This window comes from Argentina silus (genome assembly GCF_951799395.1).
Source record: "Argentina silus genome assembly, chromosome: 3".
NCBI classification, from domain to species: Eukaryota; Metazoa; Chordata; class Actinopteri; order Argentiniformes; family Argentinidae; genus Argentina; species Argentina silus.
Window position 1 is genome coordinate 27,261,792 of NC_139657.1, and position 72,089 is coordinate 27,333,880.

Below are 72,089 nucleotides of genomic sequence, written 5' to 3' on the forward strand. Positions count from 1 at the left end.
TTACATGGCATGGGCTCTGACAGAGAAGACTGATTGTCAAAATGTTGACACTCGTCTCCTCTGTTGGCTGCCCTCGTTATCCTGCTATCCCTCTCCCTTTGGTGAGACATTTAAAGGCATAGGACGTACTTCTCACGTATCTTAGAATGGCAACATGTTGAATGCTTTTCTCAACCTAGTTATCAAAATCCCTCTGGTCGCCATGGAAGCGAATGACAGCTTGCCATGATCCCTTTCCAATTAATCTTTTTGGAAGTCGTGTTGCTGAAGAGGGAGGAAAAGAAAAAACACATCACCCACGTCACCCCCTATCGCGGCAAGGTGCAAAACATAAAACCGTATCCTGTTTAACCACGTCACAGGGATTGAAGTGACAAACAGCTGTCTCCGTCAAAATGTTCTGTGTGCGTCTAGGCTGTCGATCGTGTTAATAGACGCTCTGTCTCTATCGCCTGGAGTCCAGATACGTAATGCGTTTGATGTATGTTGTTTTTGATGGATACCAACCCCGAATTGTTCGGTACTTCACGCATATGTTAGGTTCCAGAACAGTTTGCAACAGGTTGGACCCTCCTCCCTCCACACATATCGTTCATATACTCACTTATCACAAAACACTAAATTTGATAGATTTATTGTCTGCCTAGGCAGAAATCATATTCACCTGCAATGTACTGTATCAACTAAACAGTTTCAAAGACTATAAAGGCACAATATAATCTGCGATAATTAACAACACAATTGTCATTATCATTTGGCCTTTATATGGTGCCACAGGGAAAGGTAACATTTTCACATGTGACTGAGTATATCAGGATGCTCCTGATTTTGTAGAGCAACAGGGTATACATGCTCTTGTTCCAGTCCAGCACTGTGGGGTCTTTTCTCATTTCCTTGCGCACCACCTTACGTGCGCGGATCTGTGCTTTATGCACCAAATGTGCGTGCGGAGCTCCAGCACGTATTCTAATGTCAGCCCAGTACGCGCCATTTTGCCAACTGCGCGCTTGGAACAAAGAAACTCACATTTTAGGTTGGGTGGGGGTGCGTCTTAGAATTACCATAGCTGCGCGCATTCTCATTTCATATTTTACGTGCAAATTCTCCATGTTCCCTGGGCACTGGAGAGGCTGCATCAAGTTCAGCAACACCATTGGCCGGGTTAGAAAATGCATCTTTTGCTATCAGAATTTTATGGATAAAGGTTGATTCAACTGTAGGCTAATCAGGTAATGTAACATTGCTCATGTCATGGTCATTTGAAGTGACACTGGAAATAATTGAAAAACATATATGTAGCTTGTCATTTAGCCTACCTTGATTGGGTCAGCTACTATTACGTAGCCTACATGTATATCATTTCGAATGTATTGTCATTATTGCTTACCAATTAGAAAGAATAGCAGCGCTGAGGAGGGAATCAGGTCCTAGAATAACAGAATACATAGAGTTCAAAGTTGTATTGTTATATTGAAGGGGAGACATCAATTCTGCCCCCCTTCTTGAGATCTCTTCCCCTGATGGGCCAAAATGGCCACACTGTGTTCTCTCACTTAAATGTTTAAAGGCCCTTTGAATGTGTGAATACTGAAGTGTCATTTGACTTGTACTGATAAAATGATGTCTGATTGGTTCTCCCTTCCAAACAGCTCTTGATTTGAATACTTATGGTTGGAAGACTGGTATAAAACAGAATGTTTAGGAACATAGCTGTTTTCTGGTCTGTGGTCCCAGCTGATGTCTGTGAGTACAGTAAACAGACCATGTTGGTTCTGTTCTCTCTCTCTCTCTTTTTCTATTTCTCTCTCTCTGTCTATCTCTCTCTCTCTCTCTCTCTCTCTCTCTCTCTCTCTGTATACGTTTACAGTGTTATTAAAGCCTAATTTGATTTATTTTCACTTGACCATTCTTGCTCTAATCGACCCAAACAATTCTCTGCACATAATGTTCATTAAATTACTTGGAGTCCGATTATTATTATTAAGATATGCTTTGTTATTAACAATACATAGCCAAATGTCCTTGCCAACCCTTCATATTGTAACTGCCAACCTATAAGGCCCTACAGTGTTGGTGACCCTGACGTGATGCAATGTTGAAATTGCTTTAAATTGATTCACGACACACTCACTGTTGTATCGGTCCATTGTATTTATAATCGCATTGTTTGTAAGGATAACTGCATGAATAGCGTTATAAAGTACGCCTATTATCAGGACCGATTTATGTTTGGTAATTGTAAACCCACCCAGGTACGTGGGTTGGGGTTAGGGTTTGGGTTGATAATTTCAGGTAATCACTCTCCACGTTTAACTAACATAATGGCAAGGGGAAAATATGAATGAATGAGTTATTGGCTTCAGTAACTGTTAAAACACATTGCAGAGAACATTCAGAGAGATGCGCTTGATTAATTACTAGTAAGTGAAAAAAGAGAGCATTAAGGAATTAAAACTACAAACAGGAAGAGAAATATGCCGAAATGATTGCTTAATTGGACAGTAATGTTAAACGTTTAAAACAGTACAGTGAGTCGCTAGAGCGTGATGTTTCCGTCACTGAAAGTGGAATTAGCGAGCATAGCCACACTCCCAGCTCCGTCTCAGAATTTAAACGGCACTTTGGAGGTGCATTTTTGTAAACCTGAAACGCCAACTACTGCTGCGCTCAATAAGACAATGGCAAGCGATGCAGGCGGAGAGGCCATCATTTGACAAGTTGTAGGGAGTTACTTTCTCGTCAGGAGGCCTCAGTGGTCGCAACACCACGTTAGACACTGTAGATACTGTAACAGTCAGGGTCACACTGTGACAAGATGGTGGGACCTGGAAAGAGGCAATCCTCCTGCATACTTCAGACAGGGTGCAGGGTTCTCCCCAAAGAATGTAAGAGTGGTGCTTCGCCACTATGTAAACATTTCCTGGCAAATTAAACTATATATTTACTAATGATAGAGTAACTATCTTTGATCGCCAACGACATTGTTGATCAAAATTAAAGCGAAAATTAAAGCGTTATGATGTTCCTCAGTGAATTCAACATTTTAGCTGTATTTTTTGCGCATTTTGACATAAATAACGCGAGTCGGGTTTTGATAATGCAATCCACTGCCACACTGTTAAAACAATCTTGGGGAGAGTATCTAGTAGATAAAATGTATATGTAATAACTGAAAATAAATCAAACAAAACAGAGTACTTAGGTCCTCTGGTCCTCTTACCTGCCCTGCCTACCATACCTGCCCTACGTGGCCGCCTGCCCTGTCTGTCTGCCTGCCCTACCTTTGTCATTTTCCCCTGCTTGTCCCATTCTCAGTTTTTAAAAACCTTATTATTTTATATTCGTGTCCTGACTCTGTCCGCGCTTGGATTCATTAGATCTGACCGTAACACATGAATGCTTATTATTAATAAGACTAGACTGTCCTCATTTATCCTATAATGCCTCAAACTAATTTGTGTGCTAGGGTAATCTGCTAGAATTTAAGCAAGCAGTATATTTGACCACGTTAAGCCTAGAAATTACTTTATGACCCTTTAGTTGCGTTGTAAACTCAAGCGTCAGCGGACACGATTTGAACAGTTGCCGTTCGTAGCCTTTTGATTTCTACATTAGTTTCTCTCTTATAATTCGGAGAGATATTTCCGACATACATATTGCATGTCAGGAAATGTCTCTTACTGCATAAGTGATTCCCGACTAAGTTGATATTCAAAGGCCATAACGTTTAAGAGTAATCTGACTAAAAACCTCAGGGTGTCACGCCTGAGGTTGCTTTCTTTACTTTGGAGATGATAGTGGACATGAGGAAGAAGAGGGGACCTCATTGGCCACTGTACATCCGGGAACTTGAAGTAGAGAGGGTGAGCAGTTTCAAATACCTGGGCGTCCACATCAGCGAGGACCTCACCTGGACACTTAACACCACTCAGCTGGTTAAGAAGGCCCAACAGCGGCTGTACTTTCTGAGGAGGCTGAGGAAGTTTGGCATGTCGCCCAAGATCCTCAGCAACTTCTACAGCTGCATTGTTGAGAGCATCCTAACTTGCTGCATCACTGTGTGGTACGGCAGCACTACTGCTATGGACCGCAGACGCCTGCAGAGAGTGGTTAAGACCGCTGAGAAAATCACCAGGACTCCACTGCCCTCTCTGCAGAGCATCTACCACCGCAGAGTCCACAGGAGAGCCGCCTCCATCCTCAAGGACCCCACCCACCCCCAGCACGGACTGTTCACACTTCTACCCTCAGGCCGGAGGTACAGAAGTGTTAAATGCAGGACCACCAGACTGAAGAACTCCTTCTTTCCCACTGCCACCAGGCTCCTAAACAACCCATAGGAGATTAATATAATCTTACTACCTCATAACCAGTTTGCATAATTGCACTGCTACGTTTGCACTGTTTTATTATTATTATTGCTGCTATTTTATTTTATGCCTTAAATTTTGCTGTCTTGTACATTTGTTTAGTATATATTGTATATTCTTTTGTATTGTATATTTTACATTGGTTGGCATTCTGCGGACAGCAAAGCAAGAATTTCGTTGTACAGGGAAACATGTTTTCTACTGTGCATATGATAATAAACACTTTGAATCTTGAATCTTTCTGGTGACTCTGGCGCCCCCCTCTGGCTATACGGGTCAGTGCCTCCCAATCTACCTTAAATCATACCACCTGTGTTCTGTCCCGTTTGTATAAGTAGCCTGTGTGTTCCCCATGTCTTCGTCTGAGATTCTCCCCGTCGTTTGTGAGTAGTCTGTCTGTCTGTCTGTCTGTCTGTCTGTCTGTCTGTCTGTCTGTCTGTCTGTCTGTCTGTCTGTCTGTCTGTCTGTCTGTCTGTCTGTCTGTCTGTCTGTCGAACTTTACACTGTTGTCCTGAGTATCTTTCCGCACTTGGGTCCACCACACTACCACCCACCCTAACACAGGGTCATTATATTTGGCTAGTTACGCAAGTAGGAAGCCAATCTATCATATTTTATTCATTGGAGTCAGATGGAACTTGATTAGACTGACTATCATTGATTCCCTGATCAATCCAAGAATATGCAATGTCTACAATGTTGTGTCCCCCAAATTGTGGGAAATTCCCAGTCAATCACCCAAATGGTTGACTGTGTGACAAGCTAACAGATTACATGTTTCTCTTCACAGGTCATATTTAGAACCCATGTGTGGATGCCATACGTTTCAGACTTATGCTTTCCAGAAGATGTTACTCAAAGCCAGACAAATGGCCTCTGATGTAACATTTATTATAAGGACTCATAAGGAGCAATTACTCACAGTCTAATAAATATGCATAGTGCATTTGGTAATTCAAGTTTATATACAGGCGTAGGTGTACTGACACAACCATATATTGTCTCTTTCAGGGTTTCCCTCAGTCTTTCATTAAGTGGCTTTAGATTGCACATGGGGCATATTCTGTTTCCTGTTTGTTATATTGTTAGGCATATTACAAATGATGACACCTGTTAAAAGGTGATTTATTATGCAAGCTTTCAAATTCATAGTTTACTCATCCTTGAGTTATTTACTATCCCTGCACAGACATTCAATTCTGTTGCAGCTTGTTATGTCTCTTCAGACAGATCAGTGGTGACTGTCACTTCAGCTACATTCAACCATGCTTCACAGATGCAGAGGTGTGAATACGGTAATGACCTAATGTTAAATCTCACATAGCGTTTGCATGGCCTGCTTGTTTTGAAGCCAGGACTACATTTCTCCACTACAATTTGTAGTCTTTACATTACCTTTACATTCATGACACCTTTATCCAAAGCGACTCACAAATACATACACACTTTATTAGGTACACCTTGCTAGTACCGGGTTGGATCCCCTTTTGCCTTCAGAACTGCCTTAATTCTTTGTGGCATAGATTCAACACGGTGCTGGAAACATTCCTCAGAGATTTTGGTCCATATTGACATGATAGCATCACGCAGTTGCTGCAGATTTGTCGGCTGCACATCCATGATGCGAATCTCCCGTTCCACCACATCCCAAAGGTGCTCTATTGGATTGAGATCTGGTGACTGTGGAGGCCATTGGAGTACAGTGAACTCATTGTCATGTTCAAGAAACCAGTTTGAGATGATTCGAGCTTTGTGACATAGCGTGTTATCCTGCTGGAAGTAGCCATCAGAAGATGGGTACACTGTGGTCATAAAAGGATGGACATGGTCAGCAACAATACTCAGGTAGGCTGTGGCATTTAAACGATGCTCAGTTGATACAAAGGGGCCCAATGCCTTAACCACTCACTCAGAACAATAGTCTGTTAAGTGGGGGGGAGAAGGTGTGAAAAAGGGAAAAGGAGAAAAAAGAGAGGCAAAAGGGAGAGAGAGAACTTTATTTTGTCAGTATGTATTCTAAAAGATTAAAGAAAAATAACAAATGTTGCCTTTTCCGCTTTTCAATAGGGGGGGGGAAGAGTGGATTCGAAGGTCACCGGTTCGAATCCCACCAGCGCCAGAAATAAAAATAGGCAAAGTCTCCAAAAGTGTTGTTTTGTGTAATTTCAAGATCCCTTGAGCCAATATCTTGTTTCTTGTGACATAACAAACAGAAGTTTATGTACACTTGCTGTTGTTTTAATGACTGTGCTATGGGCCTGCAGGTCTGTTACTCTATTCAAGTTGCGTGTGTAACTTTGTTCATGCATCTGAAATGATCAGTTCTAAAAAGATGCACACCGAGAGACTGGACATGAAGGTGGGGTACAGGGGGTGGGCATTGGTCGTGCATCCGTGTGCCAGCCGCCGCAGGAAGTGGAAAATGTCCAGCCGGACGACGAGGTCTGGCCACCCGCTGAACCTGGCCTTCAGCTTCGACTCCTCACCTGTCTCCACACAGCAACCACAGTCCACATAGAGGAGGTGTGGAGGAGCCACACCCGCCTGGCTGTAGCGCTGGACGAGGTCTGCCACCATCAGATCCAGCCCAGGTCCCTCCTGGGCAGTTAGGACACTGTTCAGGACCAGTCCCACTTCATTGCTGACAGAGGACCTCCACAGTGCGGTCCCCTTAACTGTACCGGCCAGCTTCTTTGTGATCTGAAATGAAACAGAGTAAACACAGAGGCCCTCATAAGAATATACATCAGTGGTGAAATGGTTCTGAAATGTTCTGCTTTGGTATTAATAATTAACATTAACATAACTATTAACATTTGTAATATTTACCTTCTTAGTGGAATCCATTTTCAAAATGGACCCAAAGGTGGAGGTGATCCTCGCCTTGATGTGGTCCACCCTGTCTCTCCCATAGACAGTGAGCAGCCACCTGTTGGTGGGGATGGCCACAGGCTCCGGGGGCTGCTGGAACGCCACAGGGATGGTCGAAAAAGTCGACGCAGACCTCAAGGTAGCGGGAAAGGCACTGCAACCACTCCTCGCCGTGGTTCTCCCTCATCTGCTTCACCAGGCATGTGGAGCTGTTGCCGAGGGTTCTCTCCCACAACATACGGATGACACGCATACCTTCGTGACAAAAAGACAAATAAAAAAATCTCTTCCATGGAATACATTACATTACACGTGTTTTATCATCGGAATACAAATATTGATAAGAGTCATATAGAACTAGTACGTAGGCCTATATGATTAAGAACTCACTTGCGTGTCAGGATGAGGCAAAACTTTCCCACAGAGAGGCAGGCTGAGCTGGTCCATGATGGTTTGACTGGTCGACAGGTAATTGGTTTTGCAACCTGGGGAGTTGCACCGGAGGGTCTCGGTGACCATCAGGTAGTACCTGTCGACATCCAGGACCTGCCTTGCCCGCTTGTGGATGCCGTACCCTGTGAGCTGCCCCCTACACACTGGGCAGCACACCCTGACCTTCCACAGATGGTAGGGCATCCACACCAGGAGCCTGTGGGTGAAAAAGTGCTCTGGTGTTGGGGCCTGGTTATAAATGAGCGCTGGTACCGGTGGCTCGTACCAGAGCTTCAATTTCGGCCGCAGCCTCTGGTTTTCCCACAGAGTGGATGCAATCCATCGCTGGTCTTGCTGTGGAATGATCTTCTTCATCTTTGCCGGCAGCCAGAATGAATCGGCGCCTGACCGAGAAAGGCAGGGGCAGCAGGACAATGGAGAGGACCAGGAGGGGCAGCAGGACCAAGGAGAGGACCAGGAGGGGCAGCAAGGCCAGTGGTAGGGAAACCACCCACATCCTTTCATTCATTCATTCATTCATTCATGGCATTTAGCAGACGTACAACAATACATTTACTCCTTAACAACAATACATTTTAATCCTTAAAATAAGAGAAGCCAAACTAAGTGAATTACACATGCAATAATCATATCATAGTCACTTAAAACACAAACACACACAAACACACAAACACAGGTAAAAACGAGAGCACTTACAGAGGCACTTGCTGGGCTGGCAGTAGCCTCAGAGGTAGAGGTGGTCCTCACAGACACTGTAGCAGAGTGGGATGGAGGCAGAGAGAAAGGGGAGATGGTCCTAATGTAGGTGGAAGCAGGGCTGGAGGGGGACTTGGGTACAGGGGAAGGGGTCCTCATAGAGGCCGTAGCAGGGCTGGAGGGGGACTTGGGTAGAGGGGAAGGGGAAGGGGTCCTCACGGAGGACGTAGCACTACTGGCAATACCAGCGGAGGTAGTAGCAGGGCTGGACAGAGACTGTAAGGGAGAGGAAAGGTAGAGTACACCAGGAGAGTATATTGTGATTGTTAGGTTGATTGATATTGTGGTTGTGATACTGTGATTGTAGGCATAAGACACATTCGTCACTCACAAGTTACACTAATAACAACAGAGATTTTAAGACGAACAAATCCATGTAATACCTCAACAGGCTTCCTAACCACAAGGTTTGGCTTGGCTGCAGCACCAGATGCCCCTCCAAACCGGGGTTTATGAAACTGAAGAGAAGAATGGCATGTGAAATTGGTCAGAATAAAATGATGACAAAACAGTGGTTGGATAGAATAGATGGATAACGTTTGGCAAAATGTTATGGAAATATTCACCATTGACACAGTCAATGAAGGCCGCGGAGGACTCTGCACAGGCTTGGCAGGGACTGAGGCTGTGGTCGCTGCAGCGGCCACGGCAGGAGGTGGAGCTGGACCCTGGACCGTGGCAGGCACTGCCGGTGGAACACTGGCTGGCTGCTGAAGACAAGTATCAATACTACTAGAATACTAGAGATTGATAATGGGATCCTTTTTCAGCATGACAAATAGTTACATTTGATGTCCCTTCATTACCTTCTGGGAGTGAAATCCACAGACACAACTCTGTGGCCCACCAAACAGCGATGTCTGGCCGCGTGTCTGCACTGGACACGTCTCAATCTGGAGCCTATATCTGTTTACTCTGTTGGTGTATTTCACAGACAAACGTTACCTTCTGGTAGAGAGCATACACCTCTTTTGTCTGGGGGCTGGCTTGTTCCCTACATCAGAGGGCCAAACCCCAGTGGTGGCAAAGGTCTTGAGGCGAGACAGCCACTCACTGTTCCCCATGGCCCTGTGCTTCCTGGTCGCCATCTGAGGCCAAGAAGAGGAAGAATGTCAATCTAACTGTCAAAGTCTGTCATGGGACTAGTAGCAATATATCTCACTGTCAAAGTATGTCATGGGACTAGTAGCAATATTTTATGATCAATGAAATTTGTCTACCTGTCATCAATCATAAGCCTTTATCATCAAACACTTCATTGTCAATAAAAATTAATTATGAATCAAATTAATCTATCTAGAATGGATCACTCTCTGCACTTAACGGTATAATGACACGACACAGCCGACAGTTTCAACATTTCACCAGCAAAAGTGACAACCACATATTTCATCATTGGAGATCTTATCTTAGTGATTAAACTAATATAATGAAGCTATTCAAGTTGGTTTTAGTGACTCGACAGATTTTCAGCGATCATAAAGCTAGCTTACCTTACGTAGCACTCGCACTCGCTCGTATCTGTATCTCGTTAACAGCGAACTTAAAGTGTGTTGCTATGAACTTATTAAACAACAAACAACACAGTATTAATTCAGCATAACATTTCAATTGATCAAAATGTATAGCAAGATCAATATATCAAGCAAAGTTAACGGTGTGATCTTAGCAGTGTGATGAAAGCCGACAGTTAGCCTAACGTCACCCGCCGAAAAAGACGTGATCGGCTCGACGTGATTGGCTCAGCTAATGGACGATAATGGGGCACTAATGGAATGGGGCGCTGCGATTGGCTCAGCTAATGGGTTGGTGCCTTACTTGCTCTGGGTAGCCCACCACAGCTTCTGACCCTGTCTCCAGTGAACATGCCAAATCAATTTAGCAAACATGTACAGTATATGTGTCTATCTGAACAACACATAACTCAGATCTCATCTGTCATCTAAGTCTTCATCGTACTGTTCACACCACATATCCATGTTGTTTATATCAAACCTTCTCTACATATGTGAAAAAAATTTGAATCTTCTTTTGATACTTGAAGGTTACAATGCCTAGCCTGTGGAATTGATCCTGGGCACATATTGCTTCGACATGGTTGACTGTTTGTCATGAAACCCTTTCCTTTATTTTTGTTTGCAAAAGTGATCTCTTTCTCTCAAGAAGGGGGTAGCTCATTTTAACATGCAGTGACATGTTTCTTCTTTCCTATGGGAAAGTTAAATCTGCTATTATTAAAATGTAACCTTTGATTATGCATCTTGTATGTTTTTTTTAGAAGGATCTGTTTCCTCTGCTTCCCTTTTATATCCGTCCTAATGACTCGATGGTATTTCTATTTGTATGTGCCGTGAATCAAGTCGGTAGGCTAACTTAGGGTCAGCTTGATTCAGATGTGTGCTGTTGTGTTGGCACCAGGATAGCACCAACATATATGCCACCACAACGCTACGTTAACGTTGGCACCATCTTCGCCACAACCTCACCACAGCCTAACTTCAAGGTTGCGGTTACGTACTGTGTTTGCTGGGATTACCTTGATGCTTGTCATGAAATGATTATGAATATAGGCAATCAATTCATACGGATAATATGCCCAAAACACAAGCTGAGCTGTATTGTGCTGGCCTTGTTACGCATCAAAGTTACGCATAAAGTTGCTGGAACTGTACTGAAAGGACAATGTGAAAAGAAAATATCTGAGCCTGCATAGTTTGATTTGAGTTGGCCCTGTAGTATGTAAAGCCCCTAAATCTTACCAGTATATGCCAGAATGAAGCTTAACAGGAAGAGGGAACTTCAGCAATAAATAATACAAAATAAAACATATTGTTTCAAGTTAGGGTTAGAACAACCTGAATGATTTCTACATATAGATGTGGCACCCCCTAGTGCCAATGACTAAATAGGGTCACCAAAGAAATATAAACAATGGAGCATACATTTTTACATGCATAGTACTTGGTTTCTGAAACATCTGTAACATGATGAAGCTATTAATTTGTTTATAAAGTTTCCCACGATAACATATGGTATCAGGTAACAGTGTTGATTTGGTTATGACAAGCTAAGACAATTCTACTCTCATTTTAGATATTTAAAAGACATCAGAATCAATGCCAATGGGGTAGCCTATATTTGATTGCTTAATATTACAGAACATGATATTTGTTCGTCATATTCATAACTACTATGTACACCCCCAGTCGCATGAGGCGACTATCGGTCAAGGGACTAGTACACTTGCTTTTAAAAAGCTATCGTGCAGAATCCATAGTACACATTAAAATGCATTTTTAAAGGACTGCGCTCTTATTTTGAAGGAGTCACCATCGTGGCCAGGAAGTGAATCTTGCTGGCTTCAACACTGGTGTTTTTTTGTTTACGTGTACTGCTGCATTGTTTTGATTTTTGGTGAGCCCCCTCTCTCCAATAATTTCGGACTTCTACAAAAAGTAAACGTTCCAGGTTAGTATAATCTATGGTGAATGTCATTAGGACATATATGGATCAAGCACGCACTGGGTTCACATGATCCTTTTCAACGGAAACCATTTACAAGCTAAGTAGCTGGCCTAACGTTAGCTAGCGGGCTAGCTAAGATGCTAATACTAGCTAGCTAGATAATTTGTTTGCAGATCGGAGAGCTCGGTAGCTAATCTAATACTCACATGATTGAATTTATAGAAACACTTTTCCATCAGACCAAGAGTACTGTACTACCCACCTAACGTTAACCCCTAGCTAGCTATAACTATATACAGTTATAACTATATAACCCCCTAGCTAGCTATATAACTAGAACTATATACTTTCATTGTTGAGATTTGCTTTAAAAAAAAGAAAGAAAAAAAGCTTGCTAGTTTACTAGTATACATAGCTTCATGTGTGGTCTTCATCACTGACGACGTGTTAACTCGCTAGTGACGCTGATTTGTGGCATGAAAATACATTATTTGGATTGCCTCGAGTTTGATGATAGAGGTTGATTATTACTCATGTCACAGATCTGTCCCTTGAAAAACGTCCCATCCTTTTCCTGAGCTGTGCATTAATCCACGAACTAGTCCCCCCCCCCCATGAATTTAAAAGCATATCATTGGTTTAAGCATGGCTCTAACTCCAAAATTATGCTTTTAAATCCATGCAGGAGTGGACAAGTGTACACTGATGAAAAGAATGGAGGATTTGGACGTAGTGAGGATGTGTGTGTGTTTAGTCCTATTGATTCAATACTATTGATGACTTCTTCTCTGCACTGAACTGTGAATGAACTGTACAGGTGAAAGCAAGCTCATCCCCTGGACAAGATGCTAGTTGCAGGGCCATACCCCTAATCCATCTCCTTAGTGCCCATTTTCGAACCCCCAACCGTCCCATCTCAGTCAGGGCGGACACTCTAACCACAACAAGACCACTTGGTCAGTATGCTATATGCATACTGTCAAAATAGTTTTTTTTTTTTTTTTTTTGGAACAGCTGTTCATACTCTAGGTTGTTCTTGGATACCGTTGGTACTAATATTTGTTAAACGTTTTTATGAAGTGATTTTGACGTGAATGTTGAAACCCAGTCATTGAGTGAGGGTGCAGCTAACTATTATTAGCAAAGCAGAAAACAGATGACTGGAGATGCTGGTAGTACGAGCCTAGGAAGACAACAGACTGAAGACAACAGACTAGGAAGACATCACTGAATTTAAATCAAATCATGAACATAGGCTGAACCATCCCTTTAATATTGAGTGTATATCAATAGCCTTTCTACGATTTATCTTCTCTCCTTGCACTGCACAGGAAAGAGCCAGACTGGTAAAAGCATGGTATGCATCCACCGTGTTACTTCCCCCTAGGCCTGTTATGTTTTTAGAGCAGTGCAGATGAAGGAGAGGATGTTACTTTAAGACAATTGAGATTCACCCAGAAAGATTGTATTGCAGTTTGTATACGTGCACTTATATGAACTGTCGCAACGTCTCTGCAGCAGAGGGCGCTCTAACACCTTTTTTCTGGGCAGAGTGTTCTCTATGAACATGCACGCTTGGGCGGTTATTGACAGAGGGTTTTTTTTTATAAAGCAGACCAATTAGGGTGATTTAAACAGTAATCAAGTAATTGTTTCATGCTGTTTCCTTTGCTCTATGTTGACGGCACTCCACTAAACTCGACTGCACTGCCCTTTCCACATAAGGAATTGACATGGCCCTTTCATGTCAGCTAGCTACCTCTTATTTTATTTAATTTGTGAGTATTCTTGCTATTGGGTAAGGTGAGGGTAATCTACAGCCTAAGTGTGACTCTCCCCTAAATGTTTGATTGAGACACAATCAATTGTCCTCCATGGTAATGTTTCCACATTTACTGTGTTTATTTTTCTTGTTGGCCTTGAGGACACATTCAGGGTAGCCAACATCAACGTTTTCAGTTGAAACCATTTGTACCTTAAGCACTGCTAAAACTGGACCTATAGGGAAAACCTGGTAGTGATCATGCCACATCCAGTATAGATGAAAGTGCATCACTTTCCAAGCAGAGTTCAAAACACCTTTTCGGCTCACTATCATTTCTATAACTTGCCGACATAGTTTTGTGGAATGGAACTTTTAGTATTTCTTTAGGTAAAGTACACCGGTAAGTATTGAAGATGTTGAATGAAGACAGATTTTAAAAATATCTTACAGATTAGAGTTGTGTCATTTTGTCGGCAGCACAGATCAGGTTCTCAGAGGGTAGAGTTATGTTTTTCCACCGGTTTTCAAACTTTGTTGCCTGTAACACTTTTCTATCAGAGGAAATGCCGTCTGGCAAGGGAACATTTGAGCAGAAGGAGGGGTTGGAGTAAAGCTAGAAAAGGCTGTGTGTTGTTTCTCTAGAGAAAAAAGTTAAGGAGAGACAAAACAGCCAGCCCCCCATTTCCTGTTGGAACATCCACAAGCATTTGTGTTTATCCTCAGAATGCACACTAAACCCACTCTTAGAACAGAATGGTTGCTCTACTCGTACAAATAAATATCTTTTGGAGTCCTGACACAGTGTACAATTTAAGCCCCCTTCAATTTGTTCAACTCCATTTTGACAGGGTTCGATTCTGGTTGGTGTTAAAAATCTAGGCCTAGCCTCATGCACCCGAAATCTATCATCTCATGTTGTACTCTAAAAGTGGTCTACAAGCCTAGCATGAGGTAAGGTCTGCAGTCCTGAATCCACAACGAAAGGGAAAGAGAAGGCTGGTGTCTTGCACACTGTAAAGTATAGGCTAATGTGTGAAGTACAGTGTAAACTCCACCTACACTGGAACCAACGCTAACCACTCTACTATGTTTCTAATAGCGTTTTCCTGGAGACGAAGACTATGGAGGAGCAGACAGGTTCACCTGGAGCTAACACGGACAACAGCAGCCAGAGAAATGGACATGAGGTGAGACCCCAACCACAGTTTTTTAATTACATTTTATTTCACCTTTTATTTATACAGGGAAGTCAATTAAGAACCATTTCTTATATACAAAGACAACCTCACAACACTTACCACGTTGTTATGACACTCAGCAAGCAATAACAGCCTTACCACAGTTACCATGTCGTAAATGTTCAGTTGTTTATCTCATAAACATACTGTATGAAGTGGAACGTGTGCACTCCCCCTGGCTGCCACTAGAACTGGCTAACTTGTCTTCATTGATGATGTTACTGTTGATGGCAGCAGCAGAATGTTTTGTGTGTTCGAGTGCAAGCAAATGCCTGCAAATTCATTGGATGGCGCTTCATCATGGAGTAAGACAATGACCCAAAACATACTCCCATAGCAACTAGGGAGTTTTTCTGGGCTAAAAAATTAAAGTCATTGACTGGCCAAGTCAATTTTTAGATTTGAATCCAGTTGAACATGCATTTAATTTCCTGATGATAAGACTTTCGGCAAAACGACCTCAAAACAAACAACAACTGAAGATTGCTGCCGTACAGACCTGGCAGAGTATCACCAGAGAATGTACCCAGCGTCTGGTGGGGTCAATGGGTCACAGACTTCAGGCAGTTATTGCATGCAAAGGATTGTCGACCAAATACTAAACATGAGTGCTTAATTTGGATATTATATGAATCCGTCCCATTGCTGATAGTCCCCCTATTTCAGGGCACTATGTATACAAACCAGTATGTACACAAATACCATGAAGCTGAGAATTTCTGCTTTGAACTCACAGTAATTGTTTGATTTCAAATCCAAACCTTTGGAGTATAGAGCCAAAAGAAGAAAAAATGCTTCACTGTCCTATTACTTACGCAGGACACTGTAGTCAGCAAGCAAGCAAGCAAGCATAACTATTTAATTACACTTATCTTGAAGGCAAAGCTAGCTGATCTCTTGAGTGCAGAGCACAGATGATGTCTCAGCGCTACACACGAACAAAGCTCTAATTTCACAACCATGTAATAATACCACAGCTAGATGGATAAACTATAAGATATAGACTTCAATGTGGAGCATGTCGTATCATTTCAGCTAGAACGGTGTTACATTGATCTATCGTTGTTGAAGCAAGTTTGTGTGAGAGTCAGCTTCAGTCAGCAGAAAGGCATTATGGGAGTATGATACAGGGTAATCGGAGCTAGAGAGAGGAAATGATTGCGCAATCCCAAGTGAGAGATGCGAAAGGTGTTTGTTGCAACAACAGGAGCAAAATCTGTAATTTCAAGTGTAAATCTCAACTACAGGTGGTATATTATGCAACATATACACTCACTTAGGAACACCTGTACACCTCATGTTTTCTTGGCACACTTTGGGCCCATTAATACCAATCAATCATCGCTTGAATGCCACAGCCTATTTGAGTATTGTTGCTGACCATGTGCATCCCTTCATGGCCACAATTTACCCATCTTCTAAAGGCTACTTCCAGCATGATGATGCACCGTGTCACAAAGCAAAAGTCGTCTCAAACTGGTTTCATGAACATGACAATGAGTTCAGTGTTCTTCAGTGGCCTTCCCAGTCACCGGATCTGAATCCAATAGAACACCTTTGGGATGTGGTAGAACAGGAGACTCACAGCTTGAAAGTGCTCCTGAAAAATTGAAAATTGTGTGATGCAGTCATGTCATCATGGACCAGAACCTCAAAGAAATGTTTCTAACATCTTGTGGAATCAATGCCACGAAGAATTGAGGCTGTTTTGAGAGCAAAGGGAGGCCCTACCCAGTATTAGTATAGTGTTCCTAATGAAGTTTTCAGTGAGTGTATATGCTGTTACCATAACGGTGAATCCTTCCTTTAACAGGAGTACCGTCCAAAGCCAACAGTGCATAGCCATTGGTTATTCCCCCAACCAATGCCACCCACAGAACCCCCCCAGAAACCTCCCCCTCCCTTTGCCTCATCTCACCTGTCTGTGTGCCGGTTTTGAATCAGCTACAGTTCCAGATAAGTTGCACAGTTCCATGCAAGACACACCTTGTATTTGGGTGATTAGTCAAGTTCTAGTCTCCCTTAGCTATTCCTCCAAATCGCGTTGTTCTCAAGCCTCCTTTGGAGGTCTGGAGAATTTTATATTGGCTAATCCGGATTGCATTGAACCTGGACGGAGTGATGGGAGAATGTGTTTTCATTGGATGTCCCATTTCAAGAACCCTCCCACACATGCCTGTAGATAATTGCTTGTTGTTATGTGCTTTGTCTTGCAACATTGAAGAAGGAAAAACTGAAGGAAAAACTTTCTACATGAAATCTAGTCGATGAAGCCATTAGGTATTTGATTGGTTGGACTTGTGGTGGTGAGGGGTCACTCATTTGAAACAGGTTTCCACCCCATTGTAGCTACTTACTGCAAAGGGTTTCACCAGGCTTTCCGAACAAGGATAGGAAGGTTAGTCAAGTTCAAATGATGGCCAGTGCCTTCCTAAGGTTCCCCCTCTAGGCCAGAATTGAAGTGCTTTTTGTCCAGGTGTAATGCAAGGCATGAAACAGTAGGCCAGAGTGTTGACTCTCTGGCGAGATAGAACGGCTGTTGCTAATTTTAGCTACCGGTAAATGTTGCAAACTGTCTCTCACCTTAAACAATATCTGTTGCCATCTGTATGCCTCAATGCTAACTGCGGTTCACTGTAAATGTTACCAACTCTATTGTGAACTTCCTAGAAATGGCCCCACCCTGTCTGTCCTCTGCAGAAGCCCAGGCGCAGCAGCTGGACCAAGGGCCGTAAGAGGAAGAAGCCTGTGAAGGACAGCAACGCCCCCAAGGCCCCGCTGACGGGCTACGTGCGCTTCATGAACGACCGGCGGGAGCAGCTGAGGGCCGAAAGGCCAGACGTGCCCTTCCCAGAGATCACCAGGATGCTGGGCAACGAATGGAGCAAGCTGCCCCCGGAGGACAAACAAGTGAGTGGAACCCCCACGGGGCGGTGGAAAAAAAGAGTTAAAAGGCACGTTGGATGTGTTCAATGGAATTTAAATATTCTCCCTAGTGGCAACAGAATTTTCAATTAATTTTCAGCTTTACAAAACCTTACAGAAATGTTCAAATGAACTGATTTTCTATTACAAAAGAAACTTCCTGAAACCATTCCACTTGCCCAGAAATAATGAAGACAATCACTTGACTGAAATTACATTCAAACGTTGTCTGGATTAGGGATGTGTTGCCAGAATTTAACAAGTCGTCTAGGGACATCATTGGTTTGCTCTCCACAATCATGGCCATAGGAGATACAAGCGCTAATGACTCCGGTTTTCAATTAGAACCAGGATGACGTTTTTTTCCAGTCGGTTTGAACAGTCTGCCAATTGCTCTCGGCAGCTCCCCTGCGAGTGTACTTCCATTTTGTTGTCAGCAACACACACATTTGAAATCCAGACGAGACCCAAAAATATAAAGTACTCTCTCTGAAGCCATGGAAACATTACAGCTGGCCTCGGCAGCAGCTCAAACAATGTAAAAAAATAAATAATAAAAAGGGCTGCAGTACCCTGGAACACAGACTCTGTCACTGTTCAACATTTATTTCTAAGAGCAATTATCATTAACAGAACAGCTAATTAGAAATTAGAGTCATGGTAATGGCACCCAAGGTGTACCCTTTTGTTATCTTGGGTTTATTATTCACTCTCCTCTTCTCACTCTGTTCCCTCCCTCCCTCCCTCCCTCCCTCCCTCCCCTCCCTCTGTGTGCAGCGTTACTTGGACGAAGCAGAGAGAGACAAGGAGCGCTATATGCAGGAGCTGGAGAAGTACCAGAAGACGGAGGCCTACAAGCACTTCACCAGGAAGGTGCAGGAGAAACAGAAGGGCAAGAGGCACCGGGGAGGTAAAACACTCACTGTGTCCTGTCTGATTCAATATCTGACGGCAGGAATCCAGGCTCCATGACACAAGGGGTTCATGTTTAACTCATTCAGTGCTAAGGGTGAATTAAGTCGCCCGAATTGTCAACATTCTAGAGCGCCAAGGGTGACTTTATTCACAAAAAGTTTTTGTAGCCAAAATCAAAGTATTTTTGCTAGGTAAATACCACATAAAACACTTGGCACTCTAGGTGGTGAGTGTTCCGGAATTCTTCTCCGGATTAACTAAGTTAGTGACCTAATAAATGAGTGTTTAGGAGAGCCATTTGAAACAATTTGGTGTCACCGTTCCTTTTCGAAATAGTTTTGTGAACGTTGTGTCATTTTGCATTGACCTTATCAGTTGATACAGATCAGTCGTCTTATAGGGAGCGGGCATTAGGAAAAGCGGCGATTTAGAAGTATTAAGCCACAACGTCGGCCCACTGTTGCCTTATACATGTGGTTACAATTGAGCGTTATATAGTGCTGTGTAGAAGAAACATGAATCATCTTCTCCTCTCCTCTTTTTATTCTTTCCTTTTCTCCCAGATGGTGGACACCAGGTAGCCAACGAGTCTCTTCACGAGGTGAGTTAACTCAGCGCCAAAACCCCACAAATAAGATAAATGTGCTCGAACAAAGTCCAGATGGTTCGATTTGGTCGGAGCATGGATGTTGGCAACACACAAGGATGTTGGCAACACAGACAGTCGGTTCAGTTCCTGCCTAGACCACGATACTGAATGTACGAGTTAATTGTAAATCGGTTTTGGATAAAAAGCTTCTGCTAAATGACTGTAAAACTGTGTGATCTTGACAGAGTTAGATTGAAATCCATACTCTAAATTACCTCAAACTGAATCAGAATGCTGATGGCGCTTTGAAAGCTCTAGTTTGGTGTGTGCATTCCAGCTTCAACTGGGGCACGTTCCCTCACCCAAACCTCTCAAGGGTCTGCCCCCCCCCCCCCCCTCGCTGCACATTAAACGCTTATTGTAGTGGCGCTAAAGCTGGATTAAGCAGCTTTGGTACTCTTTCTGTCAGGGCTTCAAGCCCTTGGCTTTTGGTGAGTGTATAATTCATTTTTTATGAAGCTAAGCTTCAGATTTGAGGGGTTCTCGTGTAAATCTGCCAGCATATTCAAACAAAGGTGGGGGAAAGGGTCAAGGTCACTTGGCCGGAATTCGCAGTCCAGTGAGCGCACCAGTGTTTCACTTAGATTGTTCGATTGTGGGGCGCAAATATACGTGGAGGGAGACAACAACAATGTTATTGATATGGATTCCATATTATTTACAAAACAATGAAGTCTTGAGTTAATCCAATCTCATATAATTCAGATATTTGACTATTTAATTCTTCCAAAGGGAAGGTTGTCCCCTTCCCGGTTATATGAATGCAGTTATTGTAAGCCACCTTGTACTGTATAAGAGTGTCTGCTCAGAAATCAAAATATCCCCCTTTTTTGCCCCAATGCCCTTTACCAAGAACCCTCAAAACAATCAAATAAATACAATATATGTAGTTCTCCTGTGTTCACCTCCCCACCTCAGGCCAACTGCAGGGCCTCACATACATCACAAAGTTCACTTCACTAAACTTACCCGACTTAACAGGGCCCCCCGATTATCAGGAAAACCGCTATGGAGGTGATAATGAGTTCTGAATGAGAGTCGTCATATCGCCATGAAGGCCGGCGTGCTGCTTGGCTAGCTGTGCAATCAGCACACTCATGGAAAGTATATCAGTGGTGGTGGAGGCCGCGGCCATTGCTGATAACCACTTACACTCGCCACAGTCAAAGAAGCGTGTACAGAGGGCAGGTTCACTTTGGTACTTTTTGTAGTAAATGACCGAAGTGTGGGATGTAGGAAGTAGTGTGGGAGATTCTCTTCCTTACAGTTGTGCTATTAGTTTGATAGCTTTACTAACCTCTGCCTCTCTCCGTCCCTTTCTCTCTAAACCCCCGTCAGAAGGATGCAGAGGGCAAGGAGAGATCTGTGTTCGACATTCCCATCTTTACAGAGGAGTTTCTCAACCACAGCAAAGGTACAGAGGCACATAAAATGTCTGACCTCATACTGCATACCATCCTGTCCACACTGACGGCTCGAGTAAAAGTACTTTGGATCATTGTAAAGATAACGTTTTGAAGATCACTGAATCATCTTGCCGAGATGTCATTATATGTCTCTCCTCGTTAGCAAGTAATCGCAGCATTCATTTTGATTTACCTTGATGGGTAAATGTCTGTTGATGTGGTCAGAGCCCAATCTATCAATGAAGGATATCCATACTTTATATATATATCCATACTAGTCGGCGCTGTTGTTTCACACAGTAAACATTTTTGTATTTGATATTGTGAAATGTGCATGTGGTTATAATCATACCTGCTAACAATTAAGATACCAATAGCGGATGTGCATAAAGATGTTGTGCCTATAGCCTGACATCATTCAGCCATACGCCACCAACATTCCTCTGCAAACCACAGCGCAATGCCAACATTTTGTCAGTGCATCTTTTTCTTTTGATTTTGAAAAAAATCGGACGAGCAGGAAATGGTAAGGTACTCTAAGTATATGGAGAAATGATGCCGTAAAATGATCGTAGATGCAACATCTTCATCCACAGGCACTGTTGTTATATAATAAACTAAATGGCTCCCACTTCTTGGATAACGAGGCAACTAGGTTTCGCTGACCTACCTACCTCGCTCTGTGTCGTAAATCATTAAAGGCGTTCGCCGTTGCCGCTACCTCGCGTCTCTTGACACGCCAAGGCGTTTTCCTGTTTCCCATCCCTCTGCTCCTGCAGCGCGGGAGGCAGAGATGCGGCAGCTGCGGAAGACCAACATGGAGTACGAGGAGCGCAACGCGGCGCTGCAGAAGCACGTGGAGAGCATGCGCGGGGCGGTGGAGCGTCTGGAGGGAGACGTGATGCAGGAGAGGGGACGCAACGGCCTTCTGGGACAGCACCTGGACACCCTGCGCCAGGCCCTCACCTCCAGCTTCTCTTCTGTGCACCTGCCTGGTGAGAAACAGACACACACACAGTGACAGACAGAAATAAAGACACACACGGAGAGACAGACAGAAATACACACACACACACACACACTCCTATAGCAGCATCTGGAGACCCTGCATCAGGCCCTCACCTCCAGCTCCTCCTCAGTGCAGCTGCCTAGTGAGATACACATGCACACACACATACACACCGATGCACACGCAAACACACATACCGTACACACACACTCACACTGATGCCGCAGCATCTGGTGGGTTACATACAGGCAATAAACCATAACACACACGCCAGTAGCTTCTGTGCACCTGCATGATGAGACCCAGATACGTACAAGGATACATACACACACACTAACCACTAACATTTGCGTACTCGCGTCAAGTATGAATTTGACTATAGGCAGGTACACCTAGGCACGCACATACACACCTAGGCATGCAGATACACACACAGGCACATGCACACACACACAGAAGCAGCTACTCCTCTGCACCCCTGCATGGTGGAACACACACACCTCTACTCCAACACAACTGAAATATCATCAGTCTGTCTGGTAGCTTCAGGCAAACAAGCACGTGATCAGGAATACAGCATTTATCAATTATTCATTACCGCTCACTTCAGTGCCAACATCAAGCTGTAGAAAGTGTTTGGTTCCAGTTTGAGAAAGAGCTGCTTCTTGACAGTTTTGGAGCACTTCGATTAATCTAAGTGCGACCGTGCGAGTCCTCCTTGTTAAGAAATGATCCTGGTTTCAATAAAAAAACATGAGGCCTGATTGACTAAGCGTTTGCACCAGCTTTTGCACCTGTCTTAAGTCTGAACATTTGATTTTCGGAAGGGAAATAGAAATAGAAACAAGGTATTACTGTAGATCAGGTCTATGTTGTATTTGTGGACCTCTGGATGTTAGGTTGCGGTAACAGTATTCATTGTAGACCCACAAAGCCCCTCTACTCTTAACCAGAGTCAGTTGGTAAACTCTTGGTGACTATCAGGCACTAATCACTTGAGGTCGAATTGCTCAAACCACAAATCTATGGTGGGATTCCCCTACCGCCTAATCCATTTGCTGAATTTGCTGACACACAACACTTTATTTGGAGAGTCCATTAACAAGTTGGTTAGATGTTCAACTAATATCAATAACATTTTAAAATTATCCACTAACTCCAGCCTTTAGCGTTAACATAAGCTTTAGTTTTTGTATTTCAACAGTGCTGCAGTTGATCACCCTTGTTTGTCATGGGGTTGTAGTTGTTTGTAGACCAACTATAGGTATAAAATATAATATAAAATGTGGCCCAGATGAGTAAGTATCTGACCCTGGACAAGTGGTTAGGGGCAGGACTCCCTCCCTCCCTCCCTCATCCCTCCCTCCCTCCCTCCCTCCCTCCCTTCATCCCCATGCTCACGCCATCCTCTCGCCTGCAGGCAGTGGGGAGACCCCCACGCTGGATACCATTGACTCCTACATGAAAAAGCTCCACAGCGTCATCCTGAGTAACCCGCAGGAGTACGCCAACCTCATCAGCACCGTCAGAGAGGTGGTCAACCGCCTCGACAGGTAGGGGCTAAACCATGTCAACTCAATCGACAAACCTTCCTGCCTTGCTTGGCTTTTTTCACATTCTGATGTGAGTTTCGATGGCATTATCATCAGTGAGGAGAGACAAATTTGCGCTTGGGGGGGAAATGAACGTTCTCGTTGCTTGGCGGTAAGTTGGTGGTCTATTTGTAAAATGTAAACAAATGAACAGGCAAGGTAACAGAGGAGGCAAGTTTTATTAATTCAAGTCTACATGAACACTGTTGGAGCTGCTCTGTAGCTGTTGACCATTGTTCCACTGACCACGGATGTCGCGCCGATTCACCTGAAAAATTGTGTGTCGATTCACCTGAAAAATTCAGATTTCCAGGCATATCACTTGACACACATACATTTTCATGCTTCTGGACGGGGTCTTTAACCTTTTGGATGAAAGTTATAGCCGTCATTTCCTGGAGCCTACGTAACTTTTAAAGTTAGCTACATGTCTCCCAAGTGAGAATGAAAGCTAGAATAAGAGCAGAAAGTTAGAAAATGGTACATATAATGTTACTATGGTGGAGCGCTAGGGTGGTGCCAATACATAGTACCCATTGTTTTCTACTACATGATGTAACTTACAGAATCAACATTTTGCCTGCGCTTAGTAAAACAAGGTAGCTGTGATGCTACGCATAGAATTTCCCTAAAACCTGAATCATGTGTACGAAATGTATAACTGAGTAGGGTAAGAAAGAAGAAAAACTGATGTGAATCCAAGGTGAGCTAGTCACGGGCTAGCCTTAGTCCTACATTTAAGACAAAATGGAATGCATGCAGGTACATTTTGATATCTTAATTGTATTGTACTCCCCCCCCCCCCCCTCCCCCCTCTCTCATCTTGTCTAGGTAATTGACCTAGGTTGGACTATTGAACTGTGTGACCTGGCAAGGACATCTTCAAATCCGAGCATCTTCCTATCACCACATTCTGGTCCACTTTGATATCGTCATCTAGCCTGGATTTTTTGAACATGTTTTATTAACCCTAGTGAAGTGAAAATGTGTTGGATTATTTATTGTTTTCTACGAATGTTATTATTATTATTTTTGTTCATGTAGTTCATAGTTTCATCGAATATGCCGTCCTGGAGATGTCAAGTTTTGTTACAAGGACATGATTCCAAGACTCCTCACTTCAAGTATCATTCAAGCCCTATTCCAACTTCACTTGTCCTGGATATTCACAATGCTGTGCTTTGGGAAGCATTTGGTTGTCTGTGTGAATTCACTAAAGCCTTTTTGTGTACTGTACTGATCATTTGTCTTTTCTTTTTTTTAAAGCCAAGATTTTAGTCTCTTTTAAATGTTGTGTAGCTGATCTGAAAAGAAAAGTCATATTGTATTTGTTTTGCAGCTTAGGTGTTTTTTGTTCCTTGGCTTTATAAAACTTTGTTGAAACATTTTGTGCCAGTCTGAAATTTTATAGTTTTTTTTTTCAAAGGTGTGGAAAAAGTGCATAACGTGTTGTCTTAAATAAATTCATTTGCAGAACAACATTTATTTTTTCCACATAAAGTTGGATTAGGTTATTGCCTGGCTGACGCCCCGACCAGTAGTACACAGCAAGCTCTGCACCCACTGGTCTAGTCACCCACTGGTCTAGTCACCCACTGGTCGAGTCACCCAACTTTCCTCACTCTCATTAACTCCCATGTTAAGCTGCCCATATTTGAGCCGGCTTCGATTGGTCCTCACACACTTTGTATTTGCGTTTGGTCGAGGCCTCTTCTTCCCTTGCTCCTTTTCGTTGGAGTGAAAAGTGACAAGGCGGTTGTTAAGACAAACATACTTCATGGTTGTTCAATCAACCAGTGTAGGTCACAGACCCTTCACTATCGACACATGGCGCAGACAAACATGGAAGACAACATTCTCATCAGACTCAGGAACTCCCTACTGTACGCAAATACACTGAAGGAGTGACATCATTGAGGTATGATATAACTGGGGTCATGGATCTCCTTCATGTGAATGGATTCCAATATCAGGAGGTGCTTTGGGGAAAAGGGGCTAAGGATAGTAGGTAGTTAGTTGAACATTTTGTTGTTCAATGTCTATACATCTCTTAGGGGACTATCCAATTAAAAAGTTTTGGGCAGATGAGTGTTTGGGAAGGAGTTAGTGTAGAAAAACAACTGCTGTATAATGGCTCCCTCAAAACAAAAAGTTCAGAAGTTCATCTTTATTTAGGTGTATTTTCTGTGTTGTTGTTTTTTTATATTGCTCCCTCTGCCAACAGCTTCCTGTTTGATCGTCCCCCTCTGAGAAACGATGTTTGACGCATTTCTTCTTTCAGATAAACTTGAAGAGGTTACCCCCCTGCCAAATTGTGACTGCACATGAATGGAACATTTAATCGTCTCAGATCCCATTCGCCACATCAACTTGTTCAAAACAACCCACAGAGTATTTATTAGTTTGGTTTATATGACAGCGCCAACTGTGGCGGAAGAGATCCCTCTATTGTAGTGTCAAACAATGATGGGCTTATGCAGTTCACTATTTATAAGAAAAATATGTTTCTTTAATCCCAAACAGCAGGCAGTGTATTCGACTCGTGACACGGGCTGCTGATTTGTTTCGTCAAATGGGAAAGTTTGAAGTTTGCCTGATCAAATTTAACCATGCTGCTAATCCGCTCCAGTACTGTCACTGTTTGACTTTGTGCTTGGTCAGAAAGTTTAAGCTCTAAGGGCTAAGGGCTTAAAATTTGTAATTTTAAGATGAATCAACACAAAGGTCAAAGGTTTTCCCTGTCCATGTTAAAAGGACAAATCTATCTCGACTGAACTCTGCATTTGAGGGGCCAGTGTTGTGGGTACCCACTGTTAGTTGATGGGTTGTCATATGCTGTGTCCCAATTCTCTATCCTTTCCTCTGAAGCGTGCACTCCCCATGTGGATTTATAAGCATAGGATTGGTGTAAGCATGGGCTTGAGGGAGTTTCCTCCATGTGTCTTTATTAGGTACACCTGTTCAACTGCTCGGTAACGCAAATATCTAATCAGCCAATCACATGGCAGCAACTCAATGCATTTAGGCATGTAGACATTGTCAAGACGACCTGCTGAAGTTCAAACTGAGCATCAGAATGGGGAAGAAAGGTGATTTAAGTGACTTTGAACGTGGCATGGTTGTTGGTGCCAGACGGGCTGGTCTGAGTATTTCAGAAACTGCTGATCTACTGGGATTTTCACGCACAACCATCTCTAGGGTTTACAGAGAATGGTCCAAAAAAGAGAAAATATCCAGTGAGCGGCAGTTCTCTGGGCGAAAATGCCTTGTTGATGCCAGAGGTCAGAGGAGAATGGCCAGACTGGTTCGAGGTGATAGAAAGGCAACAGTAACTCAAATAGCCACTTGTTACAACCAAGGTATGCAGAAGACCATCTCTGAACGCACAACACGTCAAACCTTGAAGCAGATGGGCTACAGCAGCAGAAGACCACACCGGGTGCCACTCCTGTCAGCTAAGAACAGGAAACTGAGGCTACAATTCACATGGGCTCACCAAAATTGGACAATAGAAGATTGGAAAAACGTTGCCTGGTCTGATGAGTCTCGATTTCTGCTGCAATATTCACATGGTTTGGCGTAAACAACATGAAAGCATGGGTCCATCCTGCCTTGTATCAACGGTTCAGGTTGGTGGTGGTGGTGTAATGGTGTGGGGGATATTTAAAGTGTCTTTGTGAGACGCAGAAAAGGTGAGCGGATGGTTTCTACATGTGTGGTTCCCACCGTGAAGCATGGAGGAGGAGGTGTGATGGTGTGGGGGTGCTTTGCTGGTGACACTGTTGGTGATTTATTCAAAATTCAAGGCACACTTAACCAGCATGGCTACCACAGCATTCTGCAGCGACATGCCATCCCATCTGGTTTGCGCTTAGTGGGACCATCATTTGTTTTTCAACAGGACAATGACCCCAAACACACCTCCAGGCTTTGTAAGGGCTATTTGACCAAGAAAGAGAGTGATGGAGTGCTGCGTCAGATGACCTGGCCTCCACAATCACCCGGCATAAACCCAATTGAGATGGTTTGGGATGAGTTGGACCGCAGAGTGAAGGCAAAGCAGCCAACAAGTGCTCAGCACCTCTGGGAACTCCTTCAAGACTGTTGGAAAACCATTCCAGGTGACTACCTCATGAAGCTGACTGAGAGAATGCCAAGAGTGTGCAAAGCTGTCATCAAAGCAAATCAATATTAATCTACAATGTAGAAAATAATAAAAATAAAGAAAAACCATTGAATGAAAAGGTGTGTCCAAACTTTTGACTGGTAGTGTGTGTGTGTACAGTTGTGGTCAGAAGTTTACATACAGTTGTAAAGAACATGTCATGGCAGTCTTGAGTTTCCAATCATTTCTACAACTCTTATTTTTCTGTGATGGATTGATTGGAGCACATACGTCTTTGTCACAAAAAACATTCATGAAGTTTGGTTCTTTTATGAATTTATTATGGGTCTTCTGAAAATGTGACAAAATCTGCTGGGTCAAAAATATACATACAGCAATGCTTATATTTGGTTAAATGTCCCTTGGCCATTTTCACCTCAATTAGACACTTTTGGTAGCCATCCACAAGCTTCTGGCAAGCTTCTGGTTGAATCTTTGACCACTCCTTTTATATATATATTTACACTCACCGGCCACTTTATTAGGTACACCTTGCTAGTACTGGGTTGGACCCCCTTTTGTAGCCCATCTGCATCAATGTTCAACGTGTTGTGTGTTCAGAGATGGTCTTCTACATACCTTGGTTGTAACAAGTGGTTCTTTGAGTTACTATTGCTTTTCTATCATCTCGAACCAGTCTGGCCATTCTCCTCTGACCTATAGAAGGTATTTTCGCCCAGAGAACTGCCACTCACTGGATATTTTCTCTTTTTCTGACCATTCTCTGTAAACCCTAGAGATGGTTGTGTGTGAAAATCCCAGTAGATCAGCAGTTTCTGAAATACTCAGACCAGCCCGTCTGGCACCAACAACCATGCCACGTTCAAAGTCACTTAAATCACCTTTCTTCCCCATTCTGATGCTCAGTTTGAACTTCAGCAGGTCTTGACCATGTCTACATGCCTAAATGCATTGAGTTGCTGCCATGTGATTGGCTGATTAGATATTTGCGTTACCGAGCAGTTGAACAGGTGTACCTAATAAAGTTGCCGGTGAGTGTGTATATATGTGTGTATATATATATATATATAGTAGGTGACTGATATATTTTTTATATGATTTGAAATCAAGTGGTATCTCTAAAACTAATAACTAATAAACTCACATTTGTCTCTGGACTAACTCAGATTGGTACCAATACAAGGTTGTTTACACACACACCATTTGGCCTGTGTCTCGAATGAGGAATCACATTATGGTTAGAGAGCATTGGAGTTATGGGAGTGACTTTATTTGGGCCAGTATCCTTACTCCTTCACTTTCTTGTTTTTCTGGTGTTGTCTCCGATGTTGTCGGACAAGGTGCCAGCCCCGTTCCCATTAGGGTGTAGTCCGTCCCATTTATACAAGTGCAAAGTAAAAAAAAAAAAAAGATCATAGTAGCTGTTTTTGAACTGGGGTAGACAGTACACTAGTCCACACTGCAGGGAAAAGGGTTGAGAATACGCGGCGAAAGTCCATACGTCACAAACTGCACAACAATGTAAACATAAATGGAGACATTTTTGGAGACAGATGTCACTGCTATGATTGCTAGTAAAGGTACATCTGAGCGGTTGCTAACAAATTGTAAATATGTTCTGATTTGGCCCAAGGTTTATTGAGCTTGCAAGAAAGGTGAATTGATTCATTTACTGGAATTGACCGTCAATTTGCTGACTCTCTTTTGCTAGCAATCATAACGATGACGCCCGTCTCCAGTTTTGTTTGCCTTCTGCAGTGTGTGATGTACAGATGTTCAGAGTGTATTGAAGAACAGAGTTAGATGGTGGTGTTATGACCACTTCCTCTTTCTGCTTACTGATACCCATTTCCTGGCAGCCAGCTGGCCCTTCCTGTCCACAATGGCCCACGTGTGTGCCCCTGGAACCTAGCCAACATTTATATCACAGGTGTCACTGCTTCTGTTTTTCCTTGGGAACCCGACCAGCAGTGGTCAGCTCTCACAACAAACCCTTCATGCTCAGTCATAGAAGAGGTGTGGAATGATCTCCTCTGGGCCCTTTGAAAAGCACAGTAGTGAAGGAAATGGAGAGGCAGTGTTGTACCGCACCTTATGACTTCACCCCCTTCCTCATATGCATACAGTGCCCTGCAAGTAATGGGACAGTGAAACATCTTTTCACAATTACTGTGAGGTTAAAGCAGGGGATCAAGCGACTGTCTGGTGGGCATGCCGCAAAAGTTAGTGGCCACTCGTGGTACCGTTGTAGTTCTCACTTGTAGTTCTGCCCAAAAAGACAATTCCCAATGTAATTCCAATGGCAGAGTCGGTATTGTTCCTGGCCAAATAAGGGCGATTCTAGCGTGACTTTCATGTTCTACAATTACTTTCAAATATAAAAATCAAACGATAGAAGCATTTATCTTACCTCTATAAAGTGCTGATGTCATAATATGGAAGAGTCTGAGCCAGCCAAGGGATCGCACAGGGACTCTATCAGCATGAGCGAGGCACCTACTGAAGATTTCAAATGAATAAATGATGTATAATCGTACTGGTGGAGGGGGGCCAAAGTTACATGTTTTACATCATGTAAGTATGACATTGGAATGCATTTATGGGACAAACTAAGCAACATAGCCTATTGATCTATAGCCTGGCTACTTATAATGCCCAGGTAATTCAGTGTGTCATTTGCACCTTGATGTCGATGAGCTGTGCTAGCATTATTGGCAATGTGAGTATTTGTAGTCTTGCATCTCAAATTGTAGGCATAGGCATATTTATTCTACATTAGCCAACACGTCGTTGAGTACACTGAAGTTAGCAGCATCGTTTCTCTCTAATGACTCGTGAGTTTGCCAGGTGTGTTATAATCTACGTCAGGTTAATATATATTTTTTCTACATCCATTTAGTGGAAATAGCCTGCGCTTTTAGTTATGCAGTACGTCATGTCTTCAAATCTATAGCATTTAAATCCAAACATCATAAGATGAGATCAACAATCTTGTCAATCATGGCTAGATATTAGAGGCCTACTTGCCTATTTAAAATTCGATGATATTTGGACCATGTTTTCTGTGGGATGGTAATTTACTTCGGATGATATCAAGTGGATAATCACTGTACACTTGATGGCTGAATGTAAGTATAATGCATATAATGTATAATGCAACTTTTCTCAAATCATTACATTATTTGTGTAACGGTCAGACAGGTGAACCCAGTGGCGTAGCACACTAAGGCGCATACCATATCATCGCAAGGTCCCTGGTTCGATTCCGGCCATTGACATATCCTGCATGTCATCCCTCCTCTCTCTCACCCATCCTTCCTGTCAATCTCTACTATCTCTATCCCAATAAAAGCATAAATGCCGTAAAATATATATATATATTTTTTTAAAAAAGACAGGCGAACCCAAGTGCAGAACACAGACTAAGAGACAGGATCAGTGAAACCCCAAGCTAGAGTGTATTTATTAAGAGAAGGCTGGCTGAGCCGATATGATTGGTCAGGCAGGCAGGGGTCAAACAGGTAAGCTGGCAGGCAGACGGGCAGGGTTGGCAGACAGGCATAGGTCGAGTAGGCAGGCAGCAGTCGTACACACAAGAGGTCAGGCAGTCATGCAGGGGAACAGGCAGGTAGGCGGATAGTCGTTCAGGTAAGCAAGCAGGCAGGAGGGTCAGGCAGGGAAGGAGGGTCGGTGGCAGGAGGGAACTGTGGACACAGGAACAAACAAGGTAAGGAGGCTGGGAATGCTCAGAAGCAGGAACTAGGAATTCTAGCTAGAAGCGTGACTAACAATGAACTGACGTTACGATCTGGCCGGGTAGTGAATGTTGAACCGGATATTTATGGCAAACGCCGGTAATGAGAATGGGGAACAGCTGGTCATCTGACTCCTGCACACCTGACACCACTCCTGAAATCAGCCTGACTGGTCGAGAGAAAGAGAGAGAGAGAGAGAGGGAGAGAGAGAAAGACTGCCCTCTACCTAGAGGTAGAGGGCGTGACAATTTGAGTCAACTTCGAAAGCAGTACTGGAGTTTCTGACATCACCTAACTCCTATACTTTTATGATTAGGCTATGTTGAGAATAAAATGAGATAGTAGACTAGATGGGATTAACAATAAATAGGTTGATGATGAAATAACGTGAAATATCGTGGCCATATTGAAACTAATCCCTTGGTATATTTTGAACGCCTAGGCAGAATCGGAGCTTCTCATACATAATAATACAAAAAAGAATTTGCACAGAATCTGATAAATTACACTACGGGTATCCTTCTTTTACAGTCATTGATCATAATAAGAATATATGATGAACAAAATACAATACGATCGCTAATTACGACACAGCCTACCCATTAAGGTTACTGCAGTTTATCTATATGTGTTTTAGCCTTGGTTAAAGAAAAGCGACTACTATAGTGGGTATTGTTTTATCATTGCATGCTGGTTGAGGGTTGAGGCACGTTCCTGCGTCTTAGTAACCCAGTGCGCTTGCTCGGTCGACAAGCAGATGCCTCCAAATTCATTGGATGACGCTTCATCATACAGTAAGACAATGACCCAAAACATACCGCCATAGCAACTAGGTGGTTTTTCAGGGCCAAAAATTAAGGCCAATTGAACTCACTCATTCACTCATTCACACACACACACACACACACACACACACACACACACACACACACACACACACACTCACTCACTCACTCACTCACTCACTCACTCACTCACTCACTCACTCACTCACTCACTCACTCACTCACTCACTCACTCACTCTCTCATTCATTCACACACACACACACACACACACACACACACTCACTCACTCACTCACTCACTCACTCACTCACTCACTCACTCACTCACTCACTCACTCACTCACTCTCTCATTCATTCACACACACACACACACACACACACACACACACACACACACACATGCTCACTCATTCCCTCATTCCCTCACTCATTCACTCACTCACTCACTCACTCACTCACTCACTCCCTCCAGACCAACATGGCCTTGTCTCTCTGCCCAGGATCCTGTTGGAGGGGTGTTTGGAGGGCTTTTATGTGGACTAAGCAGTGTAGGAGACAGAGGAAAAGGAGGCCGTTTCCGATGGAGAGCTACAGATGCCGGGCCAGAGGAGGAGTGAGTGAGTCAGGCGTCATGTGCTGAGCTAGCCTGGCCTCACATCCTGAATGATCACCATGAGCTAAAACTGGGGCACAGCTGAAGGTCCACTCAATGGAGTCCTCTCACTCATGGTAAAAACAATAGACTAGTCGGGGTGAAACAGGACATTCACTCTGACTCACAGGGACAGAGTATCCTAGTCCAAAACCACTGTTGTCAGTCACTGTTTTTCCTCTGGGAATTATTTAGTTTTTCATAAGAGTTTGGTGCGTATTTTAAAGACACAAGAAATACAGGCATAGAGTAGACGTAGAAATTCAATGCAATTAGTTAATAATGACACATCTACAAAATAATACGTACTATAAGCTGTATAATGAATTGTTGTCACATGGGAATGAACTTTAACTGGAACATTAACAATCCTATTTTTTTCTTATTTTCAGGAAAAGCTTTGAAACCTGCGGTTGACTTATTTTATCCTGAATACAATAACGCTTTATTCTATTATTCATGATGTATTCTCCCTTGACTTTCTAGAGCAAGGCTGAATGTCCCTATTTTCATCCATGCTGAGCCAGTCAATTTGAACGCCACATCTCTCAATACCAGCAGTGAGTCACCCCCTCCCTCTGATCTCTGAGAATGCGATCCGGCTATGACTCATATTATATTCAGGGTTTTGATGATACTCACTTTCTCCAAATCTGATGAAATTTTTATGCAGTGATACATTTAGATTTACGCCTTCCTCAGCAGCAATTCAACGTCTGATCCTTCAGCTTATTTATCCTAATGAGAAAAGGATGGATGGAGTTGGTCACTGCTGTAATTGAATTCCGGAGGATTTGGAGGACTCACTGCTGATGCATGGTAAAGCGCCGAAATGGTAAAGCACCGACAACTAGGTTGAACAACAGTAAGATGAAGTGTATGAAACTAAAGAACAAGGCAACAGTGCAAAAAGGGTCAAAAGTGTCCGTGTTTGGTTTAAGTTGAGTTGTTAATGATATTAGATCCTTGCTGGTTGTTTTAAACGCCTCCCTCTTGTGGTAACTGGGAACAACTGCAAAGATCCACACCAAAAAGCCATATCAGTACAGTATTGCAACATTGTTGTGTGATAACAATAAAGTTTGTTTCTCACCTTTCTCCCCCACAACTGGCCACTATCAAAACCATTGTGAAATGGAGCAGTTGAACTAGATCGACCCTGAAAACTGATGCAGACTGCAGTGCTTCCACTTCTCTGGATGTACGCTCATGGAAAGATATATTTAATTGAACATGAGCATTTTCATCCATAACTCCTGGATGTGTCCATTTCAAAGTCTCAAGAGTGAACGTAGGAAGGAAAATATCATTAAATGAACCGTGCAGTATATCAGTGAATAACAACTACACTACATATGAAGTCAGAAACAAGACTTGGTTGCATCTCAGTTGTCTGAAGTGGCTTTCTTTCCTTGTTTCCTCTTCTTCATTTTTACTAACCTCATAACTCATCTCAGGCCCTCTCAGGCCCTCTTCCCTCATTTGCCTCAGGGGCATTTCAGGCCCTCTTCCCCCATTTGCACTCTCAAATAAGTAGACAGATGAAAAAAAAAATCTACTGGTAGACCACCAATATCACTGTCCCACCCTTTGTGTCATTTTCCCTTTGTGTCGTGACACCAAGAGGCTGAACAAGCTTATTAGGAAAGCTGGTTCTGTCCTCTGTGTCACCCTGGACACTGTGGAGGAGGCGGCCAATAGGAGGATGAGGACCAAACCCCTGGCCATCATGGACAATCCCTCCTGTCCCCTACATAGCAACAGATTATTACAACCGTGTTGCACTAAGGAGCGCTATAGGAGATCTTTTCTGCCTGCTGCAATAAGACTGTACAACTCCTCTTCTAGCTGGCTCGATCGGGGTGATCAGAGTCAGGCTGGGGGATGTTAAATCATACTAGACAGTTCTTACTGTATATAATGTTTCAGATGTCTATTTTTTGTTATTATTCTATTGTCACTTTATTTTGTTGTTATTGTTTGTGATGTGAGCTGCTGTAACGCCTTAATTCACCCTCGGGGATCAATAAAGTACCTATCTATCTATCTATCTATCTATTTTAGATCAGTGCAGATGAGGGAAAGGAGACCAGGAGGGGAAGCAACTTTAGACTACTAAGATTCAACCCCCAGTTCAGCCTATTAATTCAGCTGGAGAAGGAGAGGGGGACTGAGGAGGAGGAGGACTCACTCTGATGCTTGTCCTTGATCTACCATCCACTCCGCTCCCCCAGCACTGGAAAACCTTGGCCCTGGGAGGAAACAATGCATGGAATGTGTAAAAACAAGAGTCATTCCCCCACACGTCACTGCTGATTCTCGGCCCCCACCTCTCTGTCCTCCCAGTCCCAACCTCAGCCCCTCCCCTCCCAGCAGCAGGAACTAGGGAAGGAGGGGAATTCCTCTACAGTGTACCAGAAGTGATTGAATTTCTGTCATCCAAAATGCACATTCACACACAGACGTTGTTATAGATATGTTATACATAGTCCTACTTGTTTCCCTCTGAATGTGGTTGGCCAATCAAATCCATCAAGTGACAATAATTACTTTATTGATAACATTTGTTGTTCAGATTTTTAGTGCTTACTGTCCCACATGTATAGCATAGTTTGTGCATGGTTGGCCTCATCAGTTCCCATTGTAGCTCACTGCATGAACATAGTGAGCTACAATACAATAGGAACTAATGGGACTATGGATGGTTGTGATTGTGTTACTGTACCTTGTGATTCTCATTCAGGGAAAGAGGCAAAGTAGCATATAGTTTCAAAATTACAAATCACACGTATGGAGCATCCATAGTCACTCAAGGTGATTGCTTTCCTGTAACCAGTGGGGATATTATGAATGTCACTTTAGACAACAAGCATTGGACAGTATGAATAACCAAATAGTTTATGTTTAGGAAGATAGTCTCGAATTAAGATGATCCTAGATCACTCAAATGCAGCAGTTCATGAGTATACCTAACACATGTCTTCGTTTGTGTGGTAAAATTAACAAGTTGTTTGAAATGTGCACATTATTGTACATTATTCTTGGAACTGCGCGTCTCCGAGATTCCTGTACAAGCACTATTCCTTGAGGCGCGCCCCCGTTTCTGCCTCGTGTACGCGCTCTCACTAGCAGTGCAGAGACCTGCGGCTGTACTACGCAGAGGAGTGTACTGAAGCGGCTACGCAGAAACACTGTCAAAATTGTTAAAGTACACACGGATTTTTCTGATTTTCTTATTTTACTGTGCACGACAGCAATACAAGAGCAGGATTATGGTTGTCAACAAGTCGAAGAAACGTGGGGGAAGACACCGGAGCTAACGGTAAGGAGTCTAAAGTTGACGTCCTTTTCCAAATAGAAACTGCCACAAGTCTAGCCTCTCTTCTCAGAGAAGTTTCAGTCTTGTTGCATTGAGGTGAAAGAGTATACCTAGTCTTTTTCGACAGGGAATTTTCTTTACATCTGTAACCCAGTCTCTGGTTACAGACTCTCGTTCAACAGTCAGCTTCGCCATTCGTAGCAGTCGTTACTGTTATGATAAGTAAGGCTTCACTTCTGGAGAAGTTGACTGGCGGTTGTTACAATGATGCAGGTCATTGAGTGTTTTACCTTCCCCGTTTTACGTTGATTGGGTCGTGATTTTCTAACGTTGGCACGATGTTGTCAGAACGTGACTCGGTCGGGTTAGCTGCAACTGCAACCCGACTGCTCCCTATTCGGGTTGCACACAAATACTTAGACGAAAACAGAAAAACACACCACCGCACTCTGCTTCAAGATATCCTGCTTGTTTGTTGTGTTGTTTTTTATTGGGGAAAGTTGAAATGAAGTGAAAACAGTCACCAGAAAATATGTTTCGTCCGTTTTTCCTTGTGGCGGTGGTGTATCGGGGGTGCCAGCTAATTCAAGCGCATGCTTTCGCCTCTTCAAAATAAGAGTCTTCGACATCAGAGTTCTTAGAATAATGACAGACACTGACTTGGCAAGAATTTTGTTCGTTGAAACTTTCCGCAAAAAGAACAACAACACAACAAACAAGTAGGTTATTCAACAAACTATTTATGTTATTCAGCGATAGGGTGCGGTTGTGTTTTTCTTTCTTTTTTTTTGTCCATGTAAATAGAATGAAACCACCACCAAAACAAACTGAAATTAGGAAAGGAAGTTCCTGAAGAAACGTTGTGTGTCTGCTCAGCTGGATATTCTAATTATAGGTAGTGGAGGGAGTTTAGTGACAGTTGTATCTTTGAGATATCTACAAGTAAGAAAATAAGCTTTTGGGGACCATTGAAACCCATGTTGAGTTGTATACTATGAACAGTATCACAATGATTTATTCAGCTTTCTAAAGAGTTTTGTGAGCATTAGGAAGTTGGTTTGGTGTTCCTAGCTTCAACTGTGTATTCTAAGAATTGCAAAGGGCCTGGGGGTAGTTCAGTGGAGTGAGAGACTAGAGTCTTCAATAGGGATGTCACAGTGCCCTGGTTCTATGGTAAAACCACAGTGTCAAACTCTAAGGTTATCATAGCAAAATCGTTTACGTACTGTAAGGTTATTGGTTCACCAGTGGTTCTTCTCAATGTACAGCTAAAACTAGCGCCAGTGTGTTCCACAAGCCTACAACCAACTCATTATCAGCTACTTTTTGAACTTCTTGAACTACTTTTCATTTACACGTTATGATCTATTGATGAGTGCCACTCACAACGCAAGCAGTATCAGATGAAATCTGCGCCACTCTACTCGTTGCCCATGTGCAGCTTGTGGAACACAAAGGATTTGCGGTAGAGTGGAAAGAGGGAGAGTAGCAGATCAGCTCACAAAGAACGGAGAGGTGAGGAGAGGGAATTCTTTAAATATCAAGAAATAACTTGACCACTGGACCAACTTGTGTTTTAAAAAGATATCTCACACCATTTGTTGTAGACATCACACATTCACTCTATCGTCTAAATGAAGCTCTTGTCTGTAAAATGGGCAGCAAAAGTGGTATTTTGGTAATAGGCATTATGCAACCTGTAACAGTATAAAGTGAGGAATTTTCATGGAGACAAGAGTCAGTCAGGGTTTTAGGTTTCAGTGGGATTGGTAAAGGATAGGAAATTGACATAGGCTACTGAGTAGGCTCTCGGACAGAAGATGCATTTTCTCTCCCATGCCATCCTCTACTCTGAATAGATAAGACTTCATGGCTGTGGTTTGACAGACAGGTAGGCCTATTTGTGACTGTCAAAAGATTCACAATGACAGCTCAAAGAGGCACAGTTATGTTATAGGCTATACTGTAGGCCGAGGTGATCCCCTGTGTCTTTGGTGATGTATATGGCTACCTTTTAGGGTTCAAGGCTCGAGATTGTAGGAAATGGCTGTTACACGTGTTTTGAAAAGAAAAAGGGCTTTAACTTCCAGAGAGCCAGCAACCAATCAACTCAGCTAAAAGATAATGCATAAAAAAACACATATTTTATTGTTTATTTTGTATGTTTTTATAATTTCTGAACAAAGCATTGTTCATAACTGCACTCATGCAATTAAAATACTGTTCTTTCAGTCCACATTTGTATAATTCTATTTGAGAAATGGTTTAAGATGTTACAGTAGACATAAAAAAAATGATTACTGGGGACTTGAGCATAAAGGTTATCATCTCGTCAAAATGTCATATCCTGACACCCCTCGTCTTCAATCTACTAGAAGTAACAACTAAGTAACCTTAAGGTAGACCTAACTAACCCAACAGTAAATAGAATTTCTATACTTTTGTTGTTGAAGAAAGAAAATATGAGAGATGGGAGGGGAAAAACAGTAAAACAGTATGATCATTTTGCCACAGGTGGGCCTCTGAGGGATAGATAATGGTCTTGGCGCAGACAACATAGGGACACCACACCATATGTGTCAGTGCACTCTTTTTGTAGAAGTGTGCAACATGTATGTCATCATTCTCAATGGCATTTACTTGTCCTCCATATTTGTGTGATTTGCTGGCTTTGCTTTCCCCACTGTACTCAACAACAATAAAGTCTCCATTTATTGGTGCATGAGATGAGGATAATGATGCGTTGCTTAGTGAGGATGTTAATGCAGTGGCTTGTAACTACTACTGTATGATTTCCCACTGTTTTTCAGCTGTCCCTGTGGAAGAAACATTTTGGAACCCTTTCAGTTCCATGTAGAACCCTTTTGGGTTCCATGGTAGAACCCTCTGTGAAAAGGATTCTACATGGAACCCTAAAGGGTTCTCCCACAGGGACAGCTGAAGAACCACTTTCGGTTCGGTACAATAAGTGAATGTAGCCAATTAAATTTAAATAATTCTGTTCCCGATTTAATTTGGTCATTCTCTCATTCGATTTGGTAACAGAATGACCAGTTTTAACTACTCATTAATTCATAAACAAAACTGATATCAGTAAAAACACTACAAGTATTTGGTACGTATACCGCGTGGTGGACAAGCTTGCCGGGGTGGATGAAATTGCATTTCCGATTCCTATCCAGTCGAGACGAAATCCAGCATCCAAGTGCATACAGGGGGCAATGTCACCATTCTGCCCACATTTCTCACGCCAACCTGTTGCCACCCAACTGCTGGCTCGCTAACTACTGTACCTCGAGAGAAATGGATGACACTAAACCTTGGTCTAACTTAAATGGATGACACTAAACCTCGGTCTAATTTGGAGACCAAATGTTTGTTGGCCTTGTGGTTAGTTGACACTGTCCAGGCAAAATGTGACAGTTAGTTCGAGGAACAAAGCCATTTTCTAAGAAATTGCGAGAAAGATTGAGTGTGAAGGATGTGTCTGAAGCTGGCTACAGTGTCAGAGGAAGATGAAACATCTCAAAGCCACATACAAGAAGACCCAGGATGACAACAGTCAGAGTGGGAGTGGGAGGACTACCTGTCCCTTTCTTGACGAATTAGGCCGAGTAATGAGCCACCGCCTAACCCACACGTCCATCAGTGTCACAGGCACCGAGCATCACAGAGCGCTGCACCGCCCGACCGATGAAGATGAGGACGATGATGCCGGGGCCGGAGACGTACTGGAAGGTAGCTAGATAGCTAGGTTACATTTTTAGCTATATCCAGTCAGCATTTGCTCTAACTTGTCACTCTGTAGCTAGCTATTGTTAGCTAACTCGCCTAGTAGGGCCTATTAATACTAATACATGAGTAAGATTAGCTAGCTAATTTAATAATGTACCAGCATAGCCAATGTTGACAGAATATGGTGTGCGCAGTTAACTGTTGCTCAAGCAGGATTGATGATGATATAGTTAATGTTTGCCAGCAATGTGTCATGGTTGGTCATATTGACGAGGCCAGCAGTATTTCTTTCGGTGATAAGATCAGCAAGCATTGTTTTTTAGACTTAAGCACCACCCCCCGTGAAAGTAGATCTCATGGCACTGCCAACATTGCAGTAATTGGTAGGTATACTTTTTATAGCAATAACTTATCATGAATGTCTTTTTTCAGAGGATGCTCAGACTGCATCCTAAGTCTCATCGCCAGCTTCCTCCAGCACTGCACCCCCTGCCCCCTACACCATCTCCACCCCCTGCCCCCTACACCATCTCCACCCCCTTCCCCCTACACCATCTACACCCCCTGCCCCCTACACCATCTACACCCCCTGCCCCCTACATCATCTCCACCCCCTGCCCCCTACACCATCTCCACCCCCTGCCCCCTACACCATCTCCACCCCCTGCCCCCTACACCATCTCCACCCCCTGCCCTCTACACCATCTCCACCCCCTGCCCCCTACACCATCTCCACCCCCTGCCCCCTAAACTATCTCCACCCCCTGCCCCCTACACCATCTCCACCACCTGCCCCCTAAACTATCTCCACCCCCTGCCCTCTAGGGCATTTCTGCTTTATTGGGATAGAGACAGTAAGATTGACAGGAAGGATGGGAGAGAGAGGAGGGATGACATCCAAGATAGGTCGAGGGTCGGAATCGAACCAGGAACCTTGCAATTACGTGGTATGCACATTAGTGTGCTACGCCACTAAGTGCCCCCCATTTCTGGCTATTGTTATGTGAACTTTTAAATGTTTTAAATGTTTTATTTCATGAACCATTTCCTCACCAGGTTCTGGAATCAGGAGGAAGAAGTCGAAGTCTTCCTACGCATCTAAAAAAACCCTGGCTGTTGTAGGCCTCAGCCTGGCCATACAAGCCAGCATGAAGATCAGTCATTTTGTCTTTGTAGTAAAGATGCAGTATACTTGTTCATTTTGACTTGTATCTTAGCAAGTATGTTGTTTACCTTCCAATAATAAGAGTAATAAGAAAACCTTGGTTTTGAGAATAAAATGTAAATACTTAATAAGAAATAAAGTGCACATATATTTTTTTATTTTTTTATTAGTAAATTGAACTATACCGTTGGCAATAACTTAACAGTAGTAGAAAAAGTGAAAAGAAACAATATTTTTTGCATGTTAAATAAAGCCAAATTCTATTAAAAAAAAACAACCATTTTCCTCTGATTTAAGGTCTATACATAGTCAGGTAAAAGCAGTTGTGGGAAACCCCTGAGGTAAAGAGACTGACTACGCCTCACAAAAAACAACAACAAACAATGATTTCCCATGATGGGTGGTTAAACATTCATGTAGGTCACTTGATTCTCAAAGCAAAGTTGGATAAATGTTGTTTGTTTTCTTTAACCTGACTAACTGAAGAACGCTGTAAGCGCCTCCCTCATCTGAAGAGGGCCCACCTGCCATGAGTGAAGCCTCACAACATCGTTGGTCTCAGCTATCACTCCTCGTTGGAGACCTCTCCGTGGATCTGGCAGATGTTGTGCAGTATATCACATGCCGACACAATGTTAGGAACAGTGTCAACATGAACATGCATGAGCTTCAAACAAGCACCTCCAAAACCCCTTTAGTCCTCCACTCCAAAAGCACCCTCCACTGAGACCTGGGCTTGACTCAGCCTGGCGTTGTCCAGCTGCTCCTAGGTGAGACGGCCATCCTCTGTGGACGTCTTTCTCCACCATCTGAGCACGGGGTAGGCACGGTCACCAAGCACCATCCTTTGATGACTATGATGTTATTCATTTGTGAGTCTGCCACATACTGTAGGACTCAAGTATTCCGTCATGGTGTGGTGATGAAACGGACGTTATATAAAACATCGAGGAGTTCATTCTTTTCCTTAGGCCATTCATATGATAATTGGTATGCAACAGTGTTAAGCTGTCTGATCGTGATAGAGGGGAAATGTTGAAAGAAACAATTGCAAATATTTTTTTTATCAATGTACCATAACCACTGGCCTCAAGCACTGCATAAAGCCGATGCGTAAAAACGGTTGTTTCATGGAGTCTTTGGCTACTGCGCCATTAAGAGGAGAAGACAACAGAACAGCTTGGGGGCTCTTTCGTAAGTATGAAGTCAGAATTAATTTCATATCATAACTTGGCAAAACGAAAATGCGGATACAGATCAGGCAGCGATCGTATAACAGGACTCGCATAGAACTGACTAGTCTGGATGCACGGGACATAATGGGATGGTGTTTCCACCACTGTGTTCCGATGACAGTGGCCTGATTCAAGTGACAAATGTAGACAAGGCCATAGATAGGCTTGCTTGTGCCCTTGAAAGGGAATTTACATATATACCAATCTACAAGTGCAGTCCTATGTGGTTATATGCAAAAACATCTAAAAACCTATGCCGCACTGCCACAATTTCCCCCAACATCTTTCAAATCAATTTGACCTCATTTTATTGTGCTGAAATGTCACTTATGAGTCATTGACCTTCAATCATATCTTGGAACAGCAGAGGGGCAGGATACAGCCAAAAGCAGACATGTAAGGGAACTGTCATGTGACACCCTGGCCTTCCAACACTTCCCCAGCCCTCGGCTGGAGCTGGGGAACAGGTGACCCAGGGGCCTAAGGGGTTAGGCTTGGCCGGCTCGGGAAACACCACAGCACTGAGCAGAAAAGCAAAGTCGTTGTTATTTTTATCTTCAGATTAGTTTGCGCTAGGTTTATTTTGCTTTAAAGATGTAACCTTGATTTCTGGAAAATGTTGCCCTAATTTATGATCAGTGATCAATTGTTGCATGAGAGCAAAAAATGTAACTAATCTAGACCTCACAGTATGCAATGCCAATGTCAACAACTTTGACTAAAGACTAAATGCAATTTTGGCTAAAAGTTGTCCCTTCATGATAAGAATAGTAATAATGATAATAATGAATTGGATTTAAATTAAACTTTTCTAGACACCCGAAGCTCTTTACATTGTCTGGGGGAGAACTCACCTCATCCACTACCAATGTGTTGACCACCATCCAATGAATTTGGAGGCATTTGCTTGTACTCAAGCAGACAAGAGTAACATCATCAATTAAGCTTTTTTAGCTTTAATTTTAAATCTTGGGCAGATCCTTTTTTCTCCAAACTTTCCTCTTGCAGTCACCCTGGTACATGATCATTCGTCACATCGTCACTTATCTGTCAACAAGACCTTTTTCCAGATCTCTGCATGCTTTTTAGGTACTTTTTAGGAAACTGTAACCTGACCATCCTTTTTGAGGATAACTCGTGGTTTGCACTTTGCAGTGAAGCCTCTGTAGTTCAGATAGTTACGTATTCTGTGGATGGTAGTCTCTGACACCTCTTTGGTCCTCATGTTGACACCAATAGTAGACTCCAAAGGCAACTGCAAAGTCTAGAATCAATACTAGACATTGAAAACTCTCTTATGTCTGCACAAATGATGTGACAGAACATGTATAGCCAACAGAAACACCCGTTAAGCCAATTGTCCTATTACTTTTGATGCCCTGAAATAGGGGGACTACGTATGAAAAGTGCTGTCATTTCTAAATGGTGAAACCAATGTACACAAATACCATCAAATAAAAGCGGAGAATCTCTACTCTAATCTAACCTCATAGTAATTGTTTGATTTCAAATCCAAACTTTTGTAGTAAAGAGCCAAAAGAAGAAAAAAATGTTCCATAACACTGTAGGTATCTATATGCTTTTTCAATGAGGCACATTGAAACAATTCATCACTTGCTCGATGCACACGACACTAATTCTCTGATCTCAAAGTGAAATATGCAATGTTGATACATGGCAAAGTTGACACAGGATAGTGGGCTTTTTCCTGGTGTTACGTCTCGGTAGCAACAAACTGCTGATTTAAAATTGTTGCTGAAACCTTTGTAGAATTGCATGAAATGTGCTTACAGAAGACCACATTTTCTTGGGACAGAATTCCCATTCCCTCCGTCCAAATTATGATGATGAATTTAAGCGCCAATGATTCTGCCATAGGTTTAGCTGAAACGACGCCACTGAGTATATAGGGGACAAGCTCTTATAACGATAATAACATGTATTTTAGGGTGCACACCAGCACAATACCCCTGATCCTGTGGAATGTGAATACAGTCCATGGAACCTTTCATCAGTTGATGCAGTTCACATTACCTCCGCAAATGAGATCTCCAGTGATCTCCCTCCTCCTAATTAAATAAAGCATTGTCACTTGAATATGGATGCTGCTATGTTTGTGTGATCTAGTTACCGGGTGCCATGGGACTTTGGCAAGTGTGCAGCCGGCTTCAACATGGAAATTGAGTTGTTGATTACCCTCGAAGGAGAGCTGTTTTTACTTTTTATTTTCCATATTTACTTTGCCAACTTCAGGTCATTTCAATGTTTTATTCACAACTGTGGAAACTGTTATTATACTAGTTGAAAACCCAGGACTCCTGAACTGAAAGCCTTTGGTGGTTTTCAGTCATGATTTATTGTGCGACATTTTGGCAATCAAGCCGTTTTTTTCTACTTACCCGCAGTCAGCTGAACTCATGGATACAATTTGTATGTCTCTGTGTGCAGTTTGAAGTTAGTTGCTGAGCCGAAGCTAAACGCACAAATACCGGGATTCTCCAGGAACAGCTAAATAAATGGAGGCTAATGTGCATATGGGAAGTTCTGTGTTATTACTGATATCGATTTAGTTTATGAATTAATAAGTCATTAAAACCAGTCAGTCTGTGACCAAATCGGTAACAGAATGACCAAATGAAATCGGTAATGGAATTACTGAAATTGAATTGGCTACATCCACTTTTTGTATAGGTTGTACAGAACCTAAAAGGGTTCTTCCACAGGGACAGCCGAAACACTGTGGGAAATCATACAGTAGTAATTACCACCCACTGCATCAACATCCTCATCTCATACTCCAAAAAATGAAGGCTTCATTGTTGTACATTGGGAAAAGCAAATATGTTGCGCAATTAACTGTCAATGGGAATGATGACATACATGTTGCACACTTCAACAGGACAGCAAGGGAATTGTCTTCATCAACATGACACATATGGTGTTGCTAAGACAGATTCTTGGTTGCAGATTCTGGTTGCAGAGAATAATGTAAATAACTTTTTAATTTTGCAGTGGGGATCTCTAAAGCAAACTAGGACCAGATTGTGTGTGTCTGTGTGTCTGCACATGACAGACATGACGTATTTTTTGAGAACCACAAATTTGATTGATTTAACATAAACATAACATAAATTAAGAGTTTATGTTTTATGTTTCTTGTGTTTTGTGAGCAAGTACTCGTTAATGTTATATAGGTTGATAAAAGAAGAAATTATTACCTTTATGAGAGTGTCTAATGTAAATCAACAATTTACATAGACACTCTCAGAATAGTAACAATTTACTATGTAGCTCAACAAGAATCTTTTTTTAAAACTCAAGGCATCATATGATAGCTAACACCTCACTCTTTCTGCAGATGTATTTGAATCTTAATTTGGAGCAGATATCTAACAGAGTTTTGGGGAAACGTGGTTACATAAAAAAAACCCAAGGAGATTTTCTGGGCATTCCGTTACCAAATCGGCACAGTTCTTAAAGTAAATGTGGGAATTGTTAGAAGTAGTCCTTGTGCATAGAGTTGTATGGTTTTTGTTTGGCATAAGTTTGAAAATGAAAAATCTAGTCCTAACAGTCCTTCTCTTACGTGGAATTGCCCATATATCACTGTCAGTGTATTGAAAGTGTTGTTTAAATCAATTATTTGCACAGCTTTATGCCATGGGTCCTATTCATACTCTACATGTTCGTGCAGAACAGTGAGGTAATGTCCCGCACAAAATCCATCTGGAGCAGTTCCAGCCATCTTCCATTCCCTCAGATTCTCCTTGATGTCTGAATGTCGGCACACTCTGTTGCACACTCTTTTTGTATTGGTGTTTAACATGATAGCGGTTAGGCCCTGTGTTAGGGTAGCATTAGCCTACAACATTAGCCAGCATTCTGATTCCACATAATAGCAAAAGAGCTTTTGTGACTTTAGGTCAACTGGTGTTTGAGAGTGCAGTTTAGGCCTCTGGCCATGTCATGGAGTTCCAATTCTCTCTGTAAACAAGGCTGAGTGGGACAGAGAAGACTGTTCTGTTTTGGGCGTCTGTACTTGACACAGTTGGAATTTGTGGCTCCAGGATTGGCCTGTGCCGGAATGAGTATGTGTCATATCCGCAAGTCGCATATGTCTGCAGCACAATAGAGGCCGTATGAAAGAAAGGACAGGTCACATTGCCACCGGGGCTGACATGATGCCAGCAGACACAGGGCTTTCAGAGGCGAGGCTTGGTGATATTGGGAGATATGGAGATAGGAAAGTTAATCACTTTCTACCACCAGCCCTTGACTGCAGCTGCTCTTGTTATCACTTTTTTTTTTTCTTCCTCTCTGTCTACAGTATGCCTGATGTATGTTTGCCTGCCCTGTTATTCAATTGTTCTTCGTTAAATTGTATGAAATATAGCAGGAAATGACCTCATGTCACATTTATCAGAACAGCATTTTTTATGTTTTGAAAATGTTTAGTACGCGTTGCTATCACCAGATAGCTTACATTTCCATTGAGAAGCAACGTGTTAATGTTGAGCCCCACACAACTTAAGATGTTCGCTTAGGTGATGACTGATGCCTTATTTTTCCTTTCAGAATAATTCAGGAGTGACGTTCCTTTGCTCCTCTTTCGACATTGTCCTTTCACCAAGGTGTGTGATTTTTAAGTGTGTCTCCACAGCAGAGGGCACGCAGAGTTCAGGTTTTCAATGTTTTTTTCAAATTGCACTTTATGGCTTCTACCTCTTGGACTCAATGATTTAATGGGGTCAGTGATTGTTCTGTCGAACAAAATGGGGTGAGATTGTCTTACAGTGCCCTGCAGGGTTCATAAAATCAACCTGGGAGAGGAGAGAAGGGAGGGGGGGACAGGCCCATTGTGAGTGTTGAAAGCTCTCCTTAGTGCAGATTTCTCCCAGACTTCTCACCTGTCTCCTGCCTCGTAAACCTCAGCAACTTGTTAATGTCTCTGTGCCAAAGCTGATGGATGTGAGAATCCCTCACATTATCATCCTCTTGACAAACAGGATAATTGGTGTTTGGCCCCAGGCTCTGTGAGGTGTAGACTAACTGATCACACAGGACCATGGACATAACACTACCAGGTGGTTTCTCCCTGTTTTGGACTTAAAGGTCCAGTATGTAACATTCAAGTTTTCTAAAAGATTCCTAATGGTTGTAATAACTATGTTTAATTGGTAGCGATCAGGGAATGAGGTCCCTTGAAAGAAATAGTTCATTTAGGAACGCTGTTTTGGTCCGGAAAAAACGCCTCTAAAATGGAGTGTCCTACCCAACATTTGGTTTGCATATAAACGTGTTGTTTCTGCCAGGAGTGTTCTAGGGGAGTGGACTCATCGATTTTGGCCTTTCTGTGTCTGGTAGCTGCCTCTTCGAATCATGCGCACATGCAGAAACACAACAGCTAATGTCCGACACTGCAAGTCCATTTCTGGGGGGTTATATTGTTATATATATCTTCTCGCTTAGTTGTGATTATTGGTGCTAGGAATATACAGTGTTCATTGAAATTCATACCTACAGAAAGCTAGTTATTCTATCCAGATATGTTCCTCCCCCATTTGATTGTTTTTATTCAGTCTTCTCACTAATCGAAGTGATTACAGAGGAACACATGTGCACCATGGCGCTGGCCTGGAATAGACTCTGTGACCCTGAAAGGAAAGGCTTATTTTGGAGATCGCTCCGAGGGGCTGTTCCAGCTGCGCTGCATTCCAAGCCTGACATGATTATATTATTTCTATGACTCCTGCTGATGAAATGAACGTGTGGATGTGTGTGAACTTTTCAGCCTTTCAGTGTTGGGTTTATAGTTGTTCCCTGGTCTGTAGTATTTACAGCGAGTAAGATGTAGGCCTTTGCTCTTCTTAACACATCTAACCCATGTTGGCACCAAACACATGCCGTCCAACAATACTCAAAATCAACATCTTAACGTGAATCTAGTTTCCTTCTCAGTTAAAAGCACTGACACCCCTTAGGGAGGCTGCCACAGACAGCCCTCATGGTTCTACTCAGTCAAAGTCAGTATCCAGGACCTGATGATTGAAGTGCTGTGGGAAACAAAATTTGCGAACATTGTCGATGAACCATTTATGGACAATTCATTAGGAATATGGTTTTCGTGAGCATTCTCCGTCGGCTCATGGCATTGCAGTCAAGACTTTATAGATCCATAAAAAGGCAATTCATGGCATTCATAATGCTTTACACACCGGTGGTCTAGTCTAGAGAACATGACAGGCTTTATGAAAGATCTCAAACTTGCATCAGAATCTCAATATTCTTAAACTGTATAAATGATATAATGATGCGCAAGAGGAATACGGTTTTGTTTTACCCCACTTCCACACTGATTTCTATTGATCAAAGACTTCTCGTCTATAGAAATAAAATCTCTATCACTGACTGTAGTCTAGTCATAGACTAGCGTTGTGTAACTCTTTCAAGACAAACCTCCACACACAGAACACAACTGACAGTGAGAAGAGGGATAGGGCCTGGTAGGCAGGTCCAGTGTTGTTTCCAAAGTGTCACTAAGAGACTTAAATCTTTGAAAAAGTAACGCACAGTTGACCCCGCTCTCGTCCTCGGATATCGAACCTGAGGTATTCACTGTGCAACGCGCACCTTGATTTCCCCCACGACTCAAACTCGTTTCCTGTTTCACTGGGGCAGGTTTAAAATATCCCCTGACGTTAAGAGTGCTGACATCCAGCTTCTCCAATCAGGCGGTCCATTTCACAGCAGAGAGCTGGCACCCGTCAGGACCCAGGAATGCTGTCAGCGATTGGCTCTCTGTCTGTCTGACTTGGTTAATCTAGCTGGGAGGGAAAGGGGGCACTCCATGCATTGTAGCTATGATTATTGTAACAGGGAACAGTTTTTATCCCTCCTTCCCACTAATCAACTCTTCTTGCTACTGTTGCACCATGCAACCTTTAAACCGTCGCTACTGCACATCTTACACACTCATTGTACATCGTGTTGTGTTATAAGGTATGCATTGTGTGTCTTGTCTCATTGCTGTATATGTAGAGCTCCCCACCTAGGAAATGGACTCCACCGACCGTGGTTGTGTGGCAAGAAAAGGATCTTGCATCTTGTATCTACTCCCGGATGTATTCCACAGAGGGGGAAAAAAGAATGTGCCTTGCTCTCAGGTTTTGTTTTTCATCTTGGAACAATTTCGCAAATTCCTTGTAACATTTTGAAATTCCCTTTTGGAATTTTGCTGGAGAACTTAATGAAAGATTCAGTTTCTCATGGTCATATCCTGAGATATTTCAAGGACCTTGATATTTCAACCAACTGAAAGAAGGGCAAAGAGGCAAACTGTCTTGTGTATGTTCCGTTGGCACTGCATAACTCCATTGCAATTTCATAAAAAGCCTTTTCTTGATCCTTTCCTTTCTGTTTATCGTAGAGAAACCCAGATTGTTAAAGACATCCTACGGCAGAAGTGGCCGTGCTAGTTTGACACTGTGTAGATCTGATGATTGTTGGAGTGCCCAAGGGGGCCCACCTCTCAGTAGTCCCAGCTTCCTGTGCCTTCCTGTGGGGAGGAACTCAGAGATGTCGGAAGCAACGAGAATGAAACAGACATCGGAGAAGCAGCTTCATCCCTGCATGTTTTCTGTCTCGAGCTGTCATACCGTTGCCATCTTGCGCTGGTTTGTGTAGTTGCTTTTATGTTGATGCTTTATATGAATTAATGATTTGATTGTAACTAAAAATGTGTGTCGCAATGGTGTGGCGGATTCAAATTGGATCTCGCAAGCAACGTTTGGTCGCAAAAGCGGGTTTATTTTTGCTGTTTGAATATAAAGGAAACACTGCTTTCCGTTGGAAAGGACTGCATCAGTGTCATTCCTGAGGGAGTTTCACAGTGGGGTTCTTGTGCCCATGTTTTGACCTGACCAGCCTGGCCTGGCGTCTAAGAATAGCCCGTCACTAGCAGGGCAGATAAAGTCTCAGACATACCTTGCTGTTGCTGTTGGCCTTGTTTACCAAGCTTATCCTGACCCGGCTCCTACTGAGGGGAGATTAGATGACCCAGATAGGGGGTTCTGACATGCCTGAATGCTATCACACACACTCATCTCAAGCACCCACTCACAAAGGTGTGTGTGTGTGTGTGTGTGTGTGTGTACGTGTGTACGTGTGTACGTGTGTGTGTGTGTGTCCACGTCTTTGTACGCGTGTAAACGCATGTTTGTACGCATGTTTGTGTGTGTGTGCGTGCGTGTGTGTACGTGTGTGCGAGGCTCAGGTCAGAGCATTCTTTATATCAGGGAAAACAACCTCCCTTGGTGTAGCTAAGCCAAACCTGTCATTAAGACCACAGCAGCCTCCTCCACAGGGCTGCTGAGTGTGTTCATATGAAACCTGTTGTTGAGCATGACACTGCATTCCACTAGGAATTGCACAACTGGTTGAATAGCGTTTTTGAAAACGACTTTTGACGACTTCTTTTTTCACCTCTACCTTCCATGTGTTCAGAGATTAGATGACCCCCTATCTGGGTCATCTAATATCCCCTCAGTCGGAGCCGGGTCAGGATCAGCTTGGTAAACAAGGCCAACAGCAATTCAATTTGCAATACCATTGTGTGTGTGTGTGTGTGTGTGTGTGTGTGTGTGTGTGTGTGTGTGTGTGTGTGTGTGTGTGTGTGTGTGTGTGTGTGTGTGTGTGTGTGTGTGTGTGTGTGTGTGTGTACACACATACACACACACCTCCACTGTCTAGCTCTTCTAAAATGACTTTTTCCACTGTTCTCTACTCCCAGCCCCAGCACTCTTACGTCGAATATACACCAACACCAAAACGAGAGCGTACCGTCTTACTTCCGTTAATACAGTGTTCAGGGTGCTGCACCAACAGCGAGATGAGAAGCGCTGTCACAAACATTGATCTGAAGACAAAATAGGCTATATTTCATGAAGGGAAGCTATCTGAAGAAAATCTCAACTACACATCATAACAGAAGGCTATATTGTGGCTATATTGCTCCACAGCTAATCTGCAGTTCCAATCATTTGAAGTAGCCAATACTTGCATGACATCAACAATTGCATCAACACTGTTCATTTCTATTTAGTACAAGCCTAACATGCGATATCGAACCTTTCAATGTGTGCAGGGTGATTTTAGCAATTTTCCTTCTTAGTTTTACAGATGATTACATCTGAATTTATATTTGATATTATGTGCTTATTTCTCTTCATCTACGCCTCTGAAACACTCTCGTCGCCGAGAAAAATAGACTCGAAGCGTAGAACTACGCTGCTCCAAGCGAGCCTCGCTTCGCAGACGCGCTGCTTTCGCATGAGGTGTAGCATGTCTCATAGATCAGATCACCCGGAGTTGTTAAACCGTGGCTGACGTTATGGAGACATTACGGTGCCGTAATGGCGTTGGTATAGTTTGGCCCTGAGACCACCCACTCACTCCTCCGCCCCCTCAACAACCTCCACTCACCCAGCTCCACCAAGTTTAGCTCAGTTTCCTTGGTTAAGTACTGCTCTCTGCTCTGCCTTCACACTCTTCTCAGACAGACTGTCACACACAGTCATCTTAGCCTGACATCCCCTTCCAGACAGCTAGCCTAGCCTGGTCACTCCCTGACTGCCTGATATAATCCTGGTGTGGCTGTCCAGGGCTAAGAATGTTAGTTTGTTTTCTTGCCGTTTCAACCTCTCTGTGATCTGGAGCTTGTGTCACATGTTGACTGACGACCTTGCTTAATGAGTCACAGAGTTGATGCGTCGTGCGCGTGTCGTCAATGAAAGGGGTCTTGTTAAGTCGGACATTATTTGAGATGAAACCTCACTGGGTCGCTTTAAAATGTGGGTGATTCTGCCCGCGCCAGTGTTTGTGGAAAACGGTCAAACTCGGTGTCAAGCAAGGTCGGTTAAAGCAGCTTTTCTGTTAAAAGATTAGGCACAGAACATTTTGATGTCATTTTATCAGACACGGACAGAGTAAACATCTTGGAATGTGAGTGACACAAGAATGTTTCTTTTCTAACTGCCAGCTGGTCTGTGGTATGGTCTCCTTTCTTCTGTGTTCTTACATGAGGCCATACAAAGTTGATTCATCGTGTGGGTGAGGCATGAGCGAGCAAGCAAACAAAATAAATAAAAAAAACTGTATCAAAGTGTATTGAGTGTACACATTATCCAGCTTAGATGATAAACATGACAAGTATGAGAAATATGATGCTACATTTCAGTCTGATTATACATTAACATGGATGAATGAATGTCTCTAAGTGAGATCTCTTAAGTTCTTGGTGTTTTGATTATGGGAAAGTGAGGCAGTTGGAATTACTTCATTATACTTTTTATATGCCATTTTCATGAAAATCTAGGGGTAGGCCTATACATTATACATTTAAATATGCTATTTAAACATTTTGCCATACTGGGCCCTGGTGACACTATGAGGGGGTTCAATACCACACCCTGTGGAAAATGAGCTAGAATGCAAGGTGCACTTTCCAAACTACTCTCATACTTCGGGACTGTCAGCATACTTTTCACAATTTCACTGGGTTACTTCAACCTCATAGAATGCAAATACCATATACAATTCTGGAACATCAGTTTTTTGTCTACATGGCCCCTTTAATCAGGTCTTGCCTCATATACAAATCTAAAGTAACTCTGAGACTCCAAACTGAATTCTCTCCCTTCCTCTGCTTTCACCTTTCAGCTGCTGTGCTGCTAATCGCACCAACGGCTCATGCTGAAACATGTGCCCCAAATGGTTCATACCTGGAGAAATTAATAACTAGAACATAATCCAAAATAAATACTAAAATAAAATAAAAAAATACAATTAAAAACCAAACATTTAATTCACCTGGATTGCCTACTAGCAGAGCAAAAATATCCAAGTTCACCAAAAGAAGTCTGATTATGTGTGAAGGTGTCTATTCTCATTTCTCTATTATTGTTAGATAACTACACTTTGTGGTGCCTTTTTTCAGGTTTACAGACAAAGTGATGAAACATTGGTGACTCTCACTGCAAAATATAAAACATAGTAGACTTGGGAACAGAGTATCTTTCTCTACTGGACCTGTCTTTAGCTCCTACTCTTAGAACATTAGAAATATTGCTGTAAAAAGTAACATACCAAAGAAACTGCTGATTCAATAGGCCCACATGCCCCAACAGGAGGGAAGGGCTGGACCATGTATTTACCTCTGAAATGCTGCCTCATGATCTTGGCACTCATTCAGGCCTCCCACCTGCTGAGACAGAACAACACACTGACACCAAGGTTCTGTTAACTGGCTCTGCCCGGTGTGCCTGTGAAAGCCGCTGAGAACTGACGCTCTTTGAAGCCTCCCTGTGTGTGCGTGCGTGCGTGCGTGCGTGCGTGTGTGTCTCCATCTGGCTGTGGCGTACGTGGGGCATCTTGCCTACTAGCCCTTGGCCCAGTGGCCCCCCCTCCCCCAGGTGTCACAGCAGCATACCTGTGGTATGTCACAGAGCTGACCCGTGAGGATTCACTGGAAATCTGAGGCACAAACACTGCATGTCTGCTGCTTTAAGGAGCTGAATGTGGCATAGTGCTTCACTGAAATAAGCACCTCACTGGGGAAGGAGGAGGGCAGACTTTGTTGCACTGGTGTGTGTGTGTGTGTGTGTGTGTGTGTGTGTGTGTGTGCTAATTTCCATTCTGTCATATTGGAGTTATAATGGTTCAGAAGAGGTTATGTGTCAGATGCCCTCCCTATTGCCAGCCATACCTATACTACACAATTTCTAAAATCATATTTTGCCAAAATCCTTGCCTCTTGCTGTCCTTCTCTCAAAGATGGCCGTTCTCACATGTCACGAGTGAATTCATACATTGATGTATAAGATGGGAACAATGGCATATTGTGATATTTGGAGTATATTGTGATATTGTTCTCTTACAGAAAATAGTCTGTAAAAGTGCTTAAAACTCCAGATATGTGCATAACTACAAGTGCAGTGTCCTGCTTTTTGCAAGGAAAAGCACCTCTAGTGGTGAAAACGTTCTCTTTGTTTCACCAGACCCTACAACAACGGCCGTACACACTGCGCTGCAGTTCAATCATACTTAAGCAATGAAAAATATTATCATATATCAAGATGTTTTATAATAAAGGAAAGTAATATCGTGATTAAGAAGTGAGTACTGACATCCCCGTCAGTTCTTCAGATTTCACCCTGGTCATGAAAATGTACCTGGGAACAAAATTGTATAGTGTATGCCCAGCATATTGTGAGAATCGTTTTTATCAGAAAAAGAATGTGTGCTGCAGTTTGATTAAAAGTATCTCCCACATGCACAAGGCAGGCAGGCATTCCCTGTGATCTCCTGCTCTGTTTATTAATGAAGACGTTGTAATTAACTTCGAACAAATGACCTCCAATTAGGTCTGGACATGCGATAGACGGCCAAATCTCTGGAATATATTGGAAAAAGGGACAAAAAAAAAATCAATGTCCTGATTATCCTCAACAAAATCCACTTTATGCATTTTACTAGAATAGTGATTGCAGTGCAGTTCCCCATTGAAACTGATACCTGTGATAACCATTGGAGTTGTCTCAACATTACCCTCAATTCTCACACAGATGGTCAATGATAAACACTTTTGCTTTGGATTCTATGCCATGGTCGAGTCTAGGCATCTTAAGCCTGAATCTCTCGTCACGTTCAAAAGCATAATATTATTGAGGTTAGCCTTAGCTAACATAGTTGAATTTGATGACATTGCAGTCACTTAAGTCATGGCACACTCAAAAGAATTTCTATATTTGCACTACAGTTGCCTGTTGTGTGAATGTAACTCTCCTGTCACCAGTATCACTGACTGGCTTACATCACACAACAGAGCCTCAGCCTAGTCATTAGGTTGCATCAAGGTGGCCTCACACCAGTTAAAGGCTTGCCCTCATGAGCGGGTGGTTGATCCAGCCTCAGATTGGGGAAGGCCACCTTATGCCCAGTTCACACGGCTCTGGTTTTATCTGCCCTGGGATTTAATGGCTGCTCCAGGTTTACCATCTGAACCAGTGGTGCATTACACTCTTTGTGCAGTGCTGGAGTCTGAAGCTGGCAACTCCACCAAACTGTAATTAGTGCCAACCATAAACACTGTATGCTGGCCTCACAGCCCCGACTGCTACGGGTGGCTGCCTTCACCAAGACAATTTGGAGTTTCCCTTTTGTTCCCTGGAGATAGTTGATCCGGAGCCAACTGGCCACCCCTGAGAGTTCTGTCTATAGACTCCACTGATTAGAAAAAGAGAATTGAGAGGAAGAGGATGTGGGGGAGATGGGGAAGCAGAGAAAGACAGAGGAAAAGAGGTAGAAGGGAGGGTTTATGATAATTGCCTAAATGGGCGATATTGCCTAAATATCATATCCATTATTTTCTAAATGTATGACGGTATTGGACGGTATTTTTTGTTTCTTAATAATTAAAGTTGTAAATGTTTCATGAGTATGCATAACTTGACAAAACATTACCACCAAAGATACAGGGGATACCCCTAAGCCTTCAAACAAGAACTTATTCCTCTTAAGCTGTCATTGTGAATCTTCAGACAAGTCACACATTTTATAGGCCTGTGCACAATGCACTGGTTAGGTTTACCTTATCTCACCATAGCCATGAAGTCTGTTTAGAGGATGGCATGGGAAGGGAAATTCTTATCTTTTATCTGTGTTTACAGTAGACTATTTTCCTTTTCCGTCTCAGTCCCGCTATAACCTAAAATCAGACTCCTGTCTTGATGGTAATGTGTCACTTCTTGTTATTATAATGTGTCAATCTCATGTCAATTCTCCGCTATCTTGCGCCTATTCTCTTCTGTTTTGCTGGTCTCCGCTGTCGCATGTATGAAAAGCTGTTCATTTTACAGATGTGCACAGAGTGCGTCTTATATTCATGTTACAATCATGAATGAAACCGTGGCAACAATCTGCACACGAGAGGAGCAAAAGCAGCCTAGCAATTCCTAGGTTTTGACGGTATCGTCAAATTCCATATCACAGTGAATTTCATAACAAAAAAAAAGTGTACTGCCTTGCCCAAATTGTGATAAAGATGGAGGGATGGATGGAGAGACGGGGGATGAGATACATTGATATTCATTGTCATTCAAATGGCCAGACAGAGAAACCTTCATGGTGTGTAGAGTGGGGTTAGAGCCCTCTCTCCCCCTCTGTTACTCACTTGCTGGATCAGATTTAAATATAGTAGGTGATGCTATCTGCATGTGATGCAAGCCCTGGGCTCTTGGATCAGCTCAGCCTCTTTTTCCGCACCGGCTCCAACAGGAAAAAGAATGACATCATGACTAATAGGGGGCTGGCTGGCTGTCTATCCCTTCCTTTAACTTCCCCTCTAGTGTGATCTGCCAAGCTATCCCAACTATGATTCACTCACTTGCAAATGCCTAACCAGGCCGTTGTAGACCTTCCTTGAATTCTACCAGAGACAATGTGTCTCAACGCTGTTATGGAAACGGATTGGGGAGGACTGTTTTGATTGGCTTGAAGATTTGGCCTGGCTTGTTTCCAGGCAGACTTGCCCAAGACGTTGCTTTTTACGAGTCAGTTTTAAACCTACCAGTTCGAGATTATTTCCCCAAAACCTCTTTATAAGGCTCCTTTGTTATGGAAATATGCAGTTTCTGCTACAACCGAGACAAAAACAAAACCATCAAAACTCTAGTCTTATGCAGCAAAGACAGCGCAGGAATTTAGGAACCGCCAAGTTTCCAGTCTGTTGTAAAGGTCACAGTGAACTCTTGGTTGCTATCGCCCTGGGAACTGCCCCCCCCCCTCCCCCACACACACACATTCCCAGCCCAGGAACTCTCCTCCACTGCTCTGGTGCACAGAGTCTGAAGAGGAACCAACCGCCTTCATACTTTTATAAAGGGGTCTGGGTTCACGGCACAAAGTAACAAGGTGTGCTGCTGTTGTGTTCACTTGACACTTGCGGCAAAGCAGCCTGCATAGCACCGTCATACCTGTTATTATCCCCAACATCTGCTCAGAGCAACTGACACAACACACCACGGTTTTGTCATTCTGCCATTTTGTTACCCAAATTGTTGCAGTGAGAAGCAGTAGTTAATGATATCCACTTTCAAAGCCACACGAACCTGCTCTGACTCACCCGATAGCATGAATTGTGAGGGATGTTCGTTGCTCGTGGACCAAACGTGATTTTTTGCAATCTACACATGATGGTGTCTTCAAACCCCCCCCCCCTTCTGCTTTCCAACTGTTTGATGTGGTTTGAGGTTAATATCATGCACAGGCTTCTGTTCAGCTCGGCATATTTCACTCCCCATAGGGACCACCACCACTCTACTAGAACTCAAGATCAAAGCATGTCTTATGTAAGCACGTTGTCCAGGCTGTCCTACCTCACCTCACGTCTTCACGTTCCACCTCAACTCACGTCTTCGCATTCTACCTCATACATGCCAGGATCAGTGATGCCTACCCGACATCACTTTGTCAGATGTCCCCATTCCATTGATCAATCATGGTTTGTAGTACCTCATCTCACCTCCTGTAACCCTAACCCCATAGCCTCACATATTGGAATCAGTGTTAGTGTTGTTTTTGTTAGTTCACTGGCACTATACAGATTAATATTGGTTTTCACATGAAGAACCTCATACAGCACTGTCTCTTTTTCAATAGGCCCACTTATTTACCGAACATGAGTCGCTTGCAAACCAATTCTTCTTTCATTTTTTTTTTTTTTACCAGTGATTTTCTTTAGACTGTTAGCAATAGCATTAGCCTACCCGAGCCTATTGGTACACAGCTGCCCCTGGCCACCACAGATAACATCCCAAAAAGTACACATGGACTCGTTTAGCTGTTGGCCCCAGCGGAAATGTACACTCAACGGCCACTTTATTAGGTACACCTGTTTAACTGCTCGTTAATCAAATATCTAATCAGCCAATCACATGGCAGCAACTCAATGCATTTAGGCATGTAGACATGGTCAAGACGACCAGCTGAAGTTCAAACCGAGCATCAGAATGGGGAAGAAAGGTGATTTAAGTGACATTTAACGTGGCATGGTTGTTGGTGCCAGACCGGCTGGGCTGAGTATTTCAGAAACTGCTGATCTACTGGGATTTTCACACACAACCATCTCTAGGGTTTACAGAGAATGGTCCGAAAAAGAGAAAATATCCAGTGAGCGGCAGTTTTCTGGACGAAAATGCCTTGTTGATGCCAGAGGTCAGAGGAGAATGGCCAGACTGGTTCGAGATGATAGAAAGGCAACATTAACTCAAATAGCCACTTGTTACAACCAAGGTATGCAGAAGACCATCTCTGAACTCACAACACATCAAACCTTGAAGCAGATGGGCCACAGCAGCAGAAGACCACACCAGGTGCCACTCCTGTCAGCTAAGAACAGGAAACTGAGGCTACAATTCGCACGGGCTCACCAAAATTGGACAATAGAAGATTGGAAAAAAGTTGCCTGGTCTGATGAGTCTCGATTTCTGCTGCGACATTCAGATGATAGGGTCAGAATTTGGCGTAAACAACATGAAAGCATGGATCCGTCCTGCCTTGTATCAACGGTTCAGGCTGGTGGTGATAGTGTAATGGTGTGGGGGATATTTTCTTGGCACACTTTGGTCCCCTTAGTACCAATTGAGCATCGTTTAAACGCCACAGCCTACCTGAGTATTGTTGCTGACCATGTCCATCCCTTTATGACCACAATGTACCCATCTTCTGATGGCTACTTCCAGCAGGATAACGCGCCATGTCAGAAAGCTCAAATCATCTCAAACTGTTTTTTTTAACATGACAATGAGTTCACTGTACTCCAATGGCCTCCACAGTCACCAGATCTCAATCCAAGAGAGCACCTTTGGGATGTGGTGGAACGGGAGATTCGCATCATGGATGTGCAGCCGACAATTCTACAGCAACTGTGTGATGCTATCATGTCAATATGGACCAAAATCTCTGAGGAATGTTTCCAGCACCTTGTTGAATCTATGCCACAAAGAATTAAGACAGTTCTGAAGGCAAAAGGGGGGGTCCAACCCGGTACTAGCAAGTTGTACCTAATAAAGTGGCCGGTGAGTGTAGCGCTTTGTTGATTAGACACAGAGGAAGGAAGTGGTCATGGCTAGAGACAGAGGTGTGCCATCAGCTTGAATGCCCTTAAGTTTTTTTAGGGTTTTTTTGGCCACATTTTTTGTTGTTGTTGTGTTGTGCAACAGCCCCCAGAGAGAGAGAGAGAGATCACCCCCACTTCACTCTCTCTCTCTCTCACAAACACACTCACTCACTCACTCACACACACACACACACACACACACACACACACACACACACACACACACACACACGCACATGCACATAACTCGGGCACACACCCATGCTCATGTATTTATAACACTCAACACACACCCCAGAGGCACCACCTGGTGAGCGTGGCATATCCTGACCAGAGGGTGGAAGGGATGAAATCTCTTTCCGCCCCGCAAGTGACCCCCTGGTGAGGGTGGGACCTCGGGGGGGGGGGGGGGGTGGGGGGAGGGGGGGGACATGCCCTCTCTGCGCAAACCCTCCACACACTTCCTGCCCTCAGACCACAAGCCGGCAATAAATATTAGTGTTGGAGTCTGCATTAAGGACCAGAGTCATGTTGAGCAACCGGGCCCTCTTAAAAAGGAAAAATAAAAAAAAGGCTTTCAGTGTAAACAGGCCTTCAGCCCAGCCCTGCCCAGACAGTCTCTCCAGTACTCCAGCACTCAGTCCCACTCACTGTACAATGCGAACAGAGCCTTATATAGCAGTGTGTTCACTGGAGTGGGCTGTGAAAAGGTTTTTTTTTTTTGTGCTGATGTCTTCAACTCATCAGAGGACCTCATCTCAGAATCCAAACTGCACAAACCAGCCCATCGTTTCTCAGGGGATGCTGATAGGACTGGTTCTTTTCGAAACGAAGCACTTCTAGATTGATTGATCGTTGGAATAAAACAAAGTTCAATCTGGCTCTAGGCTAGTCAAGAGTGTGACATCAGGATGCCATGCCTGTAGATGGAGACACATTGAGGTCAAAAGAGGAGTGGTTTCCCCACTGTTCTGGTGAGTCATCGCTTTTCAGGACAATTAGGATTCAACAACGCTGTTGGGGGAAAAAGCGATTCACTCTTGGTTGAGGGGGGAGAAATTCACTGCAGCTATCCTCTGGTGTGTCACGGTTAAAGCTTGGAGATGGCATGATGATGCCGAAGAAATAACTTTTGAAGTTGTTTGGGGATATTTGTTGCATTGTTGTTTATTTAACTGTTTCTACAGACACAAGATCTAATGATGACATTTAGTTTGTCTTCTGGGCAGTGCATTTGCCGCAATCTATGTTTGTTTTTTATATCTACAGCAACCAAACCGTGACATTCTCTAACCAAGTCTGGTCCACTCATTTTTGAAATCAGACAGAACACATATCCATTACAGTATGTCCAGGTGTCTTGCTACTTAAAATTCTACGAATCTTGTGCTGCAAAAAATGTTTCTTCAGGGTTCATTTCCATTGTGAAATGGATCAATAAAGTATAATTCTTATATTGCTTCTTAACTGAAGCTAACTATCAATCAAACCCAAATGTTGGGTCACAGACCATAGACTACATTTCAGGTATAAATAAGGTGAGGTATAGTATCTTATTAATAAGATGAGGTATATTCATGCAGTTTTTTTATTTCAGGAAAGTTATTTCATCATTAGGCTACAATTGAATATGCTTTATAGGTTTCAGGTCAAACATGATCAACGTTTAATTCAGCATTTCCACGATCATCAGTGATTTTCCCAGTGATTCAAATAATGTATACTGTATAGGCCTATGTCTGGATTTTGATAAATATGACTTATAATTAGCATAATGAGGTTATTACATTTACATAATCAAAACACCAATGACTTAATATAAGATCTCACCACAGAAATTCATTCATGTTAATGTATTTCTTAATCCGACTAAAATGTAGCAAAATATTTCTCATGCTTTTCATGTTTATCCATCTAAGCTGGATATATACACTCAAAACACTTTGATACTGTTTTCTTTATTTGTATTTGTTTTCACTTGCTTGCTTCACTTTTCTGAAAATGCTATTTTTTTAAAACAATGAATGAAGTTTGCTTGGTCTAAATGTTATTTGTCTAGCTTGAGAGAGAGGGATCTGAGAGAGAGGGACCTTCCCCCTCTAAATGACGGAGCGGGTCACATATATTAAATCTTCCTTCTGCTGACCCGTGCCCAGCATGTTGTGTACAGGCCACACAGGTTATTTTTCTGTTGACGTAATATGTTTGAGCAACCTGGTGTCTCGCCCCTCTCTCTCTCGACCCATAGAGCCGTGCCTAGACATGGAATCTGGCAACCCGTGCCAACTCCTCCACAAACACTCCAACTCTCTATCGTGCACGCTCTGTCCCCCTCTCTTTTGCTCTATCTCTCCTATCCCTCTCTCTCTCCATCTCAGCCTCCTTTCTCTCTCCCTTACTCTGCCTCTCTCTCCACCTCTCTCTCACTATCCTCCTCTCCTCTCCTCTCTCCACTGAACCAGCCTCAAGGCTTATCAGGGGAGTCTGCTCACACCTGTCCCCCCCTTTCTGCCTCTCTCCCTGTAGGGAAACAATCATCTCCTCTCATCTCCAGTCATCCATGGCTCTCATGGCCCTCTGAACCGGCTGTGTCTGGTGGTTGTAGGTCAGGTGTGAGGAGAGACCAGTGAAGGCTCTGCATGCCAGTTAACCAGGTGAGTTTTGAACTTCTTGTTCCAATAAACACTATTTATGTTCTTCTTTTTATGTTGTTGAAGAGACTGCATTCCACTCATCTTTTGCGTTGTTTGTATTCATTTGTAAATATAGTTCAGTCAGGACACTTACTTTGTTTGAATAAGTTTAATGAAAACGGTAATACATCAGGTTTGGCATAATTGGATGGCTTCACTCTGATATAGCTTGTCAAACAACATTAAATACATTAATAACACTGCTTAACCATGTGGAGTGCTGCATAACTTCATCTCTTTTAAGCCCTCTCGCATGAACATTTGATATGTTTTGCATAACTTGAGATCAGCTGGTCTCCTCCTTAAAGTGCGCTGCCTGAAGCTTTGGGACTTAATGAAAGAGAGGGGAGGTAGATGAGAGGATTGACCGTAGGGATAGGCAGCCTGGGGATTCCATCCATTGCCTGTCGAGGCAAGACGTGGTCGTTGGCAGCGCTAACAGCTTGACCGAGTGCAGGCTCATTTAATTTGATCATTTATCATTTATTAAATCTCTTTTGCAGGTACACCCTGTCCACAATATTTACACAATAACAAAACAACATATAAAAAATACAACACAGTTCAAAACAGAAATCAATATATAATATAAAACCACAATATCTTTGTGTTCTGGCCATGAATAACTTTGAACTGTCAAAGTGAACTGGCATGCAGAGCCTCCGTGGGTGCCTTCCCATCCTCACACCTGACCTTCAACCACCAGACACAGCAGGTTCAGAGCTATGGGTGACTGGAGGACCGGGACATGTTTCCCTACAGAGAGAGAGGCAGAGAGGGGGGACAGGTGTGAGCCATCTCCCCTGATAAGCCTTGAGGCTGGTTCAGTGGAGAGAGGAGGAGAGTAAGAGAGAGGTGGAGAGAGGGACAGAGCAAGGAAAAGAGTTAGGGAAAGTCAGCATCAGGCCCCCATTCTAAGCTGATGTTCAGTTGCCTCCTCCCTCCCTGCCCCTTTCTACAAAGACACATCATTCCTGAGCACAGCACATCCAGCTCACTGGCCCGTTCAATGACATCATGGGGGGAGGGGGGGGGGGGTCGTCTCTGTGTGTGTGTGTGTGTGTGTCTCAGTGCGTGCACATTTGTGCATGTAACACAGGCCCCTTGATGAAAGTCAAAGCCTAGAACGTTCTCTCAATGTGAGGTCTCCATTCTCTTCACTGGATCGCTGTGAAAGAAGAGAATCTTGCTTGGCAAGATAATGGGAACGGGGTTGAGAACAAGATGTGGCAAATATTTTTGCCTTGGAAACCACACTGTAAAAAAACAAAAAAAACACTAATGCTAACAAACTGCAGAACTAACCAATGAGAGCAGCCCTAGTAATCCGGTGCCTTAGTGAAAAAACTGGGAGGTGCCTGATAAAAGCATGACAATCGATACCTGCCTCTTGAGGAGCGAGGATAATGAAAGTTAACAAAAGTGTTTTTACTGATATCGATTTAGTTTATAAATTAATTATTCATTCAAACAAGTAATTCTGTTACCAAATCACTAACAGAATGACCAAATCAAATCTGTAACGGAATTACTGAAATTGAATTGGCTACATTCACTTATTGTACAGATTGTACAGAACCTAAAAGGGTTCTTCGGCTGTCCCTGTGGGAGAACCCTTTTAGGAACCCTGTAGAATGCTTTTGGGTTTTACATGGAACTTCCAAAGGGACAGCCGAAAAAACTGCCCTAGCTACAAACCACTGCATTAACATTCTCACCAAGTACCGCATCAACATCCTCATCTCATGCTCCAATAAATGGAGACTTCATTGTTGTTGAGTACAGTGGGGAAAGCAAAGTCAGCAAATCACACAAATATGTAACTTCGATTGACATACATGTTGCACACTTCTACAAAAGGTACATAAAAAAAAAGGTACTTCATCATTAAAGAGTGCACTGACACATATAGAGTGGGGTCTCCAAGACAGATTCTTAGGATCCTTTCCACACCGGTTACAGAACATTTTCATTTTGCGGAGACCATCTCTGAGGCAAACTAGATTGTGTGTCTACACATGACATAGGACTACTATTTTCCAAATAGTTTTTTTTGCCAAAAGTGTAGGCTATTTTCTTTTGGTATGATGTATAAGTTGATACAATAATACATTATTACCATAATGAGAATGTCTATTGTATAATTCTATCTTTCTTCTATATATCTTAAGTACTTTTTTTCTGTTGTTTGCATTTTCAGTTTGTTAGAAGTAGTCCTTGTTAGAAGTAGTCTTAACACCCCACTCTTTCTGCAGACATATTTAAATCTTAATTTGGAGCAGATGTTTCATGTGGTTACATAACAAGGATAGTCCTTGTGTATACAGTTGTATAAATGTGTTAAACTTTGCTATCAAGTTTAGTTTGGTATACGTTTAAAATTGAAAAATTCCTAGAGTCCCAGGGTCATTCTGTTACTGTGGAATTGCACACTTGCAAACAAAGAGAAAAGGGCGGATAAAAACATGTTATCTGGCTGGACAACATGTTTTATTGATAACACAATTAAATGTAAATAATACAATGAAGATTATTGTTACGTCAGACTGTAAATGAGCAGCTCTCTCTCACTCGCTAGCTCTGCACAGATTGATGTTGGGCCAAGCCAGGCTCGGTTTTGCCGATGTGTTTAATTTCTTTTAGATGTAATCTTTGTTTTTGTTGTTGTTCATTTCATTTTGGCTACATATATATATATATATATATATATATATATATATATATATAAAAAACTACAGAAATAATTCAGTTTCGTTTTAAATTTTTTGTTTACGTTCTCAATCTTTCTGTCAGTCCTAATTACTGAATTAGTGTTTAAAGGCTGCGAAAAATTCATAAACATTCCCAATTCACTAATGTGCCTCAGCTCTGTCATGCTCTCTTCACCTGCACCTGACCAAGAGTATCAGATTCATTGAAAGCATAACAAACTCCACTGTGTGAAGCCTTCCCTTATGGAGCGTTATTGGCATCAACGCTTACAAACACACAAAACAGGTGACAACAGCAAGATCGGGCTAATTTCGGGAAATATATAGGCCCATGGTATTCTATAAAGGCAGGTGCAGTCAAACAGTTGTTGATAGTAACTGAGGTGAGTTTTCAAGCAGCAAATGGCTTTCTCCTCTGCTTACTCCGCAGGGCTGCAATTTAGCTATTGTGTGCAGTAAGTTTCTCTGCACAGTTTTCAAAAACAAAAGCAAGTCAGAAGAAGATTTGTTTGTATTATTCGGCCCCAAAAACATATTTTTACGAACTGAAAGTGTCATTGGCTGAGAAAAAACAGCAGAGAAAAGTAAACAACACAGCAATCCCAAAGTGGTTCAAGTCCTAACTTCCCTTCAGTTTAGTACACCTGTCCACCTCATTAGATCTGCATGATTGCGTTAGCACCACAGCAAAATCCCACATTTGTCTTGGAGGGGACTTTGAATCTCCTCAAACTTAATTGGACTTGCCAGGTCTTAGGCTGAGTCCTGGCACTATAACACACATTTCTCTCTGTTCTCTCGGTTCCCTTTGATAGGCCTGTCTCTTCTGCTAGCAATCATCTCTTGGGAACAAGGGATTGAAGGGATCTTTTGCAACAGTTCTTAAAAGGTTCCCAATGTCATTTTCAACTGATGCCATGTTTCCCAAACTCAGACAATCGACATGCGATCCAACAAAGGTCATCAACACGATGCACCCGTTGAACAGGACAGTGTTCACTCCACTGAGATAAAGGCTAGACATTAGCTCTGGGATCCAACATCTGCTCTCAGGCCTCAGGCAATGAAGCATCATGACTGCAGCAAACGCCAAACAAGCGATCTTGCGGCTTTTGACGTGTTGTGGAGGCTTGCAACGTTTGGCTGAGGAGGACTGTGGTGAATGCAAACGCTAAACCACCACTGTACAGTAGTTGCATTGGAACTGGTGAACTGCACTGCACTTAAACAGAGGGTTCACTTGTTCAATGTGCACCTCTCAGTAGTCAACGGTATAGCGAATGGCAATTCCCTCTGAGGCAAATCTACTCTTTGCTTGGCATTGCCTTTGGATCTTTGGAGTGCGTGACCACTTCAAACCAGTGCTTGCGTTAGGCCAGTAAACACTGGAACAGAGTACCGGCTCCTCAAATGTTTCTAGTGCTTGAAAACCAGCAACTCTTATTGAATATTCATTGCAACTAGAATATAAACACTATTTTAAACATGAAAAACAACAAGTACCGGCTCCTTTTTCGTATTCCGCTTCAAGCACTGCCTCAGATCAGTGAATTCTAGTGGTGAAACGCAGCCCAGGGCAGTCGAAGGTGTATCGTGTTTCACACTGCCTACTGACTGAGGTCAGAGGAGGCACATTCCCAGAGTGTCTCATAGAGGGGTCACTGCCAGTGCCATGGATCGGCTCCCGAACACTACAGCAAGTCTTCGTCGACACACCACTCACTATATATGCCTTTTGATGAAGCATATACCAACCCGCTCCAGCCTTTGATACGATGTCCACGACAACATGACAAACTTGCATCGCTACCCATATTACTATCTCATATTATTACCCCTTAAAAGTGATGGCATCATTACTTAAGCTCTGTCACTGTTACCCTTTTCACATTACTGAGCTGAGCCGAGCCAAGCTGTACTGCGCTGACCTGATTGTATTATGACAGACAGTGCAACTCTGTCTGAGCTGTCTTATAACGAGCAAGCAAGTATGTGAAGACAGGTAGTTGTGCTAGAATGACCCAGCCGAATTGCGAAATAGTTCACATTCTGTTTCACTTAACTTATCCATCTGGCCCTCAGCAAATCAATTAGCTCTTGGGAAACATAAAATACAGCTGGACCAAGCAGTATACTCTGGTGTGGTTCGGTTTTCTGATTGTTTGAAGGTTGATCCAATCTCTACTCATTAGTTTTGCTCCACACCCCTAGACTCTGAACTGTTTCAATCAGCAGTAAGGTCAGACTGATATCTGAAGTGAACAAAGTTAACATTCCATCAGGCTACTATGATGTAGCTGTCAAAATACCACCCAGTTACCCAGTTGACTGTGCTGGTAACAATGGTGTGAAAGAAAATATCACACCCAGTACAGTTTGGGTCGGCCTTGTCGTTTTGTACAGTCCCTGTGTGATGCTAACTCATTCCAGCTTTACTGACTGTTGATACAAGGATGTATTCATTTTGAGATCAGCACTCGCCTTGTAGTACCTGACCACTCTGAAATTCAGGATGTATTGACAGGCTGTAATGTGCTCACTACATGGAACAATTGGAATGACCCTCGGTTGACTCTGGAAGATTCTTCAAAATCGATTGTTGTGTTATTCTCTTGTAATTGCCCATGGTAAATGGATTAGTCAGCGTGACTCCTGTTTCTTCCACCTGAAGTTCCCACTTAAGGGCTCTGTAAGTGCTCTCTCTATCTAGCTTCGAGTAAACAATGTGAACAGTATCCCTCGGGCACACAATTGATAAGGTAAAAATCAATAGGGCTCTACAAAATAACCCTCTCCCAGGAATTGCTGTAGGGTAACTGAAAAGATGGACCCTCGATAGTGATTGGCCTCCATGAAGGTCAATGGAATCAAGGTCAAGGCAGATCAATGAAAGCGGTGCCTCATGTTCAAAGCATATAGTGTGTACCTCACCATTCCCCCCCTGCCCCCTCTGGGCAAGGCCATGGAAAACAAGCAGCTGTTGAGCGTCCCATCAAAGTTTCACAGAGGGGAGAGTCACTGACGTAAGGCGATGTGGGGGTCTGAAATATCAATATCAAACGTCGGTGTGCTGAGCTCTACTTTCTCCAAACATTCATCAGAGAGTCCCTCAGAGGGATAGCCTCTGCACCTGCTCATGATCAAGGTCCAACATAGCAAAGTATGGCAAAATGATCTTAAAGTAGGTAAAACGCTCACATCAGAGTTGGAAGTGAGGTGTGTCTGGGTGAGGTAGGCAGGCTGCGGTCGATTGGTCTGTCTGGGGTGTGGGTGAAGAGAGAATTTCATGAGAGCAAAATCCGATGGATTCAAGGATAGCGTCCTTGAGTTTGAAATAAAAACGTAAATGATGTAGGCCTTTTTTTGGTAACGTCTATAAATGGCGATACATCCAGATCAACTAATGCAGAACAACACATAAAAGCAAGTGCTTTGGCCCCTCCTTTCTGCATCCTACTGTACGTTCTGAAAGTTGTCGTTATTGTTTTTGCATTGAGAAGCTAGGTTGGTATGTATTGTTAAACGTGTGTCCCCACAATTTTTCGGGCTTTTGACGGGAAATACATTTGCCTCATGCATGTACTGTACTGAACTTCTGAGCCGGTTCATAAACCTTTACAGCAGGAAATCTATATATATTTTTTTTTTTAAATATTTTTATTGTAATCCTTCATTCAAGATACATTTATGCATTGGTGAATTCAGATACAGCGTGAAATATTTTGACCGTTCATTTCCTAAAAGGCTAGACTATCTGACCTGATTTAAAAAACGAATTACAGAGAGGATGAGGGATTAGCTGACTTTTGAATCGACCTAAACCTTTTTCTCACCTCTCCGCTGTTATCTCCTCTGTGCTTGGCCTGCGCACACAGACGCATCTCTGCTGCTCTTGCCTCCTGACAGTCAGTGGTACTCTAAAGTTGGTTGAGCTTCTGAGGAGATAGACTCACTAACCAGTGTCTGTTCTGGTTAACTTTAGCAGCTTCAATAGGTTCTATTAAGCTACAAATGAAGCAAGTTAGTTATTTGAATACATTTTATGATATCAGGAAATGTTTGAGACAAGGTGATTCTTTCTTCAAATCCACAATGTGAGTCGTCGTTTAGTGTCCCTGCATCCCCTGTGAGTCTGTGAATAGATGTCAACGACATCCAAATGTAAAGAGTAGTATGTTTAGTCACACATTGGGGCTATCATATATCTCTATATTTTCCTAAGTAATATTCCTAGGGCAACAACTCATTAATAATTTGCCTGTTAAAAAGTTACATTTGTCCTTGGACTACATTTACATTGCTATTGACATTCGGGTCAGCATGAAGGCAATGGTTACAGTCTCAAACTAAGACATAACAAGTAAAGTCTTAGATAGCTTATCCTCACCAATAAACAGATTATTCTTTCGATTTAATATGTTTTTTCTGCACATGAACATGTCTCAACATTGAAATTAACAACTAAACAAATCCAGCTGCATTTTTCAAAGCCTTTGGTGCTTATGGAGGTTCAGTTTGTAGAATGACATGTCAGTTTGACATTTTCAACCACCCAGATCCAATGTCAGTCCCCCAGTGGATTTATGCAGTGTGGATGGGGAGAGGAGTGGGTGGCAGTCCCACTGAATTCCACCTAGATGTGCCCCCTTCCGGCCCCTCCATGCTAGTTGCTATAGTTATCCCAGTTCTGTTTAGACCAAGCTATGGGAGGAATGTGCAATAGCATGAGAACAGGTCATCAGTCCTGATGGCCCAGCCAGGGCTCTCCCAGCCCATTCAGATATGTGGAAAAATGACATGCTTTCCCACACACACACACACAGCAACTATATTTCTATACAGAGTACACTCACAAATGTATTTGCATTTGTAAACCATTATTTTAATGAATGCTAAATGATTTGTAATTGGATGAAGACTTTTGAGTAAATGCTCTCACATTTGCAAGCAAACATCATGATGTGTGAATAAAATGAAAGGTCTACGTTAGCTACAGCTAGGTACATGACGGACCATCAATCTGTAGCATTATGCCTGTTCTATACACGTTACACTAGCTATCTACTTCCTTCAAAAAACCCAGCCCTTGTACGAAACCCCCGCCCACAGTGTCTGATTGACAGGTCTAACATGGTTAAGACGAAAATTCAAATGGGATTGCGAAGCAATTTACACTGTGGAGTTCATGACATCAAGAAAATGAAATGGCGGCATGAGGCATTGCGATGGGTTTATCCAATTTGATTGGGCATTACAATTTTGAGTAATTTTTTTGTCAATTATACACTCACCGGCCACTTTATTAGGTACACCTGTTCAACTGCTCGGTAACGCAAATATCTAATCAGCCAATCAGTCACATGGCAGCAACTCAATGCATTTAGGCATGGAGACATGGTCAAGACGACCTGCTGAAGTTCAAACCGAGCATCAGAATGGGGAAGAAAGGTGATTTAAGTGACTTTGAACGTGGCATGGTTGTTGGTGCCAGACGGGCTGGTCTGAGTATTTCAGAAACTGCTGATCTACTGGGATTTTCACGCACAACCATCTCTAGGGTTTACAGAGAATGGTCCGAAAAAGAGAAAATATCCAATGAGTGGCAGTTCTCTGGACGAAAATGCCTTGTTGATGCCAGAGGTCAGAGGAGAATGGCCAGACTGGTTCGAGATGATAGAAAGGCAACAGTAACTCAAATAACCACTTGTTACAACCAAGGTATGCAGAAGACCATCTCTGAATGCACAACACGTCGAACCTTGAAGCAGATGGGCTACAGCAGCAGAAGACCACATTGGGTGCAGAATTTGGCGTAAACAACATGAAAGCATGGATCCATCCTGCCTTGTATCAACAATTCAGGCTGGTGGTGGTGGTGTAATGGTGTGGGGGATATTTTCTTGGCACACTTTGGGCCCCTTAGTACCAATTGAGCATTGTTTAAACGGGTATTGTTGCTGACCATGTTATCCCTTTATGACCACAGTGTACCCATCTTCTGATGGCTACTTCCAGCAGGATAACGCGCCATGTCACAAAGCTCACATCATCTCAAACTGGTTTCTTGAACATGACAATGAATTCACTGTACTCCAATGGCCTCCACAGTCACCAGATCTCAGTCCAATAGAGCACCTTTCGGATGTGGTGGAACGGGAGATTCGCATCATGGATGTGCAGCCGACAAATCTGCAGCAACTGCGTGATGCTATCATGTCAATATGGACCGAAATCTCTGAGGAATGTTTCCAGCACCTTGTTGAATCTGTTCACAAAGAATTAAGGCAGTTCTGAAGGCAAAAGGGGGTCCAACCCGGTACTAGCAAGATGTACCTAATAAAGTGGCCAGTGAGTGTATATTGAGTATTCATTTTCTTTTTGTCATGTCATGTGATAACAGCAAGGAAATAAAATGACAAACCTGATAATTCATTTGTCATTAAAGCATTTGCATTTCATTGTTATAATGAGGCAGTGTTGTACCGGATCTCTTTAACCTCATAGTGATTGTTTGATTTCAAATCCAAACTGTTGGAGTATAGAGCTAAAAGAAGACAAAATGCTTCCTTTTTCCAATACTTATGGAGGGCACTGTAGATACTGTAGATTTCCTGACAACCATACACTGTTTACAGAAACACCTTTCAAGAAAGATTGGATCCCTTCTCAACTCTCCAGCAGCTAATGTAAAGTTATTGAGCGGAAGGATCGGCTGGGATATCTCTTGCTGCTCTTCCATACTCCCCCCCCCCCCCCCCCCGCCCCGCCCCGCCCCGCCTGCCCACGCAGTAATTTATGATTGATGTTCTCTAGCGTCAGAGATGATATGCAAGGCCAGAGCTCCGGAGATAAAGCTCTGCCTTTGAGCCATTCATCATCCGCTGTCAATTTAAAAGGCTTCTTACCCGCTATCATGACCCTATTTGGACCTTCAAGTGGAACACATATTGACACACTGGAGCACTCCAATCTGTTGGATTGCTAAAGCTGTTGACTCCGATGTATGGGAGCAAAGGGGGAGGGGCGGTTGTTTACAAAATTGGTTAAAGTTTGGGGGCTGGGGGGTGTGTCTGATTTCATATACTACGATGCTTCCCAGAAGAGAACTTGCAGCGTTTCCTGTAAAAGGGGGGCTTGAAATGAAAACCTTCCTGGTGCGCCACTGGCTGCAGGGCTCTAATCCCGCTGTCATAGTCTTATTAAGCCTTTAAACTGTGAAAATGTTTGCTCTGCCCGATGGAACTCATCGGACCGGCCCAGGGGACCGAGAGCCGCTGGCTGTGAGCTGAGATCACAGCGCACCCAGGGAGACCCGAGTACCTTT

At 42.9% G+C, this 72,089-nt stretch overlaps 1 protein-coding gene across 5 annotated transcripts; it reads left to right on the plus strand.

The window, feature by feature from the left end:
• Positions 1–11,836: 11,836 nt before the first annotated feature.
• On the plus strand, positions 11,837–24,882 carry hmg20a (high mobility group 20A; the record flags this gene model as incomplete). Of its 5 annotated transcripts, none has more annotated exons than XR_014554126.1 (9): positions 11,837–11,918; positions 14,780–14,867; positions 17,619–17,828; positions 18,621–18,753; positions 19,322–19,359; positions 20,746–20,821; positions 21,593–21,808; positions 23,293–23,375; positions 24,246–24,882. XR_014554126.1 is itself a non-coding variant. In XM_083666120.1 (9 exons), exons 2-9 carry the CDS (start codon positions 14,802–14,804, stop codon positions 24,247–24,249), a joined length of 876 nt encoding a protein of 291 aa, XP_083522246.1. In that variant the 5' UTR covers positions 11,837–11,918; positions 14,780–14,801. The 5 variants fall into 5 exon arrangements, 4 of the variants coding, with proteins under 4 accessions (XP_083522246.1, XP_083522247.1, XP_083522244.1 ...); XM_083666120.1 differs by having other exon boundaries at positions 23,243–23,375; XM_083666121.1 differs by having other exon boundaries at positions 20,749–20,821; positions 23,243–23,375.
• Positions 24,883–72,089: the final 47,207 nt, after the last annotated feature.